This window comes from Ylistrum balloti, unplaced genomic scaffold (genome assembly GCF_031769215.1).
Source record: "Ylistrum balloti isolate Yb309-2 unplaced genomic scaffold, AGI_CSIRO_Ybal_v1 Utg369760, whole genome shotgun sequence".
Lineage (NCBI taxonomy): Eukaryota > Metazoa > Mollusca > Bivalvia > Pectinida > Pectinidae > Ylistrum > Ylistrum balloti.
The window spans coordinates 955,040-1,027,128 of record NW_026781959.1 but is presented as its reverse complement, the minus strand read 5'-3'; the positions used below and the strand labels follow the sequence as shown (position 1 = coordinate 1,027,128).

General features: G+C 33.5%; 2 protein-coding genes across 2 annotated transcripts; both read left to right on the top strand.

Moving 5' to 3' along the window:
- The first annotated feature begins 42,846 nt into the window (after nucleotides 1–42,846).
- Nucleotides 42,847–66,064, top strand: LOC132543642 (uncharacterized). Its single transcript, XM_060207158.1, has 35 exons — nucleotides 42,847–42,903; nucleotides 43,908–43,977; nucleotides 44,657–45,283; nucleotides 45,748–45,777; nucleotides 45,948–46,037; nucleotides 46,332–46,472; nucleotides 46,852–46,986; nucleotides 48,783–48,911; nucleotides 49,243–49,362; nucleotides 50,705–50,830; nucleotides 50,994–51,101; nucleotides 51,437–51,568; nucleotides 51,721–51,828; nucleotides 52,421–52,543; nucleotides 52,882–52,989; nucleotides 53,814–53,939; nucleotides 55,823–55,930; nucleotides 56,632–56,751; nucleotides 57,214–57,327; nucleotides 57,661–57,792; nucleotides 58,167–58,268; nucleotides 58,767–58,892; nucleotides 59,695–59,817; nucleotides 60,117–60,242; nucleotides 60,954–61,067; nucleotides 61,336–61,467; nucleotides 62,335–62,445; nucleotides 62,766–62,891; nucleotides 63,284–63,391; nucleotides 63,522–63,647; nucleotides 64,070–64,177; nucleotides 64,337–64,450; nucleotides 64,895–65,020; nucleotides 65,366–65,476; nucleotides 65,934–66,064. The coding sequence occupies exons 1-35, from the start codon at nucleotides 42,847–42,849 to the stop codon at nucleotides 66,062–66,064; spliced, it is 4,488 nt and encodes a 1,495-aa protein (XP_060063141.1).
- Nucleotides 66,065–68,484: 2,420 nt separating this feature from the next.
- Nucleotides 68,485–70,283, top strand: LOC132543615 (uncharacterized). The gene is made up of 5 exons (XM_060207129.1): nucleotides 68,485–68,557; nucleotides 68,943–69,074; nucleotides 69,396–69,530; nucleotides 69,811–69,948; nucleotides 70,150–70,283. The coding sequence occupies exons 1-5, from the start codon at nucleotides 68,485–68,487 to the stop codon at nucleotides 70,281–70,283; spliced, it is 612 nt and encodes a 203-aa protein (XP_060063112.1).
- The last annotated feature ends 1,806 nt before the right edge of the window (nucleotides 70,284–72,089 follow it).

Here is a 72,089-nt window from a genome sequence, read left to right as displayed (position 1 = left end):
AGGTTTAGTGTTCGGGCAATTTTCTAAACGCTGGCATTCCCTGTTAGCGATCAATCCTATGGCAAAGCGCACTGACATCGCATCATAGATCTTGATGATGGAATATGCTAACACCATGTAATGAAAGATATGAATTGTTAGCACATATGGCCAAGCAAGGAAACGAAACAACACGCGTCATAGGATTAATAAAACGTTAAAGAACCATATAACCAGGCCAGTGTTAATACCTGTTGAACCGAATGACTAAGAATGTTGACATCACGTGTTCAACCGTATGATCGTACATGATTAAACAACGTATGCAATCATATGACCAAATATGTCAACATACGTGTTAAATCTATTCGACCTCGTTTGATAATCCAAACGCCAACATGTCTTCTAACAGCACACTGAGTTGGTCAAAATACTCTGTAAAACATATGTACTTGCTAGTGAAACCTTGATACACAGCATGATAGTCGGTGCTGAATCATTCTTGTTTATCACTGTTTCACGTCCTTGCACAGCTAATGTTTTTTAAGACCGGATGTCTAGGCTGAAAAACAGATTCCCAGGCTAACAAAAGTAAAGTAAGGCCGGAAATACGTACGACAGCGATGAATGTGTCAGTCGGTGCAGGAGATTAGTTTTATTTTCTTTTTAGCGGTAAGAATTCACACATGGAAACAGCAACAATGATTTATTTTCATTAGAAATTGCTATGGGAAACTTTACTCCGTTTTCAAGGTTTGTCAGAAAACAGACAAGATTTCCCTAAATTCAACGAACCTATCCTTAATTCAGCCGTTGGGCCCCGCATTTCTTTCTATCTTACAACATTTACATTATTGTTTTTCTTCCCTTCCTTTCCTTTCTTTCTTTCTATGCTTTATTTCCAAAACTTCATTTGGTCAACATTTCCTAATTAGCATATAAGAGGGCACATCCGGTGTGCCTAAATATCCACTATACCATGACCGTCCATTTAAACTGGTGTCGATTTCTCACTATCACCAAGACACGTGATCGCCAATACATTTGCAATCAATAATTTATTTTTACAAATAAGCCTAGACTATTCCAACTTGATAGAGGACGGTTTTTGTTTTACAATACTTCTGGTAGGTAGCACTCAAAAGCAGGTCGTTCCTAGCTTCAGAGTCCAATCATCGTCTATAGATTGGTTATTTTTACTTCTCAACGCCGCTGGAATAGTTGATGACATACCGAGATGCGCTCGTCTACAGGTAACGGCGCGACGTCAAGGTCGGCCCATTGCCTGACAGGAGATTAACGGCAGCCGAAATGACACAAAAATACCATCGGTAATGGAACTATCGAATAAAAAAAAACTGAGAAGGAACCTGCGAGAGGCAAATTTAAGCTCCCGTCGCCATTACGTTGGTTTGCTACTGACACCTCAATGTCGGGCACATGAATGACGGCACATCTGCCCAGACGTTTCCCTATGAGACGTTGGGGTTCATGTTCTTCACGAATGAATCTTTTTTCATGTTATTTCGGTGAGTTGTCCATCAACGTATGTAGAAGCTTATGTTTCGGGGCACGACATATCTTGGGATGAATCGGTTATAATTTAGGGAGGATTTTTTATGGTTTAAAGGCACATGTAATTATCATTATCGGAAATTTAACGGTTGTACGCTATCAAGATGAGATCCTCCTGAGGACTCCTTTTCTGCTTTTTATAATAAGGCGCCATTTTACCTGGGTGCAAGAGTTTGTAGGGACTTTCTTGCATCCCAAAACATCGCCCCTACGGATAGGCCTTCATACAGCCCTGAATTGTCCAAAATCGAATATTTATAGGGTGAAGTAGGTAGAAGAATTCGAAATCGAGCAAATCGTTACCTCACCTTGCTGACCCCGTTTTCTGCGTGAAAAACAGGATATAGATCTACGTCACATGACATTCTTACTATGTACCCTACTTTAATGGCGCCGCGAACTTCACGTTGGTACCCTAGTTCACACACATTCAGATAATTTTCATATACTTCCGCTGTGGTGTGACCATGCTGTGAATTAAAAGAATTTCACTGAAGTGAGGTCGTTTTCATGTACCCTGGTAAGCTGCCCTAATACTACCATACAGATATTCGTTAAAATGAGGTTGTTTTTTTTACCTCGCTAGGCTACTGTGGTATTACCACATTGTTTACTAACACAATTTAGTTGAAGTGTGGCATTGTGCTACTATTTTATTATGGCCTTTTCGTGCTCCGATGAATATTTTTATTTCGATATATATTTATCACAGCTTTCTTTGCAAGGTAAACTGTTACCTATGTGAGCGAATGTATCCCATTATGTACATCTATATGATACGACGCAGCTGTGTCAAATAAGATATGAGAGAGTGTACCTTATATTGTCTATGCCACAGTATCACATGATACATTTGTTTCAATTTCAAATTTCCGAAAAAGCGATAATCTATGCACAGGTTAAGTAATCGTGATAGTTTAAGACAGGTTAATCAGGTGAGTGTTGCACTACCATCATTAATATCAGTAAACCTTACTTTACTACTTCACACGTTGGTTTCAATATTTATTTCCCTTTGTTACATGAACCGGTATGTGTTTGTGTGTGTGTGTGTGTGTGTGTTTGTGTTAGCTTGCAACATTGTACCATCATTCCTGCAATATGGCGAAGTGATTTGATTCAAATAAATGTGAACTTGAACGCGATGATTCTTTTTATTTGTCATAAATCATGTGAACGCACTTTAAATAGATATGAAGCCAGTGTTGTGTTTTGGAGCGAGATGTTAGTTATGTCCAAACAAGATTATTTTGTGTGATACATTTAATTTCACACAATCAGGGGAAAAGAACCCTTGAACACGTAGTTTTTCACCTTATCTGACAATGCATTATGTTTGTACAAGTTGACAAACAAGATACCTTTATAGTCGTTAGAACACACAAGATCGACAGGTCATGAAAAACAAAAACAAATAGTAACAGTTAAGTGGCAATTTAATAAGATTTTATTATATACATTACAAAAGAGTATTAGAAATAATTGCACAATTCCCATGAGAGAACGACAAATTTAACAATATTAACTATATAATGTTTCATTAGTATCTTTCGTTATACGTTCATTTTACAGTTTTTGTACCATGAGCACAATATCTGGTATTGTTAATTTGGCGACCTACTGGTTGACGGTCTGCAGGCCTAATGAACTTAGGTAGGACCGGGTGGCGCATCCACATGAACGGTAGCGATCACTTCTTTTCCAAGCAGCGGGTGGATCCAAAACACGATGCTTTACTGCATGTTTCCCAGTGTCTTTCATTGTCCATAACGTAAAGAATTTTGTAAGCTTGTTTCCTTGTAAGCCGTGTTCAGCTAGTTTGTTTTTACCGATGTCTTCATTGTTTATGCAGCTGTATTCTGAATGAACAGCTGCTCCTAGTACCGATGCAGGTGAGGTATGGTTTACGCTGCAGATCTCAGCATGTTTCGAAGATGTCGAACAACTTTTAATGCCAGTGGGAGAATTCCTTTGGCAGTCGCATTTGTCAGGTGAAAAATGCATCTTCCGGAGTTCATTTTGTGATGATCGTCGTTGATTCATTTTATCATATAGCAGTGTTTTCTTTTGCGCAAGTGTTCCTATTGCTGTCGTTTTGCACATTCTCTGAAAATCGTTTTGTATGATGTTAAAAATTGAAGTCTTTTCCCGCAGCTCCGACCTACTCCAAGTGTTCCTAATGCTTTCTTGCTTCCCGTCCTTAATCTTTGTCTTTTATAGCCGTATGTGGCCTACCTATATTTGTTAAAATCACGTCACGTTTACCACATAATCTCAGTGTATGGATCCCGATTTTAACTTCATTGTGGACTTTGCGATATAGTTAGGTAAGTAGAATCGGACATCTTACTTTTTTAAGAATAGAAAATCAAAGCAGGAGAACAGATTTTCTGATGATTTGATTTTTGGTTAATATATATAAAAAGTTTAAATGATACTATCATTGGCATGTTCACTTAATCTCATTCTATGCAGCATGACGATAAGATAACAAGACTTTAAAAGACGGGCCCATGGGTATTGGAATTACTCTAGCAGAACGGTTCTTTCATGAAGTTCACGTAGAGAAGGCGCTAAAATGTAAATAAACCATTTCCGATCACTTCAATCATTCATAAAAAACCGAGGTGGGATTGTAGTGTTACGATTCAAACGGACGGCGATTTGTCAAGATGTGTAATAATATTTATTTTTGGTTCAGGATTGATAATATCAAATCTATGTCGAGGTTATAAGCTGGGACTCCTGTACCAATTCAGAGAATATAAGTAGACCAATGAAGTACTGTTATACATCAGTAAATCAATGTACGAAAAAGCTGTTTTAGGATGAATTTTCGTACTGCGTTTTTATTAGACAATCATAAAACACAAACTTGAATCATGGTTTCCACTTATATTTACCCGAGGAAACGACTCATATGCAAGTTATGGGTTCCAAAATATTCATATTGTGTCAATACGTTTTTCTATGCGAGCATGTGAACATAAATGAATTAGCCACCGAGCAGTATTGCGTACATTGTTTATCAACATATTAAGTAAAGTTATCCAAATATATATGTTTTCTTCATGACTTTCATGTGTAGTTATTTTCTGTTTAAGAAAGTTTGGAATTTGTTATTTTATCAAAGCGTCAATGCAGTGGTAAAACAGTAACATCAACAAAAGTTATTACACTAATTTGTAAAGCTTGCATCTGCTTTTCCAATTGTATGATTCGCACGAAACGAGTATATGTGGGTTCTGATTTTTTTCTCCTTTCTGTAAACGACCATTTTTTTTCTTAAATTTCCCTTGACGCTACCAACTTTGGGCCTTTAATGAAGCGCTCGCTCTTGATAATTGCACACAAAGCACAACTGAATAGCACCTTCTTAAATAACTTTTGAGTTAGATACATTAGAGCCGAACTGTGAATTAAACTACATCATATAGTTTTTATGTCCTTTAAGTACTCGGCAATAATGATAAGGACCAATTTCTGATGTCTAGGAGTCGAATGAGGAATGACGAAGATTGTACAAAAGGCACATTTGAATAGCATCTTTCGATACAACAAATTCAGAGTAAGATGCAATAAAGCCAAAACCTTGATTAAATTAGATCATACAACTCCAGGAAAGGAAGACTTTGAGTTCTGTCCCCTGGGCGAGACAAATGGTCCCTGTTTAATCTGAGCACTGTGTAAGTATAACAACGACTGATTTCCCCGTATTGTTTGTCATTGGCGATTCACTTCGGTGTAGTTACATTACGAAGTCGGCATCTCAATAGGGCTTACACGAACATATCGCAGCCTTCTACAAACATATGTTTTCTATGGATTGAACAATGCAATATTAAGCTAATCCAAGCAGTCAATATGGACACACTTCAATGATGAATTGATGTTTTTTTTTGCATAAGCTGTATAAATTTTGAATTTAGTGGTGTCTTTCTAGTCAACATTTTAATATTGGTAAAAGGAAAGAAAATAATGCCAATCCCACACCAATGATCTAATTGCTTTCAATTACGTCAAGATCACGTTCGTATCGATTACTGTGGATGAATTATGTCGTAAATTATCAAGGGAATTTTATCTAGCATGGCTAATAGCGTCATCAACCTATATCTCTGTATTATCCAAATCCTTATCTTTTTCAGGAGTGTCCATGTAACTGTTTCTTTTGTTGATATTTTGCCCTAGTTCTTAATATGCTGTTACTTTCCTGTGCTTTAACTTCTTAACTTTTGTCAACAAAGTGTCTGACGATCATGTTCACCACATGCAACCTTTGTTGTTGTAGGTGTTTACTAAACATTTTGAACCTGTATAGCAAACATTCTAACATACAATTATGCATGTATATTTTTGTTTGGCTATGATTGTAACCTGTCATAAAAATGAGTAATCCCCTCTCAGGATTTGTCTGTGATCATTTGCAGAGATCCCTTTTGGGAAGACCATAAAGTTTTCTAATATAGCTATTTAATTGACGTTTTGTGCACGTGAAAACTGAAAGGAGCAGTAAATCAAGTTATCCCATTTATGAACTCTATGCCAATATAGACACTGTCTAACCAATTCAGTGGAATTGTTCATACCTACCTTTTTTCTTCCATACTTTAAACATCTATCAAATACAATTTTTGCATTCTAAATGCAAATAAAATAATTTTTGAGCAAATAAAGTAGTGAGATAGAATGTTTCTTAACATCTTACGGTAAAGTGAAAATGTCATTCATGTAATTAAACTTGAAAAAAAAAATCATAAAATGACTTTGATCAATATATTGAGTGTTTGCTACAAATTATTTTGTAATTTAATTGATCAAGTATTATAAGCAAAAAATAAAAGAAAATGAAAATGCACGACTTTAAGAATAGTATATCTTTTATGGTGCGAACTAATTGTATGTCGATTAAATACGCTAAAAAATGAAGCATACTCTTAGCAGGAAATAAAGTATCTAAACAAAAGATACGATATGCAAATAGTGCAATATCCCTCAAAATTCTTTTAATCCTGACAATTTCTCTTGTAATCATTATTACATAGCTTCGGATGCGTACATATCGGTTTATTCTCCATGTCATAAAAAACATAACGAATTATATCTTTGAAATAAAACGTAATTCATGTCTCTGTCACATGATTTCATTTCATATCAACTATACGAGATAACAAGCATGCGCCAAGCACCGGCACTTCCGCCTGTTATCAACAAACTCGTGATTTATCACTGATTATTGCTCAAGTTACAAAGTTGAAGCCGATGGGTATGCAAAACTAGTCGGACATTAAGAGGCATTATGAAAAATGGCATCATTTTCCAAAAATCGATTATGTATACGGCATAGCTACCTTCGGCCACGTAACCGGACTATCTTTGGATATTAAATACTTTAACCCGATAGATTAATACGGAATACACAACTCATAATTTGAAACATGATTTATTTCAATTATGATAATTCACAGCTGATTTTTTCAATCGTTTTAATTGAAAAAAAATTATATATCAAGATTAATTAGAGTACTCACAGTGGGTTGTTTGTGAAACAATGTACAATTGTAAGCAAGACATACCAACCACAACAATTAGAAATAGCGTGTATATTATTTGAATCAAAATGTTCGCATATTTACATATCGCATTCGTTAAACATAATTGTGGCATTTCTTGTAGGCTCATATTATTATGAATAAGACATAAATAAGTGATACTTTAAATAATATTAAATGAAACGTAAAATAGTATCGGAGTTACAATTGCCATTTTTGTGTAATATTATATACAGTCAACTATAAAATAAGCAACTTAATGCCAATTTATTTGAAAAAAAAAAGTGTTTAATTATTCGTTACTCAATAGTGACACTTCGATCAAATTGGCATATATTGATAAAATGTTAAATATTATACCAAAGTTCATTATTACACATATTAGGAACCATGAATATTACACTTATATAAGGTTTACAAAAATGGAAAAATGACTTTATCCCAATTGTTAATAATAGCCAGTGTTCTCTAGAAAAAATTATCAGGAATATTGTGAATGTGCTTCGTGACCAAAACATTTGCTCTTTATAAGAGCGGAAGTCAGTATAAAATGGAAGGCTGGGATGCTCGTATTAGTGTGATGTCAGTGCAGCTAATTGCACTATGAAAACGTCCTTGAGTACTTGTAACCCCATCAAAAATTCCCAAACACGTAAAACCTCAAACAAGCAATCTATTATCTTATTCATTTGAAGGTTCATGATACTCTTAACTAATTAAAAAGGTTTCTTCATTGAATTTTATTTCCAATGATGAATTAAAATTGCTTTTCTATTTATTTTTAATTGGATCACGCGACATGTTGTCCAAATTAAATAGATTTAATAACTTACACATTTAGCATTTATTTAATCTTTTTAAAAACTGAGTGATGCAATAAAATTTGTGACTTTGAACTTACTTAAACGTTCAGTGCATCAAATGAGATAAAATTTCCAAGTATTATTGGAAAAACTCCCTTTATGATGCCGACACTGTAAAAGAGGTCTTACGACATATTGCATATAGTTTTGTTTACATGGGGTAATGTGATATGGTTTGAGCACTATTTTATGAAAGCTAAGAAATTCAAAGGTCGTGATTAATTGTAATTAATTCGTTATCTATATGACATCAGTAATGCATTATACAGTTTAGGAAATGAATACCTATCCATAGATGAAATATCTGCGGCACGGCAAACTTCTTCGGAGGCCCTCTGTGATACATCGATCACTACAAGAACACGTCTTCTGTATATATTCGACACATACTAAGTATGTTTTGTTTTTTTTGGAGAATCGATCACATTGGTAATCTTACAGGTCTAATGGTTTGAGGCTTTATTCAAACATTCATTTGTTCCGATGAGAAACACGTATGATTGACTAAAATCAACATGTGAACAGATTATAATTGAAACTCAAACTCAGTGATTTGATGCAGTTTAGGTCATTATTTAGCTCTACTGTATCTTACTCTAAATTATGAAAAAAAAAATGTGCAATTCATTTGTGTGTCTTTTGTACAATTTTCCATATAACTTGGGCTAAAAGACTGAGACGGAGACACACGAAAAAGTTTACAAGGAATAAGAATAATTGCACATGATATTTAACTGTTTCCATCCGGAAAGTCTTTAGTCATCGATTGTTAAAACAAAAGGGTAATTCATTATGTCGCACACGGTTCCCCATGTGAACAGGCAATAAATTAGTGAGCGAATCAATACACAAAATTGGCATTTAAAAGCAATGAACGTAACAACCTTTAACATAACCAAGAAGAATTAAGCATGGTTGAATGGTATGCACTCCTGACCAGTGCCATAATATTGGATATTCAAATAAAGGCTGAAACAAAATTAGAAATAGGCAGAGTGCTTTAAAATGTCACAAATCCCACATCATAGAAAAAGCATCATACGGCATTCAGCTGATTCACCTTTTTGAAACAAAAGAAAGTAGTATTTTAAACACCGAATCCAAGCTTCTCGCCAGTCTTATGTTCCTGTTATGTTTTTATGTTGCGTTGCTGAAAAATGCTCTCTGGGAGACAAGTATGTATAAAGATGTGCACTATGTGCTACAGTATCCTAGTTCCTCGCCATATTTCAAGGATAGACCACCGCGCACTCTTTATATCATGTATACGACGGATTACCTTCATAAATTGCTTTCATTTTGCATCATTATCAGAAGACTGCTCAACAGCAATACAAATGGACATATCATAATCAACAAAGTCGGTTTATAAATGAAAAAGTGATTGATAAATTATTTTTAACTTGTTTTAGTGTATGTCAGTGTGTAGTTAGTATACATGGCCCTGTCAAATATCAGTTGTTATATGGTAAAATATGTCGACACAAAACATATACTAATTGTTTCCTCGATGAAATGGAATCTTGATAAAGTTGTCATTCTCTATTTAGATAAAGAAACTTAATATCGATTAGTCTGCAAACTGCGAACCACAAAAATCAGCAACATCTCAGCAAAAGATTGCCCTCAAAAGACACATCAAAATCCAGAATGTAGACAGAAAATGATATCTTCCCGAGGACAATACTTCTTCATGCAATTTCATTGAACAACTAAGAAATGCAAACCTATCTAATTATTAATAACACTCATTTTTTTACTGTCTTATTGTTTTACAAATCACAATAATATATATCAATTAAAAAATTCTATAGAATCAGTAATGTACCAAGCGTTACGATAAACGTGATGATTAAATTTTCGCTAATTTGCAGTGTTGCATCCCCAATCTGTTTTTCGATAGCATCATTCCTATATTTTCAACCTCTGGCTTACATGACGCATTTTTGTTTTTGTTTTGTTTTTTGTTTTTTGTTTTTTTTTTCTAAATATTTTCATTTTCTAAGTATTTTACCAATATCATGATCTTCATAAAAGATATTGGCAGCTGACAAACAGGCTGATAGCTCACAGTTTCGAGATTTCCTGGTGCGATTTGAAATTGAGCATGTTTGATGTTCGTTGGTTTGCCTGTTGATTCCGCTGTTTACGTGTTCGCATTTCGGAGCGTGACATGACTTTCTTTGATTGACATAGATGTGTGTCAAAGTAAAAGAGCTTCATTCTTCCGAAAAATCTGGTCATACTTCCTTGTACTTATTTTTTGTTCAGATTTTGACCTTGTTCAATTGAGTTTGAATTATTAAGATTCAGTTGACATAATTTCTTTGATTTCATATTGCTCTATTCTGTTTTTATGTTAGAGATACCGTATCTGCTTTGTTTATGTTTATTGAGAGGTTACGTTCATCAAACATCTCAGCAAATGTTGCCGTGGTCATTATTGAGCTTTAATTTAAGTTGGCATTTATAGTTCCTTACTTTAGTTATTTCAGAGAGCAAATCAATACTAAAGTTTACGAAACGCAACGAATGCTTCATTTTATATAGTAGTTGTGGGACTCTATAGGGATATCAACTCAGCGAGCATTACGAAGATATAATTAAGCCTTTTTAAAGTCATTTAAAAGCAATTTGCAAAAGTTCACTAGTAAAAGCGTCAACACTTCAAACCATACCAAGTGCAAAGATTATATTTATCTATGGATTTTGTGCCTATAGAATGCGATGTGTTAAAAAAGATGTACTTCGGTATTTACAGACATGTAGTCATTAATAATATGAATATCCATAAAAGGAGATTCAATTACAAAAGTATATAATATTGTGGAATGGTATTAAATCATTTATTATATATTATTACTCGTTTGTACTTAGTTGTATTTAACGTAACCATTATTGTTTGTATTATAGCAATGTCTCTCAGTTAGTTATCCCAATATATTTACTGATGTTTGTGTTCATATTTGTGTATAAAATGGATGATATGCTTCAACAATTTGCCGTCATTTCAAAACAAGCATACCTTGGTGCTAGCATGTATATCCAGCATTTCAGCTGTCATACATCTTTTTTCAAATGTGACATTCACATTTAAGATTAAGACCAACACTTTCCGATGGATCTGGGTGATGTGTTCAAAATCACATATACATATTTCGTTAATGTCAATTTTATGTAATGATAGTTTTTCAAAATAAAGCAATCTTTGTTTGTATTATTAAGTACTGTTGGATTAAATAAAATCCTTCTTTCGTAGATATATAATTCAGCATCGTGTTAAAAACAAATTAAAAACTGTTGTCATGCTCAAGGTGAAAATAAGTCTGTTGTCAATAAAATCAAAAGATTCACCAATTGACACAAAAAGATACATAACAACAGGTAAAATCAAACTATTTCATCATGTTTACGATTAGCAAAGCTCTCTTGTTGTCTTTATTAACATTTCTGTTTGAACACTGTTACCAGCCAGTCAGTAAACGTTTACATTTTGACACATGCTAATGATAATTAGTAGTGCAAGACTTTCCTCATTCATGTCCATGAAATATTATGCTGAGGCAAAGAAACATGAAGGCAACAATTATAGCGGTGGTGATCAATCATGCTTTATTCGGATAAATTGGGTCTCTCCTGAGATTCCTTCCCACTGGTTTTTAACTAATTTCCTTGAAATTTCGTTAGCTTTATAACATTTGCAGTCTTAATCAGAGAATTACATGTCAACGATTTTCTTCAAATCTGACGCTTAATTATCAAAGTATTCACTAATGTTGTGTACCTTCGGGAGGTCGTTTAAAGTCCTAACAACAGTTATGGTCAACACTTGGCTATGCTTACTAGAGATCGATACCGATTTAATCGACTCCTGTGACAAAGTTATCATAGTATCATAGTTATATAATACGTGTATATTGTATCAAAGATAAGCGTCCTGTTGTTTCGAAGCTGAAATTGAAACAATAGGCACCAGGTGCCAAACATGTCATAATCTGACTCATGTCATAATAAAAGAAAATACCGATATGTTAAGAGAATATCAAGTCAGACTCGAATTCGAAGAAAATGTAAACAAAAGAAATATTTACCTGCAGACTCCTGAAAAACAACACGAATACGACTAGACAAACTGCTACTTAATCGAAGACATCCGCAGTGTTCATTATTAGCATTTCTTTTTCTTAAGTGTGGTGTTGCCTGTCCTCACATTGATAATAAGACATGTTATCAGATAGAATGCGTTTTTTTCGTAATTTGTTACTGCTTTCTTTCCATTGCTTGTTGTAAAACTCATTCACTTTCACTTCATACCAAGACTGGGTTAAAGAGATCATGAAGAAAGGAAAAAGGGTTCTACATAATGATAAAGGTCCCACATAAATACCAATAAGGAGACGGCAATGATAGAAATTCTACATATCCGCACCGACAGTAATGAATAATGTCAATCTAAGGATACTGTAAAAATATTTCTGGTACTTTGGCAATATTCGTAAATTTGATGAAGATAACTAAATTGGGAAACAGAAATTAATCTGCTCAAAAAAGATATTGCACCTTTTTAGAGGAAATGGAAATACTAGAAATAATTTGACGAAAGAGCTGGTACCCTTTACATTTTGTATTATCTATGCCTATGACCATTATCTGTGAATTACACAGTGGGTGGTGGTGGTGGTGTGTGTGTGTGTTAGGAGGAGGGGTGGGGGGAGGGGGTGCAATAATAAATCAAAACCGTTCAAATCCGTATGTAATTGTAAAGACTATATATAATGAATTTCAAAACATCCCACTTAACCATGATAAATAGAAATGGAAGACAACTATTATGCCGATATTTAATCAAGTAAGAGATACAGTGTCGGACAAGGGCCAAACCAAGAACGATACCATTGCATAATTGTATACATACATTTACAGTATCACCATTGTGAGCCACTATAATAAACATTCGGCGATTACTTAATTTAGTATCACTGTAATTAATTAATTATGCTTTCAAAAGGGCTTATTTTTTAAGATTAGAATAAGGCCTTTTCCTGGACTGTATAACCCGCTGTTTTACAGTATTATCAAATGTCATAAACGTCAATTCAACTTCTGGGAAGAAGAAACAGTTTTTGAGACTCTGCAAAGTATGTCATTGTTATGCGAACACAATCCCAGGCGGAGGAGAATGTCTGACGGTTGGTCATCTGAAGTACAGTATAGTTATCACGTCAACACGAATATGGTATTGCAGCAGCGAAGACCAGCGTGTGATACAATTAGTTTCTTAAGACACATTACCCAGAGGTGTTTAACACAGTTTAGACAACAATCGATTGTGGTGGTGAGACTAATCAAATGTAAAAACTCAATTTGTTTGTCGGAATAATTCGAAATGTAGAAAATGTCACGCTCAAATATCGATTTCCAGTTTCAAGGTGACAGAAGACTAAACTATTGTCATCGACGAAACCTGTCAAATACAGCGGCTGTTTCTGAGTTCACGTGATGAATGCTAGTCGCTACTGTCTATTTACAACGAACTATCAAAATCCACCAGTGTAACAAAGCTTAAATCTCGAAATCGCATACAAGCAAAAGTTTGGATTTTTCATAGCAGATCAAATATTCTGTCTGGAACAATTTGTAATTCTAAAACAAAATTATAAAAGACACTTTCATTTACAGATAATGTTCCTTGTGATACTATGGCAGTAATGTTATATAATATTTCGTTATATATTAACGTATTCTAAATTAATCCGCAATTTAAAATCACAAAATAATGCAATGTAAAAAATATCCGACCAAATTTGCATTTCAAACCACCAAGCATAAAAAATATCGATATGTCAACATGATCATTATCAAAACTCATATTAAATATGCCTAAGGCAAACATTTAAAAGCATAAATATTTAAAAGTTGTGGTCTGAGAAAGTACAAAGAGAATAATATAAGGTATTCCGGAAGAGTAAGCATCTTCTGCTTCATCGACGGTACCCGCAATGTAAATCTTGGTAAATCCAAGTAATGTCACGCTCTCAAATGAGAACAAGGTATACAACAACGGAATCTACAGGCGGCAAACTCTCGGGTGTTATTTAATGACCAGACTTCATCAATATTTCTGAAAGTGAACTTAGAGGACTTCTTAGATAAGTCTTAGAAGAACAAAACAGCTGCTTTTCATTTTGATGGTTGTTTTATATTAGATGTCATTCTTAATGCGTATTAAAAGGTGTTTCTTTCCTCTATATCTTTCGTACAATCCCAAGCGGAAATTCTATCACAAAGACAATTAAGATAGATATCTTTCTGAGGTGGTGTGAAGACATCGATTTTAAACTTTACCAGTCAGAACGGCATGGCCTATTACTTGTGTCTGTTTTTTTTTTTTTTTTTTTAATTCTGCATAACGCTCCCTTAATATATAAATAGAATGTTACAAAGAGTGTTTGTTACGTTTTAAGGTTCATTATGGTTTACCATAGTAATATTGTGTAGATTACATACTGTACCCAGTGATAGCAGTTTCCGCACCTATTGTCACCGTTACTTAATGTCACAATCATTGTAATGTTACAATATGTACCTTCACAATGTATCACGATCTCTTTTATCACAGTGACTTTGAGATTTCCTAAGTCATTTATCATTTCAATGTAAACAGGATATCATGTGATAACATAAACAAATAAGGTTATGCAAATTGCAAATTGTACGATAGTATATCATTCGACCGGATAAATGTGCTTAACAATTACTTTACAATGCATGGTTAATCAGGCTAAAGGTACCCACTACATGATCATAGCTAAATGACTTTATTGTATTGACAGATTGGCTCCATTAAAAGACTGATATATTGCATGCCCTTTGACACACTCTTGTCACGAACTTATAACCTTGATCTAATCATTACGAGGTTCAAAACTAGCAGCGTGAAAACAAACATCAGTCAATCTATTAGATTTAGCTTTGAAGAAACAAGAATACTTGACAATTGTCGTATTACTCCGAAAAACCTGAATAAATAAATAAATTGTTACAATGCATTTAGAAAAATACGGGGACCAATTAAGTAGGGAAAATGTTTCAACGGGTGTTTAAGATTGCTTTATCTCTCTCTTAGATTTAAATTAAAGTTAAATTGGAAGAGAGAGAGAGACACACACACACAGCTTTTATACCAACTCGCTGTTTTGAACTCTAACATCTTTTTTTAAAATAATCGATTTAGTTTGATGACATCGAGTAGAAATCAATGGGGAAATTGAAGACTTCTGTTAACCATTTGATACAAGTCTTTGGACTGATTATCTCTTAAATAATCCATTTATGTACGAAAATCTACACAGCTGAAGTTGATTGCAAGAATGTATTTATAGAAGGAGAATATAACAGTGATTGGATCGTAGTACGTTCCCCATGGACAAACGGAAAGAGATTGTGAAATACAAGTGAATAGCACCTTCTCATACGAATATAGTACACGATAATATGTAGCTTATAACGAATAAGATATCATGATACATTTCTTAAGTGGACTCATCAGTGATATTAAAGGATACGTTGATTCTATTAAATTTGAATATTCAACTGAAATTTGAGATCGTTATCAGTTAAAAGTACATACAATAGTGATGTTATGCTGACAGTTAACGGCACTTTCATTTACATGTATTTAGCAAAACTTCATTTTTGACTTCGAGTGCGTTTTCCTCTTTGCAGTTAACCATTCATCAGTGTTTGTTATATAGAAATTTTCTCATGCTTCTATTAACACCAGCCATTTATAAACACATTACCAGCCAATGTCATTAAGTGTATCACTGAGTATTTGATGCATTGTGTTTCTATTGAATGCGTCTCCACAACACATTAATCTTTTGTTATAAATATGGACGGTAACTTAGGATCACTTCCAAGTTTATTGTCTTTCATAGTACACATCACTGGTGCCATTGATAAGTCTTAGCATAATGGAGACGCTGCTGCCAAATATCCTTTGAGAACTACTAGATATCTAACAGATGCATGTCATGATCAGTTTACGTTTTCAGTATGGATATGGCTAATTGAATGAAACTATCACGTTGTCCCGATCAATAACATGTGCAAGTACATTGCGTGACGTTTTACAATTAATAAGCATGTTCTCTGTATGCATATCAGACGAGAACAGCAAAATCTCGACCAGAATGCGTTGGAAATTGTACAAAAAGATAAACAAATTGATAGCATCTTTTCATACAAACTTTTAAATCGAATACAGTAGTGTATTTTGAAATCTATTAATTCAATAAGAATGCAAAGTGCTAGGCTATAATTTGTATCGTACCATTATTCGATTAAATTAAAATTATGATAGGGCACATAGAGATGATGAACTCCGGTTTTGGCAATGGGTTAAGTTTGAGCTGCATGGAAATAGATAGAGAAATTACATCCGTCGATATAATTCTATTAAGTTAAATAACTGATATAAAAACATGTATAAGACAGCAAACCAATAACAGCATAAGCTAACAGTGCTTCCTTTGTTTGCTGGGTGTTAAAGGTTTATCACCATCTATATTTATTATCAAATGGATATGCATATGCGATATCTTATTATAATTCAGTACTGTTCCATAGCGTACAAGCGCTTTGTGCACAAGGAATAAGAATCCTGCTTGTTGGCACCATTGTATGGTTATAGATTTCAGTTTTTTTTTTTAATTTGATGCTTTTTATTCCAGCTACATGTGAATTGAAGATGGCAGATTTAGAGAACCTAAATCTGGGACGTATTCCAACACCATTCCTCTCTCTGGATACAACAAACATACAATGCATCGTAATGTCAGATATTCTTTGATTAGAAATTTTGTTCTAATTAATAGATACTTAAAGTTGCATAACACCTTTCTATCTGAATATGATTAAAACTAAAATCAAAGATTAAACTCATATGACTTGAGTTGAGCCAACAAGGAAATTTGCAGTTTGTCACACTAGGTTACGTTGCCCTCTCACACTACTATTGACAGTTCTTTCGATTCATTTTGATTTTATTCTGTCGCTAAGGAATCAATCCTTATGCTCTTAGCATCACTGACGAGTCCTGGAAGGACGAAACAGCTGTATGCTGTAAACTAAGTTCATTCATTATTTAACTCTACTAGATCTTATACTTGTTTTGCATTGCATGTTGTTTATTATGTGTGAGTCTATTGTACAATACTAGTGACCAAGGCGTGGAGTCACTCCTAGACATAACACTGGGTGCACATGCAAATTACACTCCTTTTAACATTTCATAATAATTTAACAACTACTGCCTTCCACTATCATGCAGTTTGAAAACGGGAACGGAGGAAATTGTATATCTTTAACATCAATGACAATTTTCTTTGATCAACAACTATGATGTATACACAATTACAGGCTAGACAAACACAATCTTCAATCTGACGAAACATACTGATTTAATACTAAATATAGCGTAAAGTATTATTTATAACACAGCGTATTTGTGGTAACTGCACCAGAGCGATATTTCATTATCAGATTTTGAACAATGGATTACAAAGTTGTTGTCCTTTATAACAATGACAGGTGTGTAGAAATGATTGATTATCAGTCTAGAGGTGGCCCAGATATTGTAACTCAGACCTTGATGGTGTAAAGTTTAGTAAGTTTTACGTGTCGTTAATACTAATCCCAAAATATAACCAATAACAAACGATTTTGTTTTCAATTTTGTTCCCAGGCATGTACTATGTCCATGGAATAGACCTATCTTTTAGGCGTCATTATTTCCATACGTGTATTGCGATATTTTTCCTTTAAACTTAAAATCGCGTTGTCAATAAGAAAATCAGGCCTGAAGCCACTTGGTCTAGACCTCCGTAAATATAACATTTCTGATAAAAGGAAGCAGTCATACAGAAATAACACCATTGTTTTAGTTCAGAATGGGGCCTGGTTACTACTTCGAATATACGTCATTCGCCGTGGGGGTCATAAACACGTGTGGAACTATAAAAACGTGATTACAAGCCATGTCACTCATCATTTCTTATAAAGCACTAGAACAGGCCACATACATCAAAATTATTGATATTGCAATGATGGGACTTCTATCGAAACAATCCACCGGTAGCGTTCCAGCGACAATGATTGCTCCAGCTATAACTGTTTCAACTGTTATTACACCGCTGAGAGCATCATCTGCTACAGTTCGTCGTCCCAGCACACCAAGTGACGCGCCAAAAATGGACTATCTGAAGGTCCCAGAATCTCCCAGAAGACAAATGAATAGGCGGAGACCACTTTCAGCAAGTGACGTAGATAGACTTTTGAAACAACCGTTATACCCTGACATCCATACCAGTGCATCAGAGTCATCACTTCAAAACCTGCACAAGTCACACAATTGCAGGTGTACATGCAGATCCAGGGACGACCACGATGTTGCGATACGGTCGGAACTACAGGGACAACAAATGGTTGCATTCTTCAGACTTTGGTCCAGGAATGTCGATTCAAAGAAACTGCTTCAACGGAGACAATTGGACCTTCCATCTTCAATGAAGAGAAACAGCGTTCACAGAGAGTGTGGATGTCTTACCAGGAACTTTATCAACCATTCCAACAGGTTACACAGACATAGTCACCAACCTCACTGTCGCTGTAGTAGTGTATGATGAGCGTACCTCACACCTTCTCATAACTCTAGTCAGTATCAAGTGATCCAGTGTCGCTTCTCCATCAAGATGTTTTACGAAACGGACATTTTCGAATAACTGACATTGTGTATGTGGCATTTGTAAGGGGAAAAAATGAAATTGTTGCTGTCATCTGATCGTTTTATTTATCATAACTGATCATATTTGAACTTGTTTTAAAGAGTATTATCGATGATGTCCATTGGTACTTACCTTAAATCAGTATTTACATTTGGCTGGGCCATTGTCATATTTTTTTTTATATATTAATAACTTTTACCTATATTTAAGATAGACATATTTTGCTGGTCAAGATGAAACTGAATACTATCTACATAATCTGTTATTCAATTTATTTTGAAAAATGTTATACTTTGTAAATGACGTTAGACGGTTAGTCGTCTATACCAATTATATTTGAATATGCGTTGCTGTGCAATGGCATTTTCTTGCAAAACCTGTATGACCAAATATGGTTATCTTTTATTGACTTAATAAAAGATGTAAGATACAGTCATATTTTATCTTTTTTTCGGTATCCCAATTATTATTTTCATCATAACATGCTATGGTTGCTGTGTAGAAGCTTACTGTCGGTATTTCCGAACGATACAAAACTTCAGATGAAGAATATTTTGAATAGCTAAGTGGTAGTAAACAACAACCTAGGAAATACCAACATGTAGTTATGAAAACGCTTACCATTTAATTTATATGTATAAATTAAAGTAAGAAAGAATCTCCCTAATAACCTCTCTTGATGTCTATCATTATTGACAATGGAATTAATAATACATCTGAAAAGAAATTGTAATATTTATGGTAGGTAATTTTGGGGTTTCATTTCTGATTTGAATCCGTTTTAATGCATCTATGAAGGATCCAATGTATTGGGAAGTCAAACAAATGTCTTTTAATTGATATGCTTGGGTTTTGTTTCTCTGGATGGCATAATGCAGATGAATTGAAAAGGACGACACTGTTACTATACGGTTTTGAAGACTTATTAATCTTGGAATTTCTCAATAGCCTTCCACCAAATTATGGTAGACGACAGAGGTGTTATTGTAGGGGAATTAGAGTGACAGAGGAAACTCCACTGACACAAATAACACGTACAATCGGGAAATCTTAACCATGTTTCTTGGCGAAAGATGAATCGGGTTATCAACGACATCACCTGGTAACCAGTTTGTAGGCATACTTACATAAGACTCAGTAGCATGTATATATCAGTATTCAGGCCAACAAAACACAAAATGGAGTGATACAATATTTGGTTAAAAAAAGATGCGGTGTATAGTTTGACTGTATAAATGATGTAAAAGAAACACATTTTAACAGTTAGAATTTGGAGAGTGAATATTTATTTTATTTCTTGCACACTAATTGCACCTAGAAACTCTGTCTAGCTCTTAATGGTTTAGTCTTATTGTATTTAATAGGACTACTTATACATAATGTATGCACATATGCGTATGAAGAAATGTATTCGTATCCGAAATTGAGGTCTAGCTATTTGATATTAAAGTATCTCCTAGCTATAACTTCCCGTTCTTATCATCTATTAAGACATTAACCACGGAATACCCTGAAGAAATGTCTGACTGGCTTTGAAATAATAGATATAGACATAAACCAGACCCTTACAAATTCATTTCTAGTCACAGCGATGTGACGACAAAATATACAAAGGTAAATAACACCTTTGATACAGAGTTAGAATTAAACAGCCTTCATAATTAGTAAATATGTCCCTTTAAAAGTTATTCACGTAAACTTTGATTTTGAATACAAATTTATTTCTTTTCCCTATGTTGTAATCTGAATTTCTTTCTATGTTGAATTTTTTATTCTAACAAACCAGATGCCACACACTTTAATTCTCAATAGATTACATTATCAAATAATTCAACTGTTTTGCAAAATAATTTATAAGATAAATTGAACTTCTGGCTGTTTGACTAGAAGGCATTCTTTCACTGAAGTGTCAAGGTATTGTAGTCACACAACAGATAAAAGGGCGCGGCTTTAACCTGTCTCGTCAGAGGAATTCAATAAGCTACGTTTACCTTTGAACCAAAGCCCTATATATATATCAATAAATGACCTATATCAAGTTCCGGTCTGTGTAATTGGTCTCTGTATTTATTTATCAGTTTATCTGGACAACAGAGCGACATTAATCTTAAAAGATTAGGCTTCGGTTCGCTATTTGATACTACACAGATCTACGTGATTATAATATATTTCAAACAAAACATCAACATTTAAACAAAACAGTCAACAATGTACACGTGGGTTTTGTCAAATGTTCTACTTTTTCGAATTTGTTTTTGATCGCTAGAGAAATTAGTACATTATCTTAACAAATCTGCTATGAGTAGCCACCTTTCTGAAACAACAATTTTTCACTTTAAATAGCCTTAAGCATTTAGCTAGTTGTGAAACTCTCCTTCCAATGTATTATATGAACGTATTTAAATGGGCGAAGGGAGACAAACGTGAATTTTTTTAATTGTTTCTAGTACAGAAATACTATAAGATTAAAAATTGCAGCATCACAAAGGCATCCCACCATCCCCCATGCCCTTCCCCTACATATTAATAGATATATATTGATTTATCTTATATACAGGTCTAACTTGTAAATAGGTTGTGCATCTGTTTGTTGATTTATAAAAGGAAATTAACACGGTAGTTCGCTAAATTTTTCAGGGTTAAAGAAGGCCGCTAGGCATGAAAATGTATATCTTCAATTCTATATAAATGGTTATGATAATTTACATATATTCAAAAAGCATATTGCGATGATTGCTCTGAGTTCAAACTGACCCTAACGTCGCAATACATGTTATTATGTTAATGTAAACTCTGTCTTACTCTCATTCATTTTGTCGATTTTATGTGTATGCCTCCGTCTGGAGGTAATAACAAATAAATGATCATTATTTAAATGCTACGTACATCTATCATAAGATGTGCTATTCTTGATATCTAGTTCGTTTGCTTTGTGGTTTAACGAATTCAAAAATTAAACGATTGGTTTGATTTTAATGATTTGTCCTGTCGGCGACTCCTTCTGCTGTTTTCCTTAAATATTTCTAATAATCGTCAGACAATAAAACAATACCAAAAGGAAATGTCCGGAAAAAGTTAGTTAGATACCTTGACAGGTGTAAGATAATCTAACTAATAATGCATATTTTGTCAATGGAAGTAAATCAGGCTGATAATGAAGGTAAATATCTTGTCAATTCTAGAACGTCTTGATCAGAATTATGGTCGATGCCTCGTCAATTTTAGAACGTTTAGATCAGAATTATGGTCGATGCCTCGTCAATTCTAGAACGTCTAGATCAGAATTATGGTCGATGCTTTTTCAATTCTAGAACGTCTAGATCAGAATTATGGTCGATGCTTTTTTCAATTCTAGAACGTTTAGATCAGATTTATGATCGATGCTTTTTCAATTCTAGAACGTTTTGATCAGATTTATGGTCGATGCTTTTTCAATTCTAGAACATCTAGATCAGAATTATGGTCGATGCCTCGTCAATTCTAGTACGTCTAGATCAGAATTATGGTCGATGCCTCGTCAATTCTAGAACGTCTAGATCAGAATTATGGTCGATGCCTCGTCAATTCTAGAACGTTTTGATCAGAATTATGGTCGATGCTTTTTCAATTCTAGAACGTCTAGATCAGAATTATGGTCGATGCCTCGTCAATTCTAGTACGTCTATATCAGAATTATGGTCGATGCCTCGTCAATTCTAGAACGTCTAGATCAGAATTATGGTCGATGCCTCGTCAATTCTAGAACGTCTAGATCAGAATTATGGTCGATGCCTCGTCAATTCTAGAACGTCTAGATCAGAATTATGGTCGATGCCTCGTCAATTCTAGAACGTCTAGATCAGATTTATGGTCGATGCCTCGTCAATTCTAGAACGTCTAGATCAGAATTATGGTCGATGCTTTTTCAATTCTAGAACGTTTAGATCAGAATTATGATCGATGCTTTTTTCAATTCTAGTACGTTTAGAGCAAATTTATGGTCGATGCTTTTTCAATTCTAGAACGTTTAGATCAGAATTATGGTCGATGCTTCGTCAAATCTAGTACGTCTAGATCAGATTTATGGTCGATGCCTCGTCAATTCTAGTACGTTTAGATAAGATTTATGGTCGATGCCTCGTCAATTCTAGTACGTCTTGATCAGAATTATGGTCGATGCTTCGTCAATTCTAGTACGTCTTGATCAGAATTATGGTCGATGCCTCGTCAATTCTAGTACGTTTAGATCAGAATTATGGTCGATGTCTTGTACATTCTAGTACATCTACACCAGATATATGGCCTTGTCAATACAAGTTGATCAAGTCAAGACTGAAATTGATACCTTTTCATTGTCAATAAGTGTTTTTTCTTTATAAATATGGATATCCCATTAATGTTAACTAGTCAAGTAAACTGTTATGTTTTTTGTCCAGAGTAGGTAAATATTTTTAATGTAAGTCGAATCCACAGTAAAGTGAACCCTTTGTCAATGTAAGTAAGTCTAGACCAGAGTAAAGTGAACCCTTTGTCAATGTAAGTAAGTCTAGACCAGAGTAAAGTGAACCCTTTGTCAATGTAAGTAAGTCTAGACCAGAGTAAAGTGAACCCTTTGTCAATGTAAGTAAGTCTAGGCCAGAGTAAAGTGAACCCTTTGTCAATGTAAGTAAGTCTAGGCCAGAGTAAAGTGAACCCTTTGACAATGTAAGTAAGTCTAGGCCAGAGTAAAGTGAACCCTTTGTCAATGTAAGTAAGTCTAGGCCAGAGTAAAGTGAACCCTTTGTCAATGTAAGTAAGTCTAGACCAGAGTAAAGAGAACCCTTTGTCAATGTAAGTAAGTCTAGACCAGAGTAAAGTGAACCCTTTGTCAATGTAAGTAAGTCTAGTCCAGAGTAAAGTGAACCCTTTGTCAATGTAAGTAAGTCTAGTCCAGAGTAAAGTGAACCCTTTGTCAATGTAAGTAAGTCTAGTCCAGAGTAAAGTGAACCCTTTGTCAATGTAAGTAAGTCTAGGCCAGAGTAAAGTGAACCCTTTGTCAATGTAAGTCTAGTCCAGAGTAAAGTCAACCCTTTGTCAATGTAAGTCTAGTTCAGAGTAAAGTGAACCCTTTGTCAATGTAAGTAAGTCTAGACCAGAGTAAAGTGAACCCTTTGTCAATGTAAGTAAGTCTAGGCCAGAGTAAAGTGAACCCTTTGTCAATGTAAGTAAGTCTAGTTCAGAGTAAAATGAACCCTTTGTCAATGTAAGTAAGTCTAGGCCAGAGTAAAGAGAACCCTTTGTCAATGTAAGTCTAATAACACTTATACAGACTTTTATTTACCTAATGCCACTTGACATTCCTTTTGTCTTAATGTTGAACACGTATCTTAATTGAGTCGCTTAGGTATTTCGGTAACAAAACTTCTGTTTTGGGATTTTAAGTTTTTCGCATCTGTCTCTGCTCTTAAAGATGATTTTAATTTACCCAAAACTGCTGTTAACATGGTTTTGATATATCTTAAAACCTCGGAGAAAAAAAGAAAGAAAGATGCGACTTATTTCTTTAAAGCAAACTCATGTCTACTAAGAATTTTTAGTGTAATATATACGTTTGAAAGTAACTAAGAAAATGCATTATTGTGTGTGGTGTACAATCTACATTGACGATATTCGTGCTTCATATCTCTTTCGTTGGCGCCTGCACTAGGTACATATATGTCATTTGAAATCATGAGATGCAGTCTGCGGATCAAAGCGTTCACAGTATAGCTGGCCGTGTTGTGGTAACAACGTTTCTGCATAGTGGATTTCAACACACTGATAGTCACGATCATACAATGACATCGTTATTGTTAACTCAGAATGTTTTTTCTTGTCATATTATCATCTTCTGTGTATCTTTATTTCCTTTGTATTCTCTAATCCTGGTATCAAATAACCCTTTGTAGAGTAGGTGAGCAGATTCCAGTGTATAATAATCATTCCATCAAATGACCCATTGGTGAGTAAATGACAGTGACTAGCCCATAAAAGTATTACGAACTATCGAGATAAAAAAAATATTAAGCAACATTCTTTGTCTTTATTGCAAATACTATTCGTTCATAAAATACACGACTGACTTTCAAAGATGCAGATAACAGCCTCCTAGCTGCGGCAAATATTACAAAGATAAGTAGTTAATTGTCTCATTGTTTCAGTTCTGTTAAAATAGACATTATTGAAGATGAACATTCTATAAGCCAGTTTCTTTTATTTCCGTGTACATTAATATAATAACACAGCCAAAATTGTGGTTATGCGTTACACAAAACAAAGCATGTGTTTACTATGACTTTCTATTGACATTTGGTCTCTGAATTCCTCTTTCCTTTCTTTTTACATGAACAGTTGTTGAATTTGACTCCATTGACGTATGAAGTAAAACCGGTTGCTCCAATCTCTACACATCTGCCCTTTGAATCTGTACACACTGAAAACAAACCAATTGATATATAATCAGCCAAGGCTATTGAATTTAGTGCAAATCTGTAATTCAACAATGTAGCTGACAGTTTTTAATTGTATGTGTTTTACTTATTCCAAATACATCTGATTCATTTTCCTATCAACGACTTTTGCATATTATGCATATCCGAAACTCTTAATTTTTTGTCAAAATCCTCTGCATGGCAAGTCTGATTGTAATATAGCAGCATTAAAACGTCAACTAATCCGTGATGACGTTTTGAGATTAAACAGTTTCTAATTTCTGTAGTATAATCTGTTAATAACCTTTTGCTTTAAGGAATATATGATGACGTCATTTTATGTGTAAATATATCTAGTATTATTGGTATAATTACATTTTTGTGTCACTTCCTCTCTGTGTGTAGAACGGTACTTCCTCTTGATGATTTTACATACACGTTCCTTGCAATCCTTATCCACCCAAGTCTCACCTGCTTTCTTGCACTTATTCTCCCATGGACAACCTAGAAATGAGATCGACAGTATTGGACGAACAAGTGCAGAATAACCCATGATTATAGACAAATTGATTACTAGCCAATTTGTATTTTCAAATACAATTGTTTTCATTAGATTTTGATGATACAATTTTAATATATGTTTATCAGTTTAAAGGATCGTAAACTTAAGGAATTATCAAATACCTAAAACTCATGACTTTATATTAACATTAAGAAAATAACATTAAGAACACGTTGATGAATAACACAGACGTACCGTGATCAAATACTTTGACTCGCATTCTGATTAAGTAGTTTCTCTTCTTGTGTGGGTAACTTCCACATGAAAGTGTTGCGCACATGGTACTGTTAAACCACTGTTTTCCTTCGGAGTAGCACTTGCCGTTATATCTACAAGCTGAAATTATGTATTTAATAATTAATTAATTCCAAATATCACATGTTCCAAATGTTCTGCGTGAAAATTTACAAATGTTTTGGGTGAAAGGATCAGCATTTCTTACAGGTTATTTGCTGAAGCCACGGAACGAGTTTAACATTTAACAGAATTCTGCTTATTCTAAATGTTCAAAATATTCTCCAGATAATAAAATATAAAGTACAAATGACTTTTTCATCGTTATTTTCCATTTAATATGTGGGATGTGTATTTCATCCTAGCTTTCAAAAACATCAGCCTTAATTGAGTGACTAAACTTACCTAACGCATCTGGAATAAACCCGACCCTAAGACCCTTCATTCCACACCTGAATTTCGAACATTGCCTCATGATCGTTTTACCCTCAGCAATACATCCTTTGTTGTACGGGCATCCTAAAGCATCAGACATTCATTATTTTCTATAAAACCTTATTAGCTTAAGGTTAAGCAAAAAATCTTTATCTTTGCAATAATATTACGGTGACCTGTTATCACAAACAGAAATGTGGAGACTACACGACTCTCTTGGTCGCCTAATATAATACAATATTTAGGATAAAAAATTGAGCATCTAATTTTTTTATTATAATTTTATATTTACAATGTAAATATATATCATGTAAGTTTATCTTCAAATTGCATCATTGTATTCACATTTGGACAAGTTCCCTGCAAAAGATCAACTTAAAGACACTTGAATTGCAAATAACATTGATGGCAGAAACAGGATATGGGCATATGTTTTCTTTCGCCTTACGCGTTGGTTAAATGTTTTTGACATTTATCATTTTGTCTCGGCAGTAAGTATAGTATCACTGATAAACAAACCAAGGCCACTGGCACGAAAAAGATAACGCTGATGTGAAATGCATCAACATATATTGCCACACAGTCTGTAAAAGTCTGGATCCATTAAGTATCGATATTGATTGTTTCATAGATTCCGCATCAATTATTTGCCTTGTACCTACCATATTTTTTTGGTGTCAGTGAGAGTTTATCACCGTCCAAGGTACATTTATAGGTATTGCATCGTATTTCAACTGTTCCTCCAACTGGAATACATTTCCTTGTTCCTCTAACCCAGCATGCTGTAAAATGTATCCGAATTAACTGCGAGTGTATGTACATGTAATTCATCATTGTTGTGTTGTTTTTTGTTTCTACTGATTACAATTCTACTATAATTTATATTGAGAGAAATAAAATGCGCATGTAAGAATTTCAGGCTTTCGTTACTTAAAATATCAGTTAAATAAAATGTGATAGTAAATTGGTGATGTTAATGTAACAGGGTCAATTTACGTTCCGAAGAATACAACCAGTAACACGTGTAATTTAGACGTCGGAAGATAAATTAAGCAATTTATCCAAAGATTCTCTTAAAATTTTGAGCAAAATAGGAAAATCGTCTCTATCAATTATACATATGCACAATAACCAATACTTACCAATAAGGTATCATGGACGATTTATCTGTTAAAACAACACTTACATGGCTTGGTGCTTATTTTACTCGACTTGACACCTTTTTCAGTATACGCGTCACAGGAATAGTTGAAACATCCATCCTGCCAAGTATCACCGGCCTTTTTACAACGTTTGTTGACCTTGCAACCCACTGAAAACACATTTTGTACTCTTATCTACACGAACATTATTTATATAATCTATTTTCTTTTTCCAAATTATCAGCATTATTTTGAAAAATGGTTGAAGACTAATCGTCTTACTTAAAGAATTACCGTAACCCATTTTCAACATATAATTATAAAAACGATTGCAATTTAAAGAGGAAATTAATGGTTAAGGTATGCGGCGTTTAAACATTATTCACTCTATATCATCAGAGTAGGACCAGGTGTTTCAGAAGAGCAAGTGGTTTTTGTTCTATTGACGACACCCACCAAGGTGATCAATTTAAGATAGTAATGCCACACTTTCAGAATGAGAACATGGTATTAAAAACAGAACCAACAGGAAAACTACCAATATCTAATACGTCCACCTTCATAATGCAAAAATAAATTTCTCAGGGAAATTTCTATGACGACTGTAAAAATTTAAAAAGGGGAAATTTTACAGCTTGGTGGAAATCTGTCCATGTAGGTTTCGTTGTATGGAAATATCGAGATAAGTGGCTAATGTAGAAGAGTATATCGTGTCCTTATTTCCAATTCTAGTCGATAAATACGATAACCTAGGTCATAAATCTCCTGTTATTGAAATACTGGGTGATATCAATATGTCTGATAGAGCCATTGAAAGACTGAGCAAGATATTGCAAGGTCACCCACTATGCCATGTAGGTTTTCCCTTGGTAGTCCGGTTTCAGTGAGATATATCCCTTGAGTCTTCGAATGCGGGCCATCAAGCATGATTAGTGTCAGTTGAACGGCTGGGTTCTTAATTGTTGTAAGACAAATGAAGTTTTTATTTATAGCCTGAGGGAAGAGCATTCCATCCCAATCGATAAAGATGTCAACCAGAAATTCGATCATTTCAATGAATTAGTGCTCTGTATATATTGTATTTCTTCTGTGATTTGAACGTATTTCATAGAAACACCCTTTAGGAAAGTTTATAACCTTAAATCTGTACCACTGTTCATCTTTCTCCGAAAAGGAAAGTCTCAAAACAGAAAAATGTTCTTATAGTAGAAATATTTTAAAGACAAATGTGTTGAAGAATGGTCAAAAGCACTTTAGATTTCCTCAAAATCCACATACTACTACTTCCAATCCTTGAGTAGCATTTTCACAATGAGACTGAGCCCCAGTTATGATAGTCTTTAGAAGTGGTTAGAAGCTTTGATAAAAAAAATTGAACAGCTACACAAACGAGCAATAAAACACTGTTTATATGGGTTTCATATGAATTAACGAACTATCAGTTTGTTTTAAGTACCATACATAAGTTACAGATGTAAGATTTCTATTGTTTCCAAGTGAATTGAAAATAGGCAGAGTAGCAATATATGAAGTTATAAATGAAGATATCTCACTAAAATATCTTTACTTTCACATAATAATACTAAGCCAAACCAAAAAAGCCCACGTAAATCACCAGGTGTCCAAAAAGAGTAAGTATATTTTAACCGAAGACAAAAGTCAGAATAACCCTAGCTTGTTTATTGAAAGTTAAATGTCGACACAACAGCCATGGCCAGTTGAAGGCATTGTCTATGGATGATCGGTCTACTTTGTGACGGAAATTTTGTGATATCTTAACATTACAGCGAACTAGCTATCCCTTATGTGTTTGTTTTATTGTCAGGAAACAAGCTTGGAGTATGACTTAATATCTTAATGCTTTTGGATATCGCGCATTTCGAACAAATACATACGACGGCTCCAGGGTATTGGTCTGTCACATTATTATGATCATATACCAATATCTCGCATAACCACTGGCGTTCCATGGCCTTAAGCTGAAGTGTATGTTGGAAATATTTGGTTTCGTAGCTCGACTTGCTATCTTTTTTAAATGATTTTCTCGAGGAACAGTTAATGTGATAACATCACTAACACGTGTGTTAGAGGTAAAGTTACTTGTGTGTTCAAGATTTTTTTTCCTCGCAACAGCTAACGTAATGTGTGAACGTCAATCGATGTGTACACCAACTTTAGCACATAAAGAAAGAATAGACAAGAAATAAACGGAAAGATGCCATGTGTTTAAAAAAATAATTAACATTGAGGGAATTTTCATGCAGTCCTCAGTGGGGTTACCTTTAAAAGGGAAATAAATAAATAAACATTTAAATAAAACCAGCCAATATAAGCCAGGATTGAAACCAAAATCGAGCGCTATTTGAGTTTTGTGACTTGCAAGTTCTTTTGTCAATTGCAATAGTACATATTTACAACCCTCAAGTGTCTGTAACGTTATATATACGGAATGGATTTGTGGTGCACGCTGATATAAAAAATCTAGTTCTTGTTGTGTTTCGGGTCGATATAGACGAAATAATACGAGATGGAGTACTAAGCGGGTATTCCTACTTTCTAAAGGTCCTGCCTCAGCGTACATTGACCCATCTTTCTTGGTGGTGACTGAGCATGAGTAAGTATGACACTCGTTCATCCATCTCTCGCCATTTTCCCTGCAGGTGCCATTGTGGTTACAACCTACAAAGATGTATTTCAGCTGAATGAATTCGGTTTTCTAATAAATTATTAATGTATTCAACGGAGAACGCACACTGCAATACAATCTACCAACTTCATGTTTGTGTTGTTTGCTAGGAATGCAAGGTTTCTTTACCTAAATGATCAGCATTAATTTTATGATGGCTTCTATGTGAAAACAGTTTTGAAAAAAAATATTATAAATCACTTTATTTTAACGATTTTTTAATTTCGCAGAAGGCTAATTATTGTCTTATTCACGAATAAATGATTTCGCGGATACCACGGTACAGAATTTATTTATCTAAGGACAAATTATGCGTGATTTATAATGAAATGCGTCACAAAATTTCATTAAGATAGAATTAAGCAGTTTTCACATAAAACATGTTTTCCCATAACATGGAAGTTACCTTATTTACACATAGGGCAGATGCCAACATCTTTTAACTCCTTTACAAGGGGTTTGAGTATAACTATCATTAACATTTATCGAAATAGGTGGTAGTAAACGTAAGTACACATAAGTGATGAAAGGTCAACATCAAACCATCTAATTGCGTACCTGCATTGACCTCAACAGAATACATAACAGTATTATCGGAGAGCTTGGTCTTGTTACAATGATAGTTGTGACAACCATCTTTCCACTTGGCATTTTCGTTGTAACAAGTATCCTTCCAGATACATGCTAGAAAAGAAAGTATTACAGCCTTAAAAGAAACAGGCACACATTTAAAACAGTAATGTCTCTAATACCAGGAGCACCAAATCAAATAGTTCTTTCCATAGATTATTGACGTATCAAGAATTTCCCGTTAATGTCTTCAGGTTGCCTTTATGACAGATGAACTTACTAACACGGAGCACATACACACACAGGTCCAATTTGTACATACATGTTCATTGCACGAGAACTTAATGTTCCTGACAATCAGCCAGTAAATGCTACTAAGTACATATACGGCAGAGTCGTCATGAATTCACGCAATTTTCTTACCATCAGTAATACAGATATGATTGTAGGAAATTATTGTGCTGTCCTAAATATAGACGAAATCACATAAAGCTTATATCAGTGTTCTCTGTTGCTTATTTCAATATTCAGAGTACGTAAATGCCTTCATTTTTTCCTAAACCGCAATGTGAAACAATCATAATAATGTTTCGAAAGTACATAATACCATTAAACTTCAAACAATCAACTTTTTGCACTCGTTATTCAATATTTTTATAATCCTTGGCATTAAAAATCTTACCGTTAGCCATTTTTCGGATTTTGCCATCAACACATCGGTAGTATTTACACTTGATGTCCTTGTCGAACCATTTGTCCCCGTCATTATACTTTATCCCTTCCTTCCTGTCCTTACAGCCTGTGGACCAGGTAATTTTGAATGTAAATACAAACATGTTCTTAACAAATATTCGGAAAACCGATTCGTTAAAGCATAGTTGGTTATACATGTAAAGCGAAATTTTGTAATTACTTAAACATCATTCGCTTTACAGAATATGCAAATTTGGTCAAATTGAAATTCAAATGGTACAAACTGTAAATGCTACGAACATAATTCCTGGCATTGGCAAGCAAAATTATTCGTTTCATCAGCAGTATTACGAAATCGAATGTCATTCGACATTCGTGCTGCACTTCTGATTTTGAAACAATTTATTGTAAAACATGCGAATGAATTAACTCTATAGACCAAATAGCTGATTAACTGGCTTCAAATGTTCTAACGCCTACTCGAAATACTTAAAGATCACAAAATGTAACTAAACTTCTAACTGCCACGGTTGACATTTGACGAATCAAACGTCGGTCTCCACTCCCGCATTGTCATCTTGAGTACCTGGGAGCCGCTACGTTATATGACTTCTAATTAGAGGTTGGTATTTAATTATAGAGACTTAGAAATGATTATATTATATCTGTATCTAAATAAATTATGTGTAATAAAACGTGCTATTCACTTGTATGTCATTCGTACAATTTTATAGACAGTTATGCGTGATGCGAAAACGTAATTCACTCGAGTTTTAATGCATCAATAATGGAGTTTTTGTAAAAGAAAGTTATGTCTAAGAATTTACTCAAGTCCGTTCATTATAAACATGTTTATTTTCAGCGGAATAATGAATAACAATGGGTTTGCAAATTCCAACCGAAAAAAACACTCTGCTGATAAATCTATCGCTCTTTAACATTTGACCAAACCGCTCTTATCCATGTAAGCAATCCTTGATATCTTAAAGCTTTTGTAAGAATCAGAGACATGCGATAATAAACCTCATAGAAACAAACCATTGGTGCGAAAAAATTGAAAAAGAAAATGAATATTTGAACAAAAAAGTACGTGAACATAATCATAACCTAAATTCAGATAAAACTGAGGTCTAAATATTACCTTTCTGCGCAGCTGCAATGCCAACAAGGCAGCCAATAACGAAAGCCAGCCAAATGTTCTTCATGACTGGTCCTGTATTAGAAAACCATTGCTCTACTCTCAAAATAGTTTTTTCTTGATGGATGGTAGAAAGAAGAACATGATGATATATGTTAAGAATAAACTCGTTTACAAGTTTGTTGTTATTTCTCGTTTACGCCTCGCTGTTAAGTTGTCGAATAAATATACAGGACCACAGGCATGTTGTTATGCTTTGAATAGTTAACATAGATGAGGTCACATAAAAATTAAATGTACAAAAGTTTTATTTGTAATGAGTAAGACTGTGATTTATTTTTTTCATATTTGTCGATGTTGAGTTGAGTTGTCATTATTTTGGGGCATATAATCCAACAAACAAAACCTGATTAAAAAGACAAAGATCAGTTATTTATATTCCCAAGTGGCTAAGTTTGAGGCATTTAATTGTTTGTCAATTTCATTGAAAATTTACATCAAAAGAGGATTGTTTTTGTGTTTCCAAACTGACCGAATATTTCAGACGGTATCGACGAACTTATTCTTGTTCACAGTTTATGATGTTATGTTAACACGGAAAGAAACGTCACGATTTATGATTAGTGTTTAAAATATGAACCATGAGAGTATACAAATTTTAACAAACATGGCTATGTATAAACACTATTTGCAATATCGCTTCACTCGTGCTTTAGATGGCCTATTTGGAAGCTAAACAACGAAAGAGTTGTTGGTGATTAAGGTGATTGTCATATATTAAAGCATGTTTAATGCTCATCATAGTTATCATATCAAATAAGAATGAATCCATTTCGAGGTTTATAGAAAAGTTTCCAGACATTGGCTAGAAAAAAAAACAAACTGTACAGTTATTCAAAATAATTATAATTTTATTGCATGGATGTAATTATCGTTATAGTTCTGGAAATTATGTTTTTCAACCATATCCTAAAGTTCTCTTCAAGTACCATTTATTGGGGAAAATATTCATTAAATATATAAATAAAATCCATTAAGAGACTTCAATATAAGTCTTTTTGCCTACAAGATACTTCTAAAAGTATGTTAAAAATGTAGAATAAGTAAATAAATAACAAAAATAGAAGTTACCTGTTAGATATTTCTGCTACCTGCGGTGATTTGAAATGTTCATCCACGACGGGTTGACCACAAAATAATTCAATTTTTGAATTTCGACTTTTTAAAGACCGTTAGAATATTCGAAAAATTATATTGATATTTTCTTTCCTACTTTTATTACTAGAAATAAAATGCATTTTACTTTAATTATGATATTTTAGTACCTAAAGCATAAAAACGGGATTTTTAATATGTGTGTGCACAGATGATTGATGTATTCTGTCCAATTTTACTATCCTTTCTCAGACCTAGTTATTTTAAGCCGGCCGTTGGACCAGGTGTTACCCTGAGACGTGGACATGTTACGAAGGTGACTCATTCATCCATACAGAAAATAGCATTAAACACATGGTAAGTATTCTTTTATGATTTATGACGTTAGCATCAACAATTAAATATAAGTTCAATAAATTCGTCGTGGTATAAAATGCGGTGACGGTTTCTGCGAACATTAGCCTTTGTGCGCGCTTACGATGATAGAGAGTAGTAGAAAAATATCAATAAAAAGACGATAATTTACGCAAAAAGTAACTTAACCTTATCGCTAACAACGCGTTTTAATTTAATTTGGATTTCGTCAACTTTAATTAAACAAACATTTTCTTATTTCATAATGTAATATGAGTGAATACATTCATAATAACGCCAACACGAAAATAATCACTACCCGTCACCGCTACGGTAAAATAATTTAATTCCGCGTGCGTGGAATAAATTTCACGGTTTGGTCTATTTCACGGGTATTTATTTCTGAGTTTGGTCAGCATTTCGTAACAGTTTATAATGGAATACCAGATATTTTATGAGATGTTGATTCAATGTAAAAATGTTTGCTGAGTATTTACTTACACGCGAATATAGCGAAAATATCTCCCTCGCAAATTAAACCAACATTACAGTATTCATTTTTCTTACTGTTTGATATTTTTTAACAAAAGAAATATCTAACTGCTATAATTCAGTGAAATTTGCTTTTAATATATATGATTGATGAAATTCACAACACTGCAAACCAACTAAAACATGGTATACATGTTAGCTATTTAAATTCCTGATAGGTTTAACTATATTATTACTTATCTCCTAGACAGGCGGAGACATTGATTTCTAAAACATGCTCTTTATATACACGTGTTACATATTCTTGCGTTGTCGGCCAACCCTTTTTAAACCGATCTCGTCCTAGCAAAACATTTGTTTCATTTGACTGGTCAGATATTTTCTAACTTTACAGTCGTTACAATTCAATACTGGTTGGTTATAAGTGCGTTTATTTAAGGACTCAGTAGAGGTAGTTGCTAATCGTATTATCAAAAAAGTCAGGCAAACTAAGTTTTTAGTTATTGATTAGATCAATGAATAATATTAATTTTTGAAATCGCAGCAAATAGCATACTAGAAATCAATGCGCTCTAATTTTTATTTGGGTATTGGTAACTTCAAATTATTAATAGAAATATTATTGAATGTATATGTCTTAAATCGCATGATGGAATAGGTGCAACCATCAGCATTTTACTGAATAGTTGTACCATTTTTATTCTCATAAAACACCTCAAAGATTTATCACTTAGGCCTCTAGCAATGCAAAACACTCCTAGATGAATGTAAAATTGTTATGAACAGTGCTCTTCGACGTACATTCTTTGAGGTTAAAGGATCCCACAGTTTGCCGTAATCCTGCATTTCATGTTTAAATCTTGGTTTTTCTAATTATCAAATGTTATTGAATTATGCTGTCATTACGCATTTCTCTATTTTTTAATATCTATTTCGGCCACTGCTTATAGTACATATATAAGAACAAAACAGTTGCGAGATGGTGTCCTGTCTTTGTAATGTCAAAAAATCGCATATACCTACTAGAAGTGGATATCATGGATATGGCAGACTCGTCTGCCACTTACCTAGATCTTTCCCTTCCATAAAATCATTAAACCGATATCGACAGTTTTACATCAAGTTGTATGATAAAAATGATGTTCTTTCTATTTCTAGATAGCGACAACCCTGCATCATCAACATAGGGTGTTTAGTCACGGCTATTTCGATACCCTAGGGCCTGTTACCAACATCACGATTTTTGTGCAAAATGTTGGCAATCGATAAACAAGCTCACGACATATGGCTTCGAGAGATGTAAGTCTGTTTAATATGAAGCTGATTGTAACTGATTCTTATTAAAATTCCTATCTTTGGGTTGTTGTTTACCTTGTTCTCATATGGGGATGTGGCATTACTTATTTGGATTTACCAAGATTTGAATGGTGGATGCCGTTAATGAAGCAGAAGACGCTTGCCGTTCCGCAACACTGGAATTATTCTTGTGTTTTTAGGAATATCCATGTCAATTAAACGTTTGGTTTTATTTTGTGACAGTTTCATCAAAGTTATATTTGAATGAACATAATGCCGATATTTTTGGGTTCCATGTATCATTTTCATATAAACAATATCAAATTTGATGTTTGTATTGAAGTTTGCTAACCACTTGTGTGTTAATTGTAAAATCTATAATAAATGAGACTATAGAATCTTACCTGCTATAAATCATTTGATTAACTATATCTACTTTTACGCATAAATAACAAAAGAAAGATTGACGCGGAAAATCTAGTAAAAGTACAAGGAGGATTAGGCTGGGTGTCCCAAAAGAGTATGCGTTTTCTGTTTCATTGACGGATCCCGCCATGTGAATTTAAATAGGTAATTCTCGTTCTCAAATGAGAATAAAGTACACAACAATGGAGCCAACAGGCAAACTAACGAGCAACAAACACATGCACCTTCATATTGAACACAGAAATAGAATATTTCTCAATCAGATCACTATGACGATCATGAAACTTCCCCAAAATTTTCAACAAAATACATCTCCTGAAACCCTGTGTTATGAGTTTGTCTGACAATTGACGACATCTTGCACAAAAAACTATAATATCGGGAACAATCCTTTGAACATCGAAAACAATTTTTAAGGAATGTTATTTTTACAAACGTGTGTGTCATCATGTGAGCCTTGGCAGTCAGGTGCGTGTCATGTTATCTGAAAGAGAACCAGAATACCTGTATACAACAAATAGAACATGATAAAAACGATAAGTCAGCAGTGTCATAGAAAGCGCCCGCTGTGAATGGGAAAAAAACATGCACACTATATCATTTGGGACGTATCAATACTACTATCGCGCATGAGAGAAGAGAAAACATTGTATCCGTGGGGTACACCTAAAACAATCTTTCCTTAAGATCACAGTCAGTTATTTATAACAATTCTTTTCATATCAATAATAATGATAAATTCATTCGGGAAGATAATTATCATATCAAATTCCAGTAAGTAATCTATCAACAACATGCAATGGCAGGAGATTAGATATTTTCCAAACAGCATACGTGAAATGATAATGAAAAATCCATCTATTGTGTGTAAAAAATAAGTTGTAACTTCAAGTTCATGGTTTTACTGGATTACTTACAATTCCGGTTCATATGCATTTTAATCAAATTTGCTGTTATCCATATCGCTTTAATTTTTGTTTTCATTGTCGTGTATCATAACGGAATCAGTCACTATATTTATAGTAACAACGTCTTTTTGCCTCTGTAGCATTTATATATAATGCAAAAACGTGTTTTTGTTAAGAACAACTCTTACGAATAACTTGTCAACATGATAAATGGCTAAACACTTAGGTTTCTTGTAAACACAGGTAACAGATGTAAGGTAAAAAGGTCGACAGCGGCAATTAGTTTTGCATGCATGTCAAAAAGTCTGACAGAGGTAGATGTGTGTATTATGCTATACTGCATGTACTGGACTTTGCTGTTATTTCAAACCCAAGTCAGTGAAGCTCTATACATTGTGATAATAACAACAACACGTTAAGGGATTTGAAAATAAATTTCTTAAGAATAATCGACTTCCTATCAGTTGTTGACGTTTCAATCCCACTATTTACTGCAATTTTATCATGGTGATCAATACCACCACTAACTCTCTTATCGTTCGTCGAATCGGTATTTTTGTTTGTTAAGCTGCGGCAAGTGCAAAACATTGATAATGACATTATTGTCGTGCAATTAACGAATTGAGACATTGAAAACTCATTTTTGTTTTATAATTATCCGTGTAGACAGTGAAGGTAGTGTAAATTGACAGCAATGTGTCATTATCTCCTGAGAATTTACATTAATTTATTCAAAATATTTTAAGCTGATATCGATGCACTGTAAAGACTTTTTTTAAAAAGCGGGAGGTTGTGTGGTCACAGCCTGAGCGAGGGTGTGTTATTTTACTTAACGGAAGGCATATTCTGATTTTTGAAAGTGAAGATGCATTTTTGTTTTTAAAAGAACGAAATCAGTATTTGAATCATAATGAATCATAATGATGGTTGTTCAAAGATCATTCAAATAATGGCAAATAAAATGAATTGTAACAAAACCAGGATCACAATTTTCCATCGCAATATCCAAATACTATCGGATAATTTTACATAAAATCAGTACCATGTGCTTCCCATATTGGGTAACAATACACATGGGCTACAAGATATAGGCGTATATGTAATATATCATAAAATTAAAGACATCTAGCAGAAATGTTTCCTTATCGAAAGTTGATTGGAAAGTACAACAAAGAAACAGAACAAGGTCCAAAAAACCCGTGGCTAAAGACATAAACTGTAAAAAGTAGGAGATTATTTCTGTATCTATACATACTAGGGACAAACATATTTTAGTACATTACTCTTTATTCTGAAATTCTGAAATTCGAAAATTTAGAATATAACATAGTTAATTAAAAGATAAATACCAGCGCATACAAATACAAATTGTATATACTGAAGAGCAAATACAAGCCTCAGTGTATAGAATGCAATTAACTATTTATACCAAAACACTTTAACCTGCAATCTACATACACTTATACTAATAATAACAGGTCATAATATAACAAGTCACAACTTTAAGAATTAAAACCATATTCCAAATTCTAGAATATCTGACAGTTATCAGTGTGTATGTATGGCCATGGTCACATAATTTATTTCAAACTCTATATATGTAAGTGACTTGTCAGATCGTTTACATTTTTCAATTGTTTTTTCCACTATATTATACTCCAACCACCTTTTCTGTGTTAATGGACCGTGAAGAATATTATAATGAAATAAGTAATTATATAATAGTTTTACTTCATGCAATATGCATTATTTAAATTTCAATCCCAACTGTATGATTAATCCTGTCGCCAAATTTGTGGACACCACTGGTAACAGAATATATGCAAGTCTGAAAGAGTCAATATAGCAAAGATTCTAAACGATCAAAACGCACTCTCAAATCATGTTGTTAGATTTATTTTCGATTACTCTTTACTTTTTTCTCTTTATCAATTGAATTGATCTATGAAAAAATAACTTAAAAATTGGATTTTTCCATCAAACAAATTTCTTCTTGATGCAGAAATACATTTTTGGAGAAATACCGTTCTCATTAGGATATTACGGTACGTCTACTTCTCTAGACCCACACTAGCGATAGCTTATCTATCTGTAACCTACTGAGTCATCATGGTCATCGAATTTGGGCATCATTCTTGAAAACGTTCAATTACGTCAATTTTTACACTTAAGTTTCTGTTATATGTACCGATATTTTATTAGCTGTGTTAGCGCCTTTTTATCCTTGTGTTGGCAAATGACGCCATCAAACGAATTAAGTATGTTAAAAAGTACTTTTACCTTTACAACACTTGAATAAGATTATCGTGAAATTGTTCAGATTATGTTTATGCAATACTTAACCTTATTGAATTCATTGATTTTCCAAACACTGCCATAGGTTGGTGGGCGACATTGAGTGATAAAACACTGAACACATCATACAAGGAGTTTAACTAATCCTATGTTTATGAGGGTAAACATTTTTAACGTAAATGTTTTGATGAGAGATACCCTATAAACATTTTAAAAATAGCAAATAAACACTTGAAGTGTAAAGTAAAGAATGTAAAATATTCTCCAGCATGGACCGTTTTAGGAAGCAACGAACGTCTACGAAATCACCAGAAAGATCATGTATGTTGTGAAAAAATCATTTGTGAAAACCCCTCTGAACTGACTTACTCTTTCGAAGAAGCTGAATCCAGAAACAGTAGGGGAATAAGTATGCCGTCTTTTCAAGGTCTTACGTAGATCTTTGTCTCTAGACTAGCCATAATTGCAATCATTCTGTGTTCTGGTTGGCACCCATGTTGATTCAATTACAAATATCAGAGTCTTGAAGAGTCCTGGTGTCTGAAAACTCATCATTCGCGAATTTGAAGTAATTTCAGATCAGCGTTCGAGAAATCATGTGTCCGCTAAAACCAAGTGATTTACAGTATATATATCGTTTATGCTACCATTAACAACGAATCGCCAAACGCACCAACAATGCAACAATGCGCAGAATATCCACCACAAAAGGAGTTACTAACAACACAGAATGTACGTCATAAAGGGGTTACCAACGATACAGAATGTACGTCACGAAAGGTTTACCAACGGCACAGAATGTACCTCACAAAGGGGTTACCAAAGGCACAAAATGTACCTCACAAAGGGGTTACCAACGGCATAGAATGTACCTCACAAAGGGGTTACCAATGGCATAGAATGTACCTCACAAAGGGATAACACAACGACGTGGAATGTGTGGTGAGCCCATAAATTGTTTGAGATAATAGGAAAACAAATTCTCTGATGTATGTCACATCTGAAGGTTTCTCAGGAAGATGACACATTTCGCTATCAATAAATATGTATCAGTAAATATGTTTCAGTAAATATATATCAATAAATATTCACTAACAAAAGGAAATAATTCAAGGATTTATTGTGTTTCTGTTTCGTAGGAATAAGATTAAGCCTTAAGAGATGTATGCACGTGTTACGATTATTTATATCAGTAGAAAAACATCCACTCGCGCCATATGGATGCGATGAATGTACACAAGCTTTGCTAAATGTTTTCAGTTGTCTAGGGTGCAGAAAGAAAAGTAAAATCGGTGTTATAAACGTTGTAGACCTTTAAATGTGTTTATGATGTTCGTACAGACAGTCATGGTGTCCTAGTCCTAAATCTTTTTATAGAGGTTGTTTTTGTCGAAGGAAAACATGCTAGTAACAGAAGCTATATCTCCTGGGCTTCAAGATTCTAAGGAGGGCGAAACAGTTGTGTAATGCAGTTAAATTCATTGTTCCGCTCTCCTTTTTTTACTGTATCCAACTGTATCAAAATGTCCCATTAGCAATTGTGCCTTTTGTACAATCTTACCAGAAAGTCTGCCAAGTCAGGCTTTCCAACGACTTTTCCAACACTAAAGAACAGCCATCATTTTCTGAAGTTATTCTAGGGCAAACATTCCAAAAAACTTGGTTCAGATCGCACACTTTAAGAGTTTGGATTTAATTAATAATAAAACAATTCTTCTAAACCACCTTTGTCTGCGGGACACGTTGTTCACTGGTGATCTGTGCGTCATGTAAACTGACATAAATGTCTACATAAAATATACAACGTAACTATTATCAAAATAAATAGAATATAAATTTCAAAATGCTAAAATACTACAGTGTTTCATAATATTCCAACATGTTATTCTGGGAGAGCGGAATGGATGTAATAAAAAGTTCCAACGTACCCTTTAAAACATGAAAACCCACACCAGTAAGTTACTTATTTTTAACAGATCAAGGTATTTTAAGTGTTATGTTATGAAAATAAAACCCAGTTACTTAATCAGTCCTCCGCCAAAACTACTAACTACCATTATTAGCACTATCAAATATGGGTTATAGTATTTTTGCAATACTGTTTACACAAGAACTGGAATAAGAGATTTTAAGCAATCTTCAAAACCCCCACGAAAAGAACATTTGATTTTTCCACCCTGTACATCATGGAACCTCTTTTAAAACTGGTTGAATGCTTTCGTTCTCTTGTTATAAGAGCTTTATCTTCCAAAAATAGTGAACGGCGGCTCATATACATGGTTGTGAACATTACTGAAGCATATTTCGTGAAATCAAAGTAATAGTATACAGAGAACGAAATCATGAATACGATATTTGCGGTTGGCAATAATTTGACATACACGAGAACTAACTGTGCACCCTTTGTTGACTGACTTGTTTTTTAGCATACAAAAGTAGGTCACAGATACCTTACAAAGGTAAGAGACATATTGATGACATCCTGTCTTTAAATAACAAGACTTTGATTCACCAGAATTGGAAAATCATTGAAACAACATACTCTTCTACATCACCCACTTATCTCAATATTTTCCTACTACGAATCCAACATTTTTCCGCAAAGCTGTATGATAAGCGGACGATTGCAAAATTCTTTATTGTTAGTGTTCCATTTCTGAATAGCAACAAATCTGCACCACCAACCAAGATTTACATGTCACAGTTGATTCGATAGTCAATTGTTTGCTCCAGTTATCACGATTTTCGTGCAAGAAATCGTCAACTGGCAGATAAACTCGTAACACATGGTTTCAGAAGATACAAGTAGATGAATATGCAAGCTTAAATATGAGCTGTTTTTTTAAAGCTACTATCGTAATTCCATATATTGCTTTGTCCGTTTTAAGAATATAACGTCACTCGACTATGCCAATTATTAACATACTGTGTGTCGTAGATTAAGGAGAAGTTTTTAATTACGGACTGCCTTGACAATAAGTCAAGCACTTCTTGTAAGGAACGGCATTTCGACAATAGAGCGGTCAGGAAACTAGATTGCGTATTTTATTTCATTTATTTCAGAATGAGAGTTTAAATTAAAGTACATGGAGACAATGGTTACTACTTGCATCATATATTGTATAGATGCTGAAACATACAAGATAAAATTTATTTTGATCTCTGAAGTGGTGAAATTATTACTAAAATAGCAATCCTCTTTTGTTATCTAAATTTAATTTATGATGGAAATTGTATCAAATTAAATTAACTTTCAAACAATGATTAAGATTATCAATGAAGGCAGACAAAGAGCAGGGGACTAGAGAGGAACCGTTGAGAAGATCAGATCAGGTAAAACACAAAATTAACACCCCCAAAGTCCGTTCAAAGTGTAAAGGTCGTTTGCTTTCAAGATATTGAAATGACCCAAAGTGTTCTTATTAATGTGTTTGAACTCTTTCGTTGTTTTCCTACCGTTTCTTCTCATCTATTTTCTTCATCCTGAAAAAAAGTGGTAAACTCTGATTCATACGTGGATGCGACTACCAAAACATTATTAAGATTTATTGAAACATTGATTATAATGCGTCATTTCTGCTGACCATACTAATAAAATCGATAAACCACATCTGTTGGACATTATTCGATTTTTCACGTAAGAAAGGTTTATATATAAGTAAGACTATTTTCGGTTTAAAGTTGAACTATTGATTGTTGATCGCATATGGTAAGTACATTAAACAAACACATCTATTTTGTCTGGTAGTCATCCAGACGAACAATCAATGTGATATATTAGGTGATTCTCACTTGACGTAAAGTATGACAAAGATTGTTATATGCTGATGCAAACAACATGTCGCTTTCCATTGGATCGCATGTGTAGTATATAATGCATTTGGCAGACTAGATAAAATCAGTTTCTTCCACTTTAGAACTCGAAAGGTTGGGTAAGTGTAATTTTTTTTTATTTTGTATTGATCTTATTCTTAAATTCTTATCTTGGCTCTTATTCTAGTTTTATACTTAATCCATATCAAAACCATATATATATGCTTATGCTTCTAAAGTTTCCATAACCAAATGTCACTTGGTTTTTATTCCTTTATATGACTTAAATTGTTCTTTAATACTTAGTTTATAGCCCCTTGGCGAAATGTTTATTAATACGAAATAAGACAAAATCATGGGATACACAATCTCAGTTATAAAATATTTAACTTTTATCAAATACATTACTAAGACTTTTAAGGTCGGATTTCAATTTAATTGTCATGGATAATTAGGTTTAAAATATATTTCAAGATCATTTTTTTTTTTTTTTTTTTTGTAATTCTATTTTTCCTTTTTTGCAGGATCAAAATTTGGCAAACATGCAGTTGCCCCTCTTTTTGTTCCTGTCTTTGATATGGAACTGTGCAGCACGTTCGTATATTTCTTTTCTATTCTTATGCCATTACCCGATATTATCACTTGCATTTTGTCCAACGAGTTATTTTTTATGGCAATCAAACGAATACATAATTATGTTACACATGAAATGAAATTAGTGTTTTATTTTACAATTTAATTTGACTAAATCAAATTATATCTATATAATGAAAGTAATTCATATTTATCGTTGTAATCATACTTGTGTTTGTGTCTGCTTCTTGTATGCATACATTTTTGTTCGTATTTGATGTCTTTTGATATCGTTATTTAATTAAATACTAATGTATAATGACTTATAAATACTAATGCAAAACATTGTTTCAGTAATGTAACACGTTAAGCTATTGGAAGAAATTATAAATGTTTTGATAAGTGTTTTAAGTGAATGAAACGCCAATTTGAATTCGAAAGCTGTAGAAAGGACTCAGTGTTCCGTTGACTGTGAAATACCTAGTTCGTGTAAATATGATTAGGAGTTTTTCTCGTATATTTATGTCTCAAAAGATTCACTTGTATTAATATCAGCATTGCGTACTTCAAAGAACAGCGTCAACCATAACACTACATAACAAATGCATGAAAACTATATCTCTTCCATTTAGAATGCTATTTTCCAATAAGATACTATAGTAATTGACATATTTCACTTTTGCCATTTGTTGAATTGCAGAAAAGACTGTGGTTACAGAATATGAAGAATGTGGGGAAAGAGAAATAGATCTAGCGTTTCTCATAGACTCATCCGGAAGTATTGGATCATCAAATTTTAAGCTGATGCGTAAATTTTTAGTGGACTTCATTAATGAAAATGCAATAAACACCGGCTCTGTCAAGGTAGCACTGGTATCATTTTCCTCATATTCAAAGGTCGAGTTTCATTTTAATACTCACGACAGCACAGAAGCTGTCCAACGTGCGATCAAAAAGATGACCTACATGAGCAGAGCAACAAATATGACAGGAGGACTCAGTACCGTGCGAACAGACGTGTTCAATAAAGACAATGGCGATAGAAACGAGGTCGGTGATCTTGTCCTATTGTTTAGTGACGGACAACCAAATGTAGAAGCTGGTAAACGATTGAAGAAGGAACTGCAGTTGTGGAAAGGAGAAGGAACGAAGAAAATACCAATATTTGCCATGGGAATTGGAAAGGCTTATCAGAAAGAAGAAAATAAGCAGCTTTTACGATCAATTGCGACCAACGGTATGGTTGACAACGAAAATATCGGTTTTGTTGATTCATACGGAGCTATGGACAGTCTCAGGGCGGACATTTTCAAACAGATTTGTAGAGGTATTTTATCACGTGCTTTCTGTGAAAAATGCGATATTTACTTTAAACTAGTTTATGTTTTATTATCGTCGTTAAAGATTTTAGCAGCTTACATATTGTAAGTCTTTTGTTATATTATTTGCCATTCAAAAAACTATTCTATAGACATATCGGCAGTTTAGTGTGAGATATATTTCTGCAAGAGCCTAAAAGACCATTGTCTGAATGCATAATACAATCTGCGTGTTTATATTTTTGCAACTGTTGAAGTGTTTTATTTAGGATAGTTGCAAATTAAATAAAGATATTGTTAACTTTAATTACACTTAAAAATTCAAAATCATTAGTGTTTTCTTTACCCTAAAAAGTGTTTTATTAAAGCGATTTATTAACAATAGATGGAAAAAGATATTTCGGAACGGTTCAATTACAGCATTTGTCGTATATTTTATCAAATAAAAACATACCTTTAACTTTTCTTTCAGTAATCAAGAAGGTTTCAACAGTTAAAGATGGTAAGTACATATTTTTCGTTATAAGCTACAAAATCTTCTTTATTATATCAATAATAAACAAAAACTTAACCATGAACAGTCGACAAGCTTTCCTTTTCATTGATTTATCATACGTACTGATCCTACAGCTATAAGCCAGTAATAATATATCACGTTTATTCTTTGTATAGGTGATCCGTGTTACGAAGAAGGACAAGTGGTAAACTCAAGATGCAAACGATTCACTTGTCAAAATGGCCGTTGGTTCAAGGCGTGGAAAGGTGATTTGCTTTCTTCAATAAAGATTTTTCTTCAAGCAAATGTAGAATTAGGAAGAATAAATACTTGATAACATGATAATATATGGTAGTTGCATCCACGACAACTCTTTTTCTTACCTAAAATGAGATATTTGTGCTAATGAATCAATCCAACATTTGCATATGATTGAAATGAATTGTCATTAGGGGATTGAAGACTCATAATATGCGTATGAAGCACTCCACTTTTTGATGTTCAATTTGTGTATAATTATTTCTAATATTCTAAGATAGATACATATTTCCTTTTGATAGGATGTATATTTAACGGCTGTATGGACTGGGATGAAGAGAAAATGGATGGGTGTAATAGGTACAAATGTTTGAGAAAAAGTGAATGTCTTGATGATGATAGAAACTTCTGCCTCGGATTTAACGTCAAATTGCAAAATGTCGGTAAGTACAGAACATGATATCACAATATATAGGTATTTTTAAAAAGCCGGATAAATATGGTTCAGAATTTAATAAATAAAGGAAAATCTTCCCTCTGTTCCATGCATTATATATTCGTTTTGTCTACCATATTCATTTATTGAATACGCGTTGCAAGTAGAAAGCAGTTACAGGTATTCAATTTGAGTGTTTATGTATGTTAATACACTATTGATAACATTTTTCTGACCATCAATAAAACTAACTCATAAGAAAATGAAGACTGGTTTTATTAATACATGATTATTCTTATTATTATATGTTGTCTATATGCACATTTTGTCCAGGATATTTCACATTGGTATATTATTATTGAAACGTATGACGTTGTGTTCTTCAGGTTGTCGAGTAAAAGGAAAATGTATCGAGGAAAATTCCATCTGGAAGGATGATTCGACTTGTGAAGCGTACCAATGTAAACGAGGACAAGATAAGGATGGCAAGGCTGTGGGTGAAGTGGAAATGACAGACGCAGGTAAATATCAACAACATTGAGTCGAATGTTTAAATACATCGAAAATGACCAGCCTCAATATAATTGTGACAAGAGCATTTTTAGGGTCTACATCGGCGCTCTCTTACTTACCAAATCGTGGTCACCGGCGTAATGATACTTGCTGACTGACAAAGGTGTTGGTTTCCAGCAATGCTTATATCCTATAGGAGTCGGCCTGAAGATGGTTCACCCTTCCAGACCTCTCACCGATACATTGCTTTGTATCATCAAAGTTGGTTCTCTAGGCTTTACATTTAATCCTAATTAATCGATGATGAACTTACTAATTATGTAACTAAATTACTAAACTATAAACGCCGATTGTCACAAAACAAAACAAAAATAATTCTGACAAAATAGGAAAGTTTTAACCATAAAGTAACTACCAAAATACCAAAATAGTATTACGCCGATATTACTTTTTTTTTTTTTTTTTAGGAAAAACGTCAATTTTTGTGAACAAATGGCATTGTGAATGTCCTCCATGTTAACAAGCATATAGATATCTTTATCTTTTACCCTTACGCTGCCCAAAGATCGAAACTTCGCCATTTGTGCAAAGTGTTAACATCTTGTTACACTCTTCAAACCTTCATTCACACATGTGGCATTCCATCTAAATAACAACCCCTTGCACGCATACAAGTAATGCCGATAGGTCATAGAATGATTATATCTTTAAATAATAATTAGGACATTAAATACAATATCTGTGACCGACAGTTACTATACTAATCTTCCAACAATATATTATATACCCAAATACCCCAATACAATCAATTGTTCTCTTACTTTCTACATTTTCTTCTTAGACGGAGACACATAATAACATAATACGGAACCGTTATCACAATAAATGGTAGATGTGTAGTTACGGGTTGTAAATTGTCGTTAGGAGAGACATTAAAACCAAGACTTCCGAAGCACAACTGGTTGTTTAATTTTTACAAAACAGATGGTAATAACTTAACTGGTGATCAAGAGATTGGTATGTGTGCTAAGTGTTTTAAGAATTATCAGAAAAAACCTCAATCTGCAGGGGAAACATTGGTATTGATGATGATACTTGGCGAAACACCAATTTGTTGGCTAGTCTTCCCACTCGAAATGCACACTATGCATGAAGAATTTCAATCAGAAGCCCGACCATATTGCCCAAACTCATCTTTCATCACAAACTGTGATATTCTTCGTCCTCACGTTTTTATTCTCATCATCTCATAGGAAAATATCTCAACACTAACTAAACTTCGACTTCTTGCTTTGAATAAATTATATCAAACATGCTATTATCAGCATGTTCATGTTTAATTTTCGTTTAAAAAATAAAGAAAAATATATATTGTGTTTTCATTTTTATATTCTTGCATATGTACATGGTTTGACTTAAATACCAGTTTTGTAAACGCACTTCTTAGGTAATTTAGAAACCCCACCTTTTTAAATTGATATTTTATAAGTTAATGTGACAGCAAGTTGATATATTTCATATGTGCATATTTCAGTGACTTTATTTTTTTAGCTTTAAGTTATTCTTCACCTTTGTAGACATTAAAAATGAAATTTGTAACGATGGTTTAATTTTGATATTTTGATCACAGAGGAAAGTAAACAGGAAGGAAATGATGTTGGTATCGCGAACGCGATGCGTTCTTAGAACTAAAAAACACTTTTTCCAATGTTATATTGTATCACTAGCTAGAATTTCTTTGGGAGGTTGTCAGTATTTCGCATCAAATTTGAATCCCCCTTAAAGTATGTTTTTATATTTTAAGGATGTATGGATCCGGACGGTGTATGTAGAGATATAGGATTTAAATACAGCAGCCACTGTATCGGCTTCAAGTGTGAACGAGTTGAAGAAAATTATCAATCAGTAGTGAAATTTGTCACGTTCGAAGCTGGTAAGTCTACTCATTTACATACATGCACTTATCTAAGTATGTAAATAGGCTTTAGCCCTGATAAGGCCATCACGAAATCTAACTCAAAATCCACTTTATATGGAAAGGTTTATGCTTATATCAAAGTTATTGATAATCAGTAAACATATATATTCTTTTCTTAATATAAAAGCACATACGTTTGAAAATAAAATGCTGGTCATGTCTATCAATCTTTATCCTCATGCATGGAAAATGAAGCAGACTGTAATTTTGATATACTTAGTTGAAACCTGAAATGGCTGTAGGATTGTAATATTGAAATACTTAGTTACAATTTGATATGAAACAGGCTGTAAAAACGATGGAAAGTGTGTCCCCCTTGGTGATGCGATTAAAGATGGCTGTAATGAGTTAGTATGCACATACGACGACTCCACACAGTTGTATGATTTCGTCATCGACTCTATACGTAAGTATTCAACTCCTTTTTAATTTCAAATTATTGAAATAATGACAATGATTCAAAATGCCAATGTCATTATTATGTCACAACAAACACTTCGTTATTCAGACACCATTTTGCTTTCTTATTAAACAAAATCACGTAATCCTTGTCATTGTAATGGGATGTATTTTAAACTACTATAAAATATGTAAGATTTATTGCAGTTGTGAGATCGCACAACGTTACACGATATTCGAGGTACGCACTATGTCTGCACGACAGGAAAACTGGACGCAGTATTATATATTGCACATCTGTGTGCATGGTGTCCGTTTCTATTTCATAGATGTGGGATTCTATCATGGTTGATATCAATTTATCAATGACTTATAAATAAACGTAAGATGGTGTTTATTTATCATCTAAACATACGAGAATACAATTAGGTATGATTCCTATCTAAGCTATTAATCTATAGGTTAGTTACATGAAGATCTATCACGCAGACTGAATAGCTCTATACACCTGTAAATAAGAATATATTGTTCACAAAGTGTCGCAGTCTTAGTGTTGGAGCAATAATTATAAATGTGAAATTTTATTTTTCGCCTCTTTTTGTTCGCCTTGAAGCATCAAAAATCTCAAATCTCAAATTTCCTTTCACATTTCACTGTCATTTTGCTATCAACTTTTACACAAATATATATATATATTCAGGAAAATTTTAAAGTGTTGTGTTTGTTGCATGTTAGACTTAGCCGGTACAGACCTACCATGTATCTACCCGTATGTTTGTAATTTGTGCTGCCTGAGGCACACCACTTACCACTCTATAAGGTTTGAAAATATACACTCCTCACTAGAAAGACTCAGATATGCAGGGTCCAGTGTGTATTTCGATTTTTATAATTACCGATCAATTTTTGATATGCTTGTGATCGTTATTTAATCATAACTAAACGAGTTTTCAATTCGTTATATAAGTCAACAATTTTTACCAAACCGCACAAAATGTTCGATCCTGTTTCACAGTTGTGCACTAGATACTGTATTGTACATGTGTGTGGACGATGCATGGACGGTGTAAATAGGTTTAAATAATTTTCAGTTTATTGAACTTTTGGTGAGTTTAGCTGGTACTTTCATTCAAATGTCAACAACCTCGTATAAAACATATATATATATCACAAATAAATGATTTTGCAAATGTAAATTGATTTTCAAGTTGTTCCCCCCGTGACATCAAAATGTAATCTTCACGATTATGACTTGTTCTGGTATCAAGAGATGACTTCACATAATTGTATTCCGTACGGCAGTATTGTAGGGTTTTGACTAATTAACACGATAATCGTGATATTTTCAGAATGCGACTTCGAAGACCAATGCTATGAGATAGATGCGGAATGGGAAAATAAGGATGAATGCACCAAGTTTAAATGCATTTACAATGAAAAAACAAAGAAAGCTGTTGTTCGTGAAAGAGTTGCAGGTATAATTTGTAACGATGTTTGTTTACCTGGCAGGTATTTCTGTTTCTGTTTCTGAAATTCAATAAAGCGATATGTAAACAAATCCTTTGATGTTAAATGCTTAATTCATCAGAAAATCCTGACAAGTTTTCAGAAAAACACATTTATTTCTTCGATCCTCAGGATGTCAAATGGACGGAGGATGTGTACCTAAAGGAGGGGCTGTCGGAAAAGCAAAATGTATTGAATACGAGTGTAATCGCAAAGGTGGCTTCGATTTGATAAGCGCAGGTATGAAAAACACAGCTTGCACATAGAAAGACAAAGCACTAGTGTGCGGAATACCTTGTTTTTATCCAATCATGACGAGCATAAACGGTTATTCTTAACATTGCTGTTACTTCTTTCAATCAAAAAATACCTTTTAGACCTTGATTTAAACAATAAAACGATATGTTCGATTAACAGCGATAAAAACGTGAACCGCCCTTGTTTTCGAAAAAGAAAATTATTTCGATCATATACGGCATTTCTGCTTCGAAAGTAACGACATTTAAATAAAGTTTATTATTTAGTTATTGATAATCCTCAATAAACTACCCATGTTTTATTATCAAATATGCCAGGATGTCCAGTTAAGGATGAGTGCAAGATGATAAACTCTACATGGCGCAAGGATGGGGTTTGCGCTCAATTTTACTGCAGGCAAGGAGAGTATGAGGACGGCTATATCACAACAATGAAGATTAAAGAACTCGGTACGTAATTAAAATATAATACTTAATCTTAAACTTGGTTATCTTCGAAGTTATGTTTTACATGTAACTCTTTGCAACTTGTTTAAAAGTTTATAACTACTGACGCGTATTTCTTATTGATTGTTATTCGTTTCATGTCTCTTCACTTACAGAATGCCGTGATTTCCAAGGAAATTGCATGAAAGAAGGTGAAACAATCGTAGATGATTGCCTCACTTACGAATGTGGATCTGACGGCAAATTAAAGAGAACAGAATCAGGTAAATAACAATAAATCACACGATACTGATGTCAGGGACTAGACTTGATGAAAATGAAAAGAAGATTGTCGACATTAAACCAAAACTGTGATTCAAACTTAAAATCAACGTAAAGAGATAATTATTTGCAAAAACATATTCATGTAGAAACGGTAAAATGAATAAAAACAGAATTCTGTAAAATTAGTGGTCGAACAAAGTAATACCACGTAATATATAAATGGTAGAATGGTGGTGACAAGGAACACTTATAATAATTAATCACATCGTGCCAAAACCAAAAAACATCCTTCAGAAATTAACCATTCCAGTATGTACGAAGGAGGGATGTAAAATATTGTAAACCTGTAATAGTGACGTTACAGTTTGTAAAAACATTTAATGTTTCAGTTTGACCATAACTAGGATACATACGATTGTTGCTTTTGTTTCATTACTGCCATATCAGAGACTTAGCTACCATTCCTCTTTTAAAGATGACACGAAGTGTTTATCGAATTGTTTTTCAACGCAAAAGCATTCGCTCTTCACGTTTGAATAAGAATGACGTAGTCAGAATATCTCATTCATTATCTTTATGTTGACATTGTAGCATGCAAGTACAATGGAGTGTGTTACAATATTGGCGATAAATGGGAAGACAGGGGCAAATGTAAAGAATTCACTTGCAAAGCTGACGACATAGAAGGAGCTGTATATTTCGGACTAACAAATGGTATGTTGAAGTACCATTTAAATGTGTTTTATAAACGCGATTGATGTATAGCAAATTTAACTAATCTTTCTTGTAGATATGTTTTGATCTTTCCCCTTAACCTCAGTTGTCTGTTATCAGTATTTTCATCACCGGCCAATTAGAATAGGAATTCTTCGTTAAGCTAATATCATAATGAATTTCCATTCTTGGTAAATCATTAATGTAAAGCCCGAGACACTCATATTTCAATATTATCGCTATCTATCCCGTACATAATAAGGAATCAACTCGATATGCCATTAGCTGTAAAAATTGGAGAGAATTTGCTCTAACAATACAATAATCAACATATACAGGATGCGTAGACTGCGATGGAGTATGCTACAAGCCTGGAGAGTTGCGTAGTGTGGACTTTAGCTGCGTCACAGAAATCTGCGGTGTTGATCATGTGTTACGAGCCAATTGTAAGTACAAGTGTAATATATTGATTTTAAAGTTGTTAAGTGACCTACAAGATACAATATATAAAATTCACATATGAAGAACACGTGAGTCAATATTTCAAACAATTGCTTGTTTTCAAACGTTCATCATGACGTTGTTATACTTTATAAGGGATAGAGGAACAACATTTAACCCCTAGAACGCCGGCAATTACCAAATCAACATTGATATATATTTATACTATATAAACCACAATTAAAGATATAAGTGTATGATGCTTATTTCTCTAACATGTGTTGCAGAGCTGATTTCGATTTCAGTTTCATTACGTTTTTTTCTATATTGTATACCTCAATGCCAATACTCCTCATTGGCCATTCTCCTGATGAAAGTGACAGCGAAATAAAAGAAACGTCACAGATAAATTTTCTTACTGGATGTGATATATGAACTACCATTTAAATGAAGCTTACAGTCTAATTTGGTTTTCATGATCTGTGTCGTACGGTACGCCATTTAAATCAAAGTTAATACATGGCTCCCTTAATATACAGCACACCTCGATAGAAGGCTAGTTGTGTGCCACAAAAGTCCATGTTGAGTCAGTTTGTTTAGTATCACTGGTTTATATATAACCCACCTGAAGTAATGTCCATAATCTGGAATAACATACACATATATAAAAGTATACATAAGAAATTTATTTTGAAACACGACATAAAAAACACCACTTTAAAAAAAAAAAATTCATAAGCCTCATTCAAGATGTAGATTCTGACAAAAAAAATGGTGACAATTGTTTTTAAAATTGAATATTTTTTGAAGAATGTATTTTTATTTAAAGTGTGTGAATACAAATCCACGTGCTACGAAATTGGTCAGGAATGGATAGATTATGACGACTGTCTGACGTTTTCCTGTATAGAAGACCCTATCACTGCTGCAGCTGTCATGGAAGAAGTCCCATACGGTGAGATTTAGTCTTAACGTTAATATGGAGACATGCTGGTGTAATAGTCGTGACATCAACTATCATGAAGAGACGGAAAAGAATTTCCGAATGATAGTAAACTGTAAAAAAAAAATCTGCTCGTGATTTTGTTTGAAAAGGTTGAAAACTGGCATGTTTTGTTTACTTCAGTATTGTCTGGTATAATATTTATGATATAGCTGGATAAAGAGAAAAAAATCCAAATGTTAGATAAATGTTTAAAATCCGCTTTTTGCTAAATATTATATGACAGACACTATATATTTCAGTTCTTAACGTACTTAACTAGTTCGTTATGTTTCAAGTATTAAGAGCTTCAATAGGTTTTTGAAAGCGAATCATAAGACATAAACATTATATAATGATGTACAAAAATGAAGAACCTGTTTTACTTAAAACTAGTAACGACCGTTATATGACTAAAACCAGCAATTTATGTTATGAAAGAATTTCAAAGTTGTGCCATAATCAATAAAATCTAGAAATCATAACAGGAGATAGCTTCAGAAAAAATGAACGTATATTACAGTTAGAGAAGCCAAAGTTAAACACAGTCACACGCATCTTTTAGATTTAAAAGTCGCCGACTTTAGATCAATCAATAACTCTCATGTTTAGTACTTAGGATCCATTTACTAAAGTACTTTATTAATGTGCCAACAAGCGGATAAGAAAATGTCTCAAAATATAAATCATTCAAATGGATTGCTTACTGCATTTATAGCAACATAACAAAATAATAATAATTCAAATCTCAAAGGCAATATATGACCTAAGGAGAGATCTACACTGGAACTCATGAAAACGTACCAGGAGAACGAGACCATGTGTCTCGGAAGAGTAAACGTTTTCTGCTTCATCGACGACATTTGGCTTTATGTAAATCTTGGTCAATCCAAGTTTGTAATTCCACGTCCCCAATCGAGAACAACAGATTAAACAAGCAAACTAACGAGCATAAAACACGTCCAGCTTCATATCGCACAAAGAAATAGAACATTTCTCGATGATAGCACTACGGCGATCGTAGAACTTCCTTAAAAGTTTCGTCAAGCTTCATCTCTTGAGGACTTGTTTTGACGACTTACAGGAAAATAGTGATAATAGGAACATATCTTATCATATCGAATTAATTGTGACATGTAAACACCATAGGTTGTGGCTGCAGAAAAGTTGGTATCCAGAAATGGAAAAATCACAGTATGGAAATTGATATCATCACGCTTAAGGCACAGCTTTGTTCAACGCTGTTGGAAAAGTTAAAGATAAACGGCTAATGAAACAAAGTCTTAAGTGTCAAATAAAATAAGAAAAACAATAGTAAATACTATGTGAAAATGGAAGAATTTCGTATTTCAAACAAAGTATCGTCAAAATTGAAGGAATGGATTAGTGTGTAGAGAAATATCTTAACGATTTTTTTTCAATTTTGAATTTATTCGAGGTCTATTAAGATAGTAAATGCATTGTTATGTTTAATAAAGATATAATTGTCACGATGTATGATACATAGTCAACATTTATTTATCATTATTTATTTATCTATTTTCATTATAAACAGTATACTTACGCAAGGGGTGCATCGGCAGTAGGGTATATATATAGTTATAGATATGTCTTACATTCTAATCTACGACCATGAATGCTTAGTACGATGTTAAAACCGGTTCCAGGTCATCATTGTCTTATTTTAGTTTTAGGAAAACACAAAGTCGCAAAAATGTTGAAGGTACATTTCTAATTAAACGTTTCAATTGTTTCATTTGCATAATTATTCTTTACGGATGTGCACTTGAAAATTGTTTGCAGTAATTTTTTGAGGAGGGAAACTTTAATTAATGAATACATTTCTGTTTGTATAGGGTGTTTGTATGAAAAGAAATGTTACGCTCCAGGAGAACAAATCAAGAAGGGCTGTGAGACGTTCCAATGTATGTCTGATGGAAAAGGCTTCAACTCTATAGCCGAAGGTTAGCTTTGTTACTTCCCTAAAAACAACAAAAAATATATAGATGCGAAAGCATTGTACTATTTAACTTTTCATAAACTAATGACGGAAAATAATATTTGATATCCTATTATGCAACTTTTGTCAACTGTTCATGAAAACTGCCAAGCTGTTATCATCGTTACGTCATCGATTTCGACATTTATCTCAATTTAAACTTTGCATAATTACTTTAATTAGTAACGTTTCAGAGAAAAACATCAACGATGAATAGTGCATGTTAGCTTTATACCACTAGTATCTTAGTAAACATATTAACTAATATTGTGTTGAAGTAATTACTGTTAATTACTCGATAACGACCACTATCATTAATATGTCATAAGTGAGACTTGATTTACTTTGCGCAATGACTTAGATCGCGTTTTGTTACAAAATAGTACAAATTCTTAGAAATTGTGTCATTATGGTACAGACATTGTTTTTCTTCTTCTCAGATAAGGTCAATGATATGTATTATTTCATTGCCATACAATGCTAACTAAATGTGTAAAGGGAAGCAAATCTTGGTATTACATAGCGATACTTTAAGTTATATTTTCATCAATCGGTACATGGCATTTCAACTTCGTTACGAGTATCATGTAAAATGTAAACAGTACACTTTTACATTCCTTGAATCTTCTATATGAACGGTTGATTGATTGCATTGTATAATTGTAGAGTGTCCATGGAAAGATGGATGCAAAGCTGTTGGTTCAAAATGGTTCAGTAAAGATGAGTGTGTCCAATATGAATGTGTTGAAAAAGAAGAAGGAGTGTCAGTTGAGGAAATTATTCACGGTAAAAGATATTATGACTATGTTATCAAAGTGATACCGAAATAATATTTCATGTTTATATGATTTTAATGAATTCAATTGAGAAAATGTCAAAAACTATTACTCAAGTCGGTTGTGGAAACAAATAGATTTTAACAGCTTCCATAATCATTATTTTACTGCTAACATTCCATATTAATAGATATATAAACAAATTAGGAATTCTATCTTTATTAGTTTATTGGTTATGTAAGACTGAAATTTTCCGTTGATAAGCTGAGAATAGGTAAAAGCTATTGGTTGCATCATTCTCTGAACATCCCAAATTGTTAGTGACCTATAGAGACCAACCTCGGCAAGAAATAATTCGTGTTACCTAGTTTCATAGAATTAATATGGTGATTAGAACATTGTTTCAAAAAATCTTCTAAATAATGATTTTCAATTTTTGTAACAATTGTAAATAACATTTTCTCTATAAAAGGTTGTGAAGATGCATACAGGGAGAAGTGTTGGAGAAGTGGTGCTGAAGTAGCTGATGTCAATGGTTGTATCAAGTTTGAATGTGTTGACGGCAAGATGAAGCCTTTATCAGTTGGTATGTTCTACTGTTAAAACATTTAACCGGAGAAAGATTTCGAAATATATGTCTTGGACTTTAATTGAATTTTTCTTATCCATATATGAATAATTCAATCTTGTTTTTAGAAGTAATTCATTAATTAGTTAATTAACTTAAACGTTTAACAACCTAATATCAAATGCTTTAAAATTCAAAGAAAAAACGACATAATCTGAATATCCCTTTAAATTGTTGGAAGCATGACATGATGCAAGTATCTATTAATACCAACTTAAGGGATCAAATCCTATATAAAATATGACGTCATTACGAATTTGAAATAGAAAATGATCATGGTTTGTTGTAAAGGTTGTCCCCATGATGGCAAGTGTATGAATGTAAGTGAGGTGATTAAGGACGAGAAGGCCTGTATACGTTATGAATGTGTTGTGGAGGATGAAGGAGCCGGCTTCATTAAAACAGTGAAGAAGGAAAGACCTGGTGAGTTATAAACAGAGAACTAGATATCTATCACCCATTACTGTCCACTTTTGTCATATATTTTGATAGGAATGTAAAACAGAAATTTCTACTTATTAATTACTTTAGGTTAACATTAAGGTGTGGGATTTATGCAAAACAATGTATACTCTACACAAGCTGTGGGGTGACGTTAGAGTAAATTAAGTAAAAGAACTTTAATAGGCATGGAGAGAAATAAGACACGAGACGCATTTGGATTTTTAATATTTTATAAGCGGGAAAAAGGTGATGTGTACTTAATCATCTTAAAAGCTATATTCAGTTTCTTATATACAATATGTGATTTGTATTCGCCCGTGTCTTTCAGCATGCATGTCAATTGTATTTCATAGGTTGTCTCGACCACGAAACCTGCTACTGGCGCGGTCAGGAGAAAACAGAGGCTTGTGTGACATATAAGTGTTTTAAAAATGGTTTCCGAATCGTGGAGGCAGGTAAGGTAGATAAGGAAATAGCATATTGCGTTCAGATTCATGTCTGATATGATGGAAAATATTTATGTCTTTCCATATCCATGCTGAGTTCCATATTTCCGTCACTCCGACGCTGTTGTACCACAATCAAATATGCCTTGTTTGAAAATTGTCCCCATTATCCCAAGCTTTCATTGTACAGTTTCTTATAATATGAAGTTCTTCGTTTCTCGTGTAGTTGTCATAAATGGTCATTGATGCAATGATAACTTTCGTCAACATCATTTAATGACAATTATCGTTTGAATATCCCATGTATTACTCTTATGCTTCATGTTTATAAGCAAAACATTGACTTTCTTTTGAATTTTGTGGCATTCTTGAGGCGAATATCGATTGTTTATATCAAACGAAGCCGATATGGATATATATTTTACCTAAATTATCTTCTGCTGTTTTCCGGAGAATGTCATTCTTCAATAGGAGTTATGTTGATAAGTTTCGTTTATGTGTTTGAAGGATGTGAATTCCGAGGTAGTTGCAAGTACCTTAATTCCAAGTGGGAACATGACAAAAAATGTTTGACCTTTTCCTGCATCAAGAAAGATGACGCTGAAATTCCAAAAGTGAGAAGGTTTCTTTGGGGTAAGTTACAATTTCATATGTAATTCTGTTATTGTTAGAGCAAATACGAAACGAAATAAAAATTATTATCCGATCCTATATACTTGCTAAACCATCAGAGATCTTAACTTTATTGGATCTTCTTGTGAGCAACAAGGAAACGTCAACATGTCAGCATAACCATGACCGAACTCAAGTTTTAGAAAAGTATGGCAGAATATGAACAAAGGAAATTCTTGAAAAAGTACAAGGTGAATAAAACATGGCTGTTAAGAAGAGTCAAAGAGATCACGACGATAACCATAAAACTTCTCCATAATTTTCATTAACCTGTGTCTCTAGAAACCCTGTGTTATGAGTTTTGCACAAAAATATTTATTTTTTAAACATGCCCTTCAGACCAATTTATGGATGATACTCTGTCCAGGTCGCTTCTTGGTTTGATGACAATTTCAAATGAGATCGTCTTAATGTTATTCAAACAATATTTGCAAATATGGTTTTGTTGAATGTCTTTCAACAAATTTTATATAGAGTCTTACTTCTGTATCCATGTCTGGAAATTTAGAAAACAAGTGAGTTACTGCCCCTGCTTATTAATAATCGAAGATAAGTATAAAGGCAAACACTTGAATACGTATTTAAAACTGTTGACAAAGAAACAATTGTGTTCCCAAACCAGAAGAAAAAAGACGTGAATGAGCACGAAGAACACAGGAATCGTACGTATTGTGCTAGATGTTATTACCTACAGTTATACAAAAACGAACGTAAATTATTTTTATAAGAGCATCTTTAATGTGAATAACCTTGTATGTTTTAGGCTGCAAAGATGAGCAAGGTAGATGCCACAAATTCGGAAAGCAGCAAAAAATTAACGATTGTGTGACTTACGAATGCGAAAGAAGGAAAGGATATGGTGCTAAGTTCTTTCCGAAAGAAGTTGGTAAATATCACTTATTCTTTTTTTAATGTTCAGTATGGAACATGGCAGCAAATTTCATCGAATTATGGTGCAAGTCTCAAGATAATGCCTTAGATGAACAGCATTTTATCTCTATTTCGGCTGTAGTTTCACCTTGCCTGAGGGCTAGGAGGTTTCAACCAGAAGTATCTCTCACAAAACCGCAAAATGATGAAGTGTTTGATTATATCAAATCATTTCAAAATTGTTAAGAATAATACAAGTATTACGTGAAAAAATTAAATCCTGCATATAATAATATTGGTGACTTCATTCTATAGGTTGTCAATTCCGCAAAAAGTGCAAAGCTGTAAATGATGTATGGGTTAACAAGAATAAGTGCGTCAAGCAGACATGCTTGTTCTCCGAGGGATCAGATCTTCCGGAAATCCAGAGTTCACCTTACGGTAAATTGTCTTACTACTAAACTGTATATCTGTATTGTTCATATATTTTGTCATCTTAGAACTCCGAATCAGTAAATCGCATGCTTATTTTTACATATTTTCCCATGATAAATACAATTATTTCTTTTATTTGGGGTGATTTTTTTCTTTTGTAAAAGATTGAAGAATTGGCTAGTTTAACATCATTTGTTTTTTACACATTTCAAGTGAACTGTGAACGCTTTGTAAAAATACCCCCCAAGAAACAAAGATGAATAAGTGCACATGCAATCCAGAGTGACATGGGCGTCTGTAACTTTAGACATATACTTCTAATTTTGGATTAGGCGTCAGTCGACGCTGAATCTGAATTTATAGAGAATTTACTACCGACATGTACAATATGTTTATCACCTATCTTTAATTCTTTCCCGGAATCCTCGCAGAGCAACACATTTGATATCATTCAACGTTTCAAATTATTTACAAGTCGACACTTTGAAAGGAAAGGAGGAAGAAATAAATAATATCACATATGGTGTAGAAATATTGATCTCTTTTCCACCGCCTCAGGTTTTTTTCTCTGAGGAGGTACTTCTGCCTATTAGCTTTTAATAGTTGATCTATAACTCAAACGTTCGCCGTATTTTAAAAGTAAACGACACCTCTACATGCAAGAAAATGCCATTCATTAATTCTGACCATAAATCATTGTTCTGCTCCATTCTACAGGTTGTAGAACTGGCGGACAGTGCTACGCATTCGGTGAGCGAATTACTGACGATGAAAATCAGTGTGTCACATATGAATGTACCAAATACGAAATATTTTCACCTGTCGAAACCGGTAAGAGACCGACAAGAATTTGTTTTTTCATATTTTTCATCTGTTCAATGCTTTGTAGCTGTATTATCTAATTTGTTCTTGATAAAAGTAAAGACATAAATATTGTGTCTGGTTTGTTAATTTCTAATGAAAAAAAAAATCAAATTTGTGGGTTGTTTTGTAACATACCGTAAATGATAAGTTGTTATATTATGTTCTGGTTATTAATGAAATATTTATTTATGAATAATGAAAGGTTCATCATAATCACAACGCGTTTTTATCACAGGGTGCATGTACCAAGGTAAATGTAAACGAGACCGTTCCAGGTGGATCGATAGGTCATCGTGCATCCGTTACAGGTGTAAATCAGAATCCGTCAGTCCATCACAGGTCATCATGCACACGTATGAAGAAAAAGGTATTGTATACTAATCATTGTTTTTTTAATTGAAAAACTGTTGTAGTTAATGCCCTTTAACATTGATTCGAATTTATCTATTTTACGTAAGCATGTATTGACGACGTTCAACATATTCGTCACTGTTACAGGTCATGTTTTCAATTCTGTATCTTTGGAACAATTCCTCGAGCTTGCTGACAGTAGACTCGCATACATCCTGTAATTCATTTTAAAAGTGACACAGCTCAAAGTAACCATAAGTACTTTTCTCTTAAATCATCCTATATTTGAAAGTTTCAAAACTTATCGAACACTGGAGCTAGTACATCTCCCGTATTAGATTATTCCTTTTCTCTGTTCCAATTTTGATTTCCTCATTCGCCTCCAAAGTTTCAATATGTATGCCCTTAGTAACAACTGACAAGTCCGAGAAGGACGAAACAACTATATAATGCAGTTAATTGTCTATTTAAATTTTTTCATGTCTTATGTTAGATTTGAATTGAAAATAATATGTGCTTGTTTGTTCTTTTACGGTCCTTTGAAATGAAAAATCGACAGTACCATTGCTTTTGTTTTCTTATACAAATGAAAAATGAAATTGTGTTGTAGTATTGCATTTGTTATATGACATAGCACAAAGCAATATATATTCATACATAGAATACATTTTATATCGTTTAGATATTCATTATTGGTTTGTAAGTTATTTAGATAAGAAATCGTTTTATATTGGTTTCAGAGTCATTACCAAATATTAATTTGTTGTGAATGCTCAAGGTTGTTTTCATATTTGTCCTTTTACGAAACTTAATCGATCTGCACAATTGTGATTCCATCAGAACTTTCGACTCTTTAATAAAAAAAATAATTTGTCCTTTTCAGGTTGTAAGGACTTCGATGGTAACTGTATGCGTCCTGGAGAGACAACTGTTAAGGACTGTACAACGTACCAATGTAATCCAAACCGGGAGACACTCGTCATTGTTAAAGAAGGTTGGGCTAAGTTTATCGATGTTGAAATACAGTTTGCAAATTGTCATTAGTTATCTGCAACGGATTCCTGATCTTGTTTCATATCGGAGTCAATTTCTTGATTCTACATTCATAAGGATTTCGGCTTTAAACCTTATCATTGTTTTACCATGTGCAGTTTGACATTGGTATAAAATATTATTTCTTTTCCGGTGGTTTGCTATATCAAGAAGAAACTTTCTTTACATACTTGATAGTGTTGATATTAATTTTAAAAAACTGTTAATTAATGTGGAACACATTTCTATTTTGTTATAGCATACTTAATTAACAATTTACAGATTGTCAAGATGGTGACCAATGCAGACCCCTCAATTCTACATGGTTTGATCCAGAATCGTGCACTGATTTCAGATGTATATACTCGCCTGTATTGAATGATATCATTATTGATGCCAAAACAACAGGTAAACCATGTTTAAGTAATTAATGGTTTGAGGGATTGTTGCACGGAAGGGACATCAATATAGCTTATAGAAATAACTTGATATAATGTAAAAGGATTAGGTTTGATCAGGTTAATATTTTGACGAACAGCCCGAAGATTTTATTTTACAAAAGGCATGAAACGGACTGTGAATTTTATCTATCAGTTTTGCCTTCATGTTTTACATCATTATATCATCCATGAAAATGATAGATATCACAATCTCTCTATACAGGCCTCAATCAAACACTCATAGAAAGATGTTGAAATAAGCTTTAAACCGCGTTGTACTGATATTGTCTTGCACGTATAACACTCTTTAAGGTTACAAGTATGCTAATCATTTGTAAATGACATGCTTTCCTTTGTTAGGCTGTAAAAATGATGATGGGCGATGTTTCCAGAAAGGAGAAAAGAAGGAAGAAGAATGCAACAAATTTCTATGTAACAAAAACTCAAATTTTAAGCCCGTCGAAGTAGGTGAGTATTATAGTAACCACACGCATTACATACTGCATGCAATGTAATCTGTCAATGCTGTAGACGCTTCAGATTGCGTGTCGTATCTGAGAAGGTATCAGAAATTACCAACTATGTATAACATTTCCAGGTTGCAAGTGGAGAAACAAATGCTACAAGATCGGCGAGTCGTGGCAGAAGAACTGTGTGGTGTATACATGCGAGCTCGTATCGAAAGGAATCAACTTCGTGGAAACACATGTGAATGCTTCTCATGGTAGATTTTATTTTTAGTTTGAGGCTGAAATTCGTTTACCGTATTCATAGCCAATTGTTTCGTATATACAATTTCATAACACACAGAATATTTGTCACAAATATCCCGCTTTGTTCGCCATAATGATCACACCCACATTGCAATATTATAAGAATACATAGAAAGCATTTCTCTGCTGAATTTTCCACCAGATATTCTTAATCTGCTGAGGAAAATCATAAAGTTTGGATGAAATTGTTGTGTTTTCTAAGAATGCATATCGATAATTCAATGCTATCGTCTCTATAGAAGATTAAATGCACCTAATGCATAGATTACATTGTTTCCTTAAATGTGAATCATTTTGACAGAATTTGGGGTTTTAGTACCATGCCACATAAAAACATTCATTTTGTAAAGTTACGATTACTCTTACCATTTAGGCTGTCTATGTGACGGAGGTGGTTGTTACAGACCTGGTGATAAGCGTACCGACGGATGCCTTGAGTATGTCTGTCAGGAGGGTGGAGAGTTCGAGATTTCGAACTTCGGTAAGTAAAAGGCACTGTGTGACAATGTTGATTGTTTGGTGGTTGTTTTGAAAATTTGAATGAGTGTTTTTTAGATGTTGATTTATTCAATGATTATTTTTATTTTATATCTATAAACTTTCATTTGATTTTAATGGTGATATTTATCTACGTTTTCAGCTTGTACAACCGACGAAGGGTGTTTGAAACCAGGGGACTTCTACATGGATAAGAAAGAATGTGTGGAATACACCTGTAGCAGGAAGACCAGATCTCTTGAACCAGTGAACCGAAGTAAGTTTATCAAAAAGAATATAACTTTTGATAAGAGCATGAAAGCCACATTCCAAATTATAGTTTAACATCGAAAAAAATGCATTTGTATTTCAGTAATAGTTCACAATGTTATAAGTTCATAATTATGTCTAATAGCAAATGAAGTCACTTAGTTTTGATGCTATACGTCTCATCCATATTGTACCATTGAAGCAAATAAATGCAATGCTGGTTCGTATTGTTTGAAGTGTGTATGCCCCTGTACTGCATGCGTTTTTCTATCATTCTTTGTCCTACATGTCCATTGCGACGAATATGAATTATACTGACCGTCCAATGATACCTATGATATCGTTACTACATTGCGCACGTGTTCGAGGTGAGTACTCTACTGACTATGATGCTTTGTCATTTGTAATCGATTTTTGATGTCAGGTTACCCAATATCTTTATAATTCTCAGGCTGCAAGTGGAAAGGTGAATGCAAAGAGATAGATGCTAAGTGGTTTGATAAAGATCAGTGTCAAGGATATAGATGTGTCTACAGCCCAGCAGACAACGATGTCAAAATTGTAGAAAGAGTAGCAGGTATTATTACTGAGTCATATATTTCATCTGTACACGTATTTGCGATTCATGTCTGATGGTGGTCTGGAAGGTTTCTCTCTTTTTGGAATTCATTATTTTTATTGAAGCTCTCTTACATGTATTACATGGTTTGAGTTAAGGTGACTGAAAAGCACGTGTACACGTTCGTGATGCAAATATATAACGTATTGATATGTAAGACAATATCAGCGCTGAAGGAACGATTGACATATAGCGAGAACATCTATCAAAATACATTACTTAAAATTAACGCTGTACTCATTATAAATGATTCTATCCATTTTTGTGATTGTATGTTAATGATGTATAATGTTTTCGTGTAAGGTTGTCGAGATGACGAAGGTCAATGTAAAAGAGCGGGGACGGAACTTGCAACAACCAACGAATGTGTCAAGTTTAAGTGCCGAGGTGGAGAATTCATACCGATAAAAGTTGGTATGTGAATATTATGATGATAAATGTAACAATTCGTCATTAGATCGTATTACATTGATTCCCGACACATCGTAGACGTTTAATGTTCCATCTCATTCATTTTGATTTAATGTGGCTTTGTTGACACGTCTTCATAGCAACCTACGTTTATGTAAAATTGGCGTTGAAAAAGATTTGCAATACTTAATAACATTTAAATTTCATATCCTCTACTTATAATTGCTGCATAAACACTAAAATACATTATTTTTGTAATTCAAAACATGAAGTAAGCTGCATTAAATAATTAAAAATGTAAATACAGATGATATTGGTATCAACAATTAGGTTATTATGTAAAATCAAATTTATTTGAATTTTTTTTAACATACGATTATGAATCAAAATTTATAGGTGTTCTTTCGAGAGCCGATTTTCAAATTATTATATTGGATATTGTCGCTTTTTAAAAAATTAGGTTGTGAATGGGAAGGAAAATGTGCCCCTCAAGGTTCATCGTGGCTAGAAGATTGCGTTCAATATAGCTGTCAGATAGAAGAACAAGGACCAACATATATAGAAACAACGGTAGTAGCACACCATGGTTAGTATCGTCGTTACCAAAAATCTCGTATGTTTATTGGTCATATATGATGACGTAGCTATCGCCTTTTAAAATATGCCGGAAGAAATTGAATGTTATACTGTACTTCGCAACACAAATGCTATTTTTTCCATCGTAAATATTTCTGGACGTATTCAAGTTTTATTTTTAAAAAAAGATTGTTCGCAAGAGCCTGCACTTGCATAATATCTAATTAATCTGTATTATAATTGTAACATTTACATGATCATGAGCGGTGTGGTTTTACAATTCACTTTTCATTCCGATTAAATATCTGAGTGTTTCATTATCTAAAACACATAACTAGGCAATCAGATGATTCTATTTCAGTATTGTCATTTTCTCTCTCACCTTTTCTTACAACAAGGTTGTTATGATTGCACGGGAACCTGCTATATGCCAGGAGAGTTCATCAATCAGGGATGTTCAGTTAGGGAATGCATGTGGGGAGGTTTCTTCCAAAATATCAAAGTTGGTGAGTTTCGCAGTTTTTTCCCCTATTTTGTCCTCTTGTCAATGAGATGAAAAAAGTGTGCTAAGCATTGATGTTAAGTCTGTAATTCAAGTTTTCGTGTATCGGATGAATTTATATAATGGTAATTGACCGTTTTTATGCATATGACGGGGAAAAACAATGTTTCCGATATTGAGCATCTAATTTGAAATAAATAAATTTATGCTTATTTGTGAAATATTTAGTTTACAGCTGCTTAAAAGAAGATCCTTTTAAAAGGAATTAACCAACAAATCCGTTTCTGCCAATCAAATCTCCACTTCCTGCTATCAACGTCATGTGCAGACGAATATCGCATTCGCCTGCTGAAAAATGTTATTATCCAACATATAAATTCCATCTCAGAAAGTTACAAATATAAGATGTGTTACTGATCAATGGACACGTATCAAACTGTGATATTTCTTCCATAAATCCACATGTCTTGCGCAGCTAGTAAACTGAATTCTGCTTTTTGCTCATCGATAGGATGCATGTCACAATCAGGAGAGTGCGTTGATATTGGCGAAAAGATTAAATATGGTGAACGAGAACAGATTTGTGGAGACGATGGAAATCTAACACCTGCTGAACCACGTGAGTATATTCTGGGAAATGCATTCCGTCGTCATCAAATAATACTGTTGTGGGATATATGTACAAATATGTAACAGCGCAGCTAAGAATATTTCCTAATAAGGACATAAATATATAGATTGGACACGTAGATCTTTCTGATAAAGACTGAATATTTATATGAATATTAAGTGTTTTGTTTACAAAGTGTCACGTGACCAACCTCGGTGCTATATATGTAATTATTAAATGGACGTATCTTTTTGGCTCGCCAATGAATCATCTATCTGGATTTGGACCTGTCACGTTTATACCTGTAAATTTCGTTACCCTAGGCACACCACTCTCCACTCTCTAAGGTGTGAAACTATACTTTAAAAGTAATTAATGCAGGGTCTAGTGTTAATTCGAAAAACTGTCAAATTGAAAATTCCTATTATCACTATTTAGTCATTTAGTTTTCCGTTTAATATTCAATTCGTAATATTTGCCAACCATCTTTACCAAACCGCACGACGTTTTCGATGTTATCACACTTTTCTGCGCAAGATACTGTATAGTGCGTTTGTGCGCACGATTTATGCACGATGTGCGCACGAAGGTTTTGGTGCGTTGTGCATTACCACAACTTCTAATATTATAAGGATATATTGTTACAAATATTTGATTCCAATCATAAAGCCAGGAAAATAAACAGAAAACACGACTCTACATTACCACTTCCTGTTGCGCTCTAAACAAACAGAAGTAAGGTCGCAGATAGTCATCTTTGTAAAGTCCATAGCAAACATCTTGGGTCTTTTAGAAGCAAGGTAATCACATAAAATATATTACTTTGCAAGAGATGAGATCCGGAAGAAGAGAAAAATATTATCACGCTCGTGCTGATCAGCAATGGATTCTCGTCTTATAATTATTTATTATCTATCCGACAGAACAACAATGTGATTTCTTGTCAACTGTCTTTTATCACCTTTAATGAAAGCTTCAGCTTCATGTTTGGAAATTGTCTCAGAGCAAATTCAGTGTAACAAATATGATTATATTACAAGTATATATATATATAAGTTGCAAATCATTTGCAAAGCATTCATTGGATAGTTGACCTCATTACGCACACAGGATATACATTTGAATGTTACATATATGACATGAGCATTTTGAAAAAGCAAAACTTTAAATAGTAAGTTTAATTATTTAAAATCAAAATGAAAATGCTGCGTCGTATATGCGTTAATGATTTTATTTATAACATTATTGATATTTACGCATGACTCTGTTTCAGCCAAGGGATGTTATGATTCTAAATACCAATTCTATCCTCTGGGAGAGTATATGACACAAGGTTGTGAGAAGTTTCAATGTCAACAACGTGGATATATGGCAAACTTTTACCTTGTTGAAAAAGGTTTGTATAAAATCAAACATTTGTTATCGTAGTTTGGTTTGTATGTCTAAATGTGCGTACAGCCTAATAATGAGTCAAGCTGTTGATGCTACGGGTCTAAATTTGGAAACGTATGAGGCTAAGAGAAAAGCTAAAATTGATTGGAGAAAATACCAAAATTTTGTCGACTCCGTAATCAACCAATTTCGTAATTTATATATATATCTGATAATCTCGATCAAAAGTCAAGCACGAACAATTATTGTTTCTTTCACAACATTTATATCAACTTGTGTATGGTAACCAAGAAACAACTTCATTTGCTGATGTTTTAAATATTTTACTAATTACTGGGTGTTGAAAAAAAATGCACAATTCCCCTTTAAGTCTTAATTTCGCTCTACAGGTTGTTTGTATAAAAACGAGTGCCATGCTGTTGGAGATTCGTGGTCTGACCTAGATACATGTCGTTATTTCTATTGTTCATCCCAGCAGAGTAGCGTTGGAGTAGTGGAGTCTATCGTCAAAGTGCAGGATGGTGCGTTTCGTTTTGTTTTGTTTTTTTGTAAATTCAGAAATCAGTCAATCTTGAACACGTATTTTAAAAACTCTTGTTTGTTTTCTCTCCAACAACAGATTTTTTATCCGAAATAAAAGATAGTTCCGGATTTAGTCTATCCTAATATATAGCTACCATCAAATGACTTTATCTAAGGTGTATCGTTAGTTTCAATACCACCGAAAATAATTCATGCAGTAATTATGAAATTATTATTCAGACATTTTAGAAGTAAAAATGTATGTGTAACTTCATTATTACGCTATCGTCAACAATAAAACGATGGTATATTTTTTATAGGATGTTGGGACAATGCCAATGAGAAATGTAGGGAGCATGAATCAAAATGGTATGAAGGCTGTTTTGAAAAACAATGTGTCGTGACAAAGACAAAGAAGAACGTCGTAATGAAAAAGATTGTCCTTGTTTCTGGAGGTAATATAATATTATCAACTGTGGTTCGTCACATTTAACTTAAAATACAATCGTAATAAATTTGTCATTCATAGTTCATATTTTATAAATATCATAATTTTACTGCTATCATAATTTTCTATTATGCGTGCGTTATAATGCAATTGTACTTCATGTTAGAGTTATGTTATACAAAAAAAATGCACATATGTATTTCGCTTTAATATTTTTCTATATATGGAGCAAAGTTTAAAATTATCAAAACCACAGAAATATGCAGTAGACATCGTTTGGGTTACAGGATGTGAGCAAACTATTGGCTACAGAAAAATTTGTCACGCCCCAGGCGAAATTTGGAGCGAAAATAGGGAGGATATGTGCGTCCAGTTGCGGTGTCAAGTCAGAAAGAACGTGTACACTTCAAAGATTTTAAAACCATGTGAGTATTTCGTCTCAGCATTACAGTACAGTGTTAGCATTCTGAATCGAAACTGATAAACTTCCCTTGTAGTCATAATTACTAACACCATTTGTTTCCTTTCGTTTTAGAAGACTCTGTTTCATTGTTCATCAATCATGTAAAAGTATAACGAATTAAGTAAACCATTTGTAACTTAAACGCTTTGCTTTGAATTTTCAGTGTGCAGAGACGTGAACGGACAATGCCACGAAGTTGGGGATATCGGCTTTGACGCCATGGTCTATGGAAAGCTTCTCCGCGATTGCAAATGTAAACTCAGAAACAAACAGCTGAATTACATATGTAAAGGCTAGATTCTGTAGTATTTTCTGTAATCAGTTAAGTTCTGAGCCTTTCTTTATTGTATTGTACACGTATGTGTCTCAATAAACCTGATCTATTTCTTCACGTCGTCATTCAGTATTTTCTTCCGGGGCTGATGTACAGCGTGCCACATATCGGCACATGTTAGTTATGTAATCTGTTGTAATAGAGTATCATATTTCGTGCGGATGTGTTTGGCGCATGTTGTAAACATGGATGGTCTGATATCAATAGGTGATATTTATCTTTTAAAAAGAATCTATACATCGTGCCACTTTACATAAAATACATTTAATATTTCGTGTCTGTCTAAATATCAGTTGTAACCGATTCAAGTATGTGATAATTTGAGTCTTCTGAAATCAATCACTTAATTCTAGTGCGGTTTATTTACTGTTAATGTTGAATTTCGATTCGTGAAATTCATATGTGGCTGGTTCTAAAATATTTCCGATAAATTATACAATGCTAGACAAGTTGTCTCCCTTCATTTGGTACTAAGCCTCAACATATAATAATCGACATCCGAATTCCTATATTTGATACATCATGATATTTTGTACGTGGCATTTATTAATATAACACATGATACATGATGATGTTTAATACATTGTATACGTATATAACGTATGGAATAGATCTTGAAGGTTTGTTTTGTCATTTGAAAAAATATTCGGTAACCTGTATAATAATTGAAAATACATCTGTGAACATGTTCTATTTAAGAAAAAGATACAGAGTAAGTTCGTTATCGTAAGAAACAATATTCTCACATTTACTAAAAGTGACACATCGACCCGAACATAATTAACAGAAATACAATAGTAGATGTATATTTGATCACACTTCCTACACTCAATCACTTAATTCGTAAAGTTTCACAGAACATGATAGGAAATGTTTAGTTTTATTCATACCGATGTTAAACTAGTATCTGACCACACGAGCATATTGGTTAGTTTATATCGGGAGACTTTCGTTCTTCGAAATAAAAAAAATATTTACCATTTTATATTGAATTTTTCACCGCATTGTTTAATTTTCACTCTTCTTTTAGAACAAACGTTTCCCGCCACATGGTATAATTATTAAGTAGTCGACCTTTTATATAACATAATGGTGTTAATTAAACTACCAATCTATCCAACTTCTTGGCTCTAAGATATATTTATTATCTATATTCCTTGCACTGAAAGCGACTTGTTTGTTACTCATTCTTTATTTATTTTTTTTTTTTTATAAGATTCTTACTTTTTTGTTATTTATAAATTCAAGCTTCAATTTTAATTCTAAACAATTTTATTGATATATAAATACATATATTAAAAAGGGGTGTTAGGCAAAGCCTCTTTAAGTATTTGCCTTCACAACATTAACATACAGCGTAGTCATTAGAGCGACACAACACAAGGGAAGCAACTCGTATCTACCTGATCTATTTTTATATTAATCTCATTTGGAATCAGGAACTTATTGGGTTAAAATATATAATTACTAGGCTGTATATTTGTAGTTATTTCTTGAGATTAATTTTTTTCATCTCATCAGATACAGACCAAAAAAGTTCACACTCAACAGTCTATTTCCAAAGCACCAACACAAAGCGACTTGCTGTGCTTGGTGTATCGGTCTGTGTAGTCAGGATGGTTGATATCCTTAAACACGTAAATTTTGCATTAGACTTCAGTAAACTCAACACGATAAGTAGCCTATCCTCAGAGACCGACGATAACGAGAAGCATCAAATTATGTCCGGTGAAATATTCGGCTTCTCCACTAATAGAACCATGGCTTAC

Bases quoted from the DNA above. Each gene is read 5' to 3' on its own strand.
- LOC132543642 (XM_060207158.1), top strand. From the start codon at position 42,847: ATGAAGGCAGACAAAGAGCAGGGGACTAGAGAGGAACCGTTGAGAAGA. The intron at 59,818-60,116 runs GTAAATATCACT...TTCATTCTATAG, and splicing joins GTTCTTTCCGAAAGAAGTTG to GTTGTCAATTCCGCAAAAAG. The intron at 64,178-64,336 runs GTAAGTAAAAGG...CTACGTTTTCAG, and splicing joins GTTCGAGATTTCGAACTTCG to CTTGTACAACCGACGAAGGG.
- LOC132543615 (XM_060207129.1), top strand. From the start codon at position 68,485: ATGACACAAGGTTGTGAGAAGTTTCAATGTCAACAACGTGGATATATG. The intron at 69,075-69,395 runs GTGCGTTTCGTT...TATTTTTTATAG, and splicing joins TATCGTCAAAGTGCAGGATG to GATGTTGGGACAATGCCAAT. The intron at 69,949-70,149 runs GTGAGTATTTCG...TTGAATTTTCAG, and splicing joins TTCAAAGATTTTAAAACCAT to TGTGCAGAGACGTGAACGGA.